General features: G+C 36.5%; 2 protein-coding genes across 2 annotated transcripts; both read left to right on the top strand.

Moving 5' to 3' along the window:
* The first annotated feature begins 2,009 nt into the window (after positions 1-2,009).
* Positions 2,010-14,343, top strand: LOC105764392 (IAA-alanine resistance protein 1). The gene is made up of 11 exons (XM_012582938.2): positions 2,010-2,692; positions 3,903-3,986; positions 4,132-4,181; positions 4,366-4,417; positions 5,335-5,454; positions 9,171-9,400; positions 9,764-9,916; positions 10,002-10,109; positions 13,451-13,552; positions 13,631-13,675; positions 13,775-14,343. Exons 1-11 carry the CDS (start codon positions 2,383-2,385, stop codon positions 13,928-13,930), a joined length of 1,410 nt encoding a protein of 469 aa, XP_012438392.1. The 5' UTR covers positions 2,010-2,382; the 3' UTR covers positions 13,931-14,343.
* A 14,021-nt stretch (positions 14,344-28,364) lies between these two features.
* LOC105762493 (aluminum-activated malate transporter 4) lies at positions 28,365-30,344 on the top strand. Its single transcript, XM_012580271.2, has 5 exons — positions 28,365-28,707; positions 28,799-28,936; positions 29,030-29,299; positions 29,381-29,517; positions 29,589-30,344. Exons 1-5 carry the CDS (start codon positions 28,365-28,367, stop codon positions 30,342-30,344), a joined length of 1,644 nt encoding a protein of 547 aa, XP_012435725.1.
* Positions 30,345-60,948: the final 30,604 nt, after the last annotated feature.

The following is a 60,948-nucleotide window of genomic DNA, read 5'->3' as shown; positions in this document are numbered from 1 at the left end:
AAAGGAAAAAAAAGAAAAACAATTTTTTTTTTGGGTCTTTGGCACATTAATGGCCTAGGCACCAAGACAATTTAAATTTTTTTGTATCAGTCGATATCGATATCTGAAAAAATAAAAATTTTTTGGGTCTTTGGCTTTGTCAATGGCAGACACCAAGATACAATTAAAATTTTTTAGTGTTAGAATCGATATCGATATCTGAAAAAATTAAAAATTTATTTTGGGTCTTTGGCACATCAATGGCCGACACCTAATACAATTTAATTTTTTTTTTCTTTTTTTTGCGTCAAAATCGGATATCAATATCTGAAAAAATAAATTTTTTTTGGGTCTTGGCATGTCAATGGCGGCACCAGACAATTAAATTTTTTTGTGTCGAATCGATATCAATATCTGAAAAAATAAAATTTTTTTTGGGTCTTTGGCTTTGTCAATGGCGGCACCAATCTAATTAAATTTTTTTGTGTCGAATCGATATCGATATCTGAAAAAATAAAATTTTTTTTGGGTCTTTGGCTTTGTCAATGGTTGGCACCAAGACAAATTAAAAAAATTTGTCTTTTTTTCTCGTGTCGAATCAAATATCGATATCTGAAAAAATAAATATAATTATATATAAATGATAACACAATGATAACATATAGAATTTACTAACGGTTATTAGCTCTCTATATAAACATTTTAATAGAACAATTTATGTAAGGTTAGATTAAATTAATGAAAATTTGAAAAAAATATGTTACCGTTGATAAATTCTATATGTTACCGTTGTGTTATCGTTTACATATAATTATGTTTATTTTTTTCGTATACTGATATCTGATTCTGACACGAAAAAAAAAAGAGAATTTTTTTTAATTTGTACTGGGTGCCGACCATTGACAGGCCAGCACCCCAAATTTTTTTTTTTATTTTTTTCGTATACTGAGATCTGATTCTGACATGAAAAAAAAGAGAATTTTTTATTTTGTCTTGGTGTCTTGGCCATTGATGAAACAAAGACCCAAATTTTTTTTTTTTTTAGATATCGAGATCTGATTCGACATGAAAAAAAGAGAATTTTTTAATTTGTCTTGGGTGCCGCCATTGACAAAGCAAAGACCCAAATTTTTTTTTTTTTTTCAGATATCTTGATATCGATTCGACACGAAAAAAAGATTTTTTAAATTTTACTAGGTGCCGGCCATTGACAGGCCAACACCCAAAATTTTTTTTATTTATTTTTTCGTATACTGATATCTGATTCTGACACGAAAAAAAAGACTTTTTTTTAATTTATAAGATTTTTTAATTTTTTCAGATATCGATATCGATTCGACATGAAAAAAGAATTTTTTTAAAATTGTATTGGGTGCCGGCCATTGACAGGCCAGCACTCAAAATTTTTTTTAAAAATTTTTTTGTATACTGATATTTGATTCTAACACGAAAAAAAAAGAAATTTTTTAAAAATTGTACTGGGTGCCGGCCATTGACAGGTCAACACCAAAAATTTATATTTTTTATTTTTTCGTATATTGATATCTGACTCTGACACAATTTTTTTTTTAAAATTGTACTGGGTGCCGGCCATTGACAGGCCAACACCCAATTTTTTTTTTTTGTTTTTCTTTTTTCCCTTTTTCGTATATCAGTATTATACAATTTAAAAAAAATACATGGGTTCCAGCCATTGACAGGCCAAAACTCAAAAAATTAATTTTTTTAAGTCTGACACAATTATTAGGTAATCATGGGTGCAAAATACGAGTGGGTTCCAGCCATTGACAGGTCACAACCCAATTTTACTGTTACTTTTAGGTTATTTTAGTGATTGTTTTTAAATCTGTGTTATTTTTGTAAATATAATATTTTTTTGGACTAGTTTAGTAAAATGACCTTAATTTACGAATCCTATTCATGACTCAGATAAGGAAACCTATTTACCGTTTACAATTATAATATTAATATGTCGTAATAATAATAATTGCTCAGGAGAATGAATGAAAGTTGTAAAAAGAAAACAAGAAAGATTTGTATTTATCAATTACCCTCTTCAAATTAATTTCATTTTAATTTTGCCAGTCGGAAATTTAATTAAAATATTCAATATGTTCTTGCAAAAATAGTAAGCTAAGTGGTACACGAAAGATGGATGTGGTTACCTTCGGCATCATAGTAGCCGTAATCCTGGTTTTTTTAGTCATTGTTTGTTTCATAACCATTGAAGGCACTTGCAAACGCCGTTCTTAGTTTGGTTTCCCCCCCCCCCCCCCCTTTCTTGCTGTTTTCAATTTTTCTCTTTCGCTTCCCCATCAAAACTCTTTGTCATTTGCTTTCAATTTCACATCAAGCCAATAAAAAGGGGATTTTTCTTTTTTGTTTTATTTGGAAGGAAAGAAAATGGTGTTCGAGAAAACACCGATCTTTTTTATGGTGGTTTTGGTTTTGGTGAGTTTGGATCTGTGTTTCGGGAGTGAGCTCGGTATGTCGCCGGCGCATGGTGACCATGGGCATCATCATCATTGTGATCATGGACATGGGCATGACCATCATCATCACCACCGCCATGTGGAGGAGCAGGAGAAGAAGAAGATAATGTTGCCGGAGGAGTTGGCTGAGGAGGAAGATATGAAAATTTACGGATTTGGGCCCTATCTAGATGATCACGATCACGATCACGATCATCATCATCAAAACCTCTCCAGTTTAGGTGATTTTAATGGAATTTACGTTTTAAGTCTATTTTGCAATATATTGATGTCTTTTTAAGTTGAGTTTCAGTGGAAAAGGTGAAGCTTTCTGGAGTTTGACATTAGTTCTGAGGGAAAAGCCTTTCTTTGAAATCTGAGTTGTTCATTTTATCGACTTAAAATCAGCCCTGATTATAGTTATCCACTGATATAACAAGCCATGTGTATCCGCTTATCTAGATATATTTTGGAAGTAGGACGGACACTTTATGTAGTCATTGAAGGTTTAGTGTGACTGAATGTGATTGCCTAAAAAGTTGAGATTTATGAGATTAGGTTATCAGTTTCAATCAAAATTTAAGAGTGAAATTTTACTTGAGATTGGCAGAGTTGCCCCTTCTAAAATAGATCTTACTGGCCTATTGCATTTTATTCAGCTAGTGTGACTTGTAGCCAGAAAGTCAATAGTGAAGGTCTAGTCTGTAGCTGGTTTAATGTTGTATCAATTAGTTGCTATGGGTTTTGTGTTTAAGCATCCACCATATGGCTGCTGGTTGGATGGGTGAGGCCTGCCTCCTTTTAGTGCTTGAACCTGCTTGGCATTTTGGGTTTAATCACACATAATATAAGCTTCTAACACTTATCATTTAGCCATTTGTCCCTGAGGCAAAGTGTCTGAACTGTTTTCGAGCAAATGTTGAGCGGAATTCCCCCTTGCTTTAGCTCTTACTGTGAAGGTATAATTCTCTTAAAGTAGGCCATGTGTTGTGATAATCTAATGCTACAATATAGTGGAACATATCTTTGCATCATGTGAGCTTAAGTGTGTTAGGTAAATTGGCTCTTGCTCCCTACACTTATCCTTTTATTTGGCGTTCTGGCTAAATTAATTGGAGAAGAATTTGCATAAATATCTATTATGGATTTCAGAAACTTCATTCTTTTACTGAACTGGTAGACTTAGTTGAATTCTACTCCTAAAATGGTCTCGAAGGTGTTAAATCAGAAAATCTTTGGTTACCAACCATTGAGTTTAATGCTGATACTGGTATGATGCTTTTGGATTTTGTTTTTTCCACTCTGATTGCTTGTTGTGTTGGAATTCCTGCACTCCTCTGGATGCTGCTATATCCATTTATTATGTTCTGATCAACATGTCTCAAGTTCATATAATTGATGCAGTTCTGATATGAGGTTTGAGCATTCTTTGGACTTTTTTGTTTTTGACAGGCCTTTGGTTACGCGCATTGGGCTGTTCACTCTTAGTAAGCTTGGCTTCTCTTGTTTGCCTGATTATTTTACCCGTGATATTTAGTAAGTTAATTCTTGAAGCATAACTATTTACATATTTGGCCTTCACATCAGCTTTATTTTCTGCTGAATTGATTATTGCTTTTTTATTCCATGTTAAGATGTTTTCCTTGATAATGGAGCTCAAAATTTGATAATGTTATTGCAGTACAAGGAAAACCTTCCAAGGCAGTTGTTGATTCATTGGCTTTATTTGGGGTTAGATTCTTTAAACCTTTCATTTGACATGTGAATTTGTAAGTAAATATTGTCAAGATAGCATCTGTTGAGTACTTGATCGAACTGTTGCTTAGTTTTGGGTTTGAGCAGTATTTAGAGTTCATTATTCAAAGCACTCTCTCTCAACTAGTTTTCTACGTATTGTTGTACCTGGATATTACAGGCAGGAGCTATGTTGGGAGATGCTTTTCTGCACCAGTTGCCGCATTCTTTTGGTATAATTTTGACCATGTATAAACTTATGATTGTTCAGCTTAGTAATAAGCCATGAATTTTGTGGTATATTTGAGGTTTTAATGCAGGAATTTTAGTTCTAGTTCTAGGATCAATATAATCCATGTGTTTCAATTTCCTAGCAATCAATAAGATGTTTACTTTGCATTTACATTTTGTACGTGGTTGAGTATGTCTTGACAAGGGAGGCCACAGAATTTAATTCCATTTGCAAGCCATTAGGTGGTTTTGGGTGTTCCATTACAGGGCTGCTATTTGAACTTCCAGGCTACTGCTTGCCTTCTGGAACCATATACATCATGCATGCTTTGGAGGTTGTAATGATGTTAGATAGTTGCTGACAAAGGGATTTTTGCATTTTGGATTCGGGAAATGGGGGAAAATGTAAAATAATCAAAGATTGAAGGCTCCTTAATATGACTTCACTCAAAACATGTTCCCAATGGATCATGACTTCGGTTTGTTCATGCAACTGCAAGTTACTTTATTTCCCCAACCTAACAAAAAAGCCTAAAACTGCAACTACTACTGGAGCTGTAACTCCTGAGTAGCCTAAGTAGATGTATGGGCCTAAGTTTCTTCAGCTTTAGTTTGGGGCTCCCAAGGTGTGTAGTCATATTAGTGATGCATCAAAAATTCTTCTTCTCATGAAAATCATGATGTGATCCTATGGAATTTGTGAAATTATAGAGAGATGGGTAACGAAAGCATCATATTTAGGCTTTCTTTTCTTTCTTTATCTCCTTGTCGATTTTATTAACCTTATTAAAAAGAATGGTCAAATATAAAATTCTGTTGCCAAACAAGTTGACTAAATTTTTGTAAGTGCAGTTTGTACTGTGGTTTGTTGGTTGAATTGTGCTAGTAGATAAGTCACTTACTAATAAACCATTTGCAGGCGGTGCACACTCCCACTCACAGGATGATCACGGGGATCATGCACATCATACTCATACTGGGCATGATAATACGCATGCACACTCTTTAAAGGATCTTTCTGTGGGCTTGTCCGTTCTTGGTAAGTAGCAAAATATTAGGAAAGTGTGTTTGTGTGTGTATATATATGAATATGGGGGAACTTGTTGTTAGGCTGGTCATATCATTTTTTTATATCTGCTGTGAGGTAAAAAATTTCTTGTTCAATATCACTAATTAAAATTTTGAGTGCATATCATAGATAGATGATCTAAATGTTCTATGTTTTCTCAAGCAGTTAGACTTGTATAATGTTGAAGGAATTCCGTTGAAAGTTAGTTGCTACGTTGAAAAGAAATGAGGCTTGGTAAAAGTGTTAGTTTCAATAGGAGTTTGACTTAAGTAGATATGACAGTGAGTATTACATATTTAGGATATGCTCAATGTGTTCATTTGTCTTTGCTTGCGAACCTTAATAAGGGTATGTTTGGGCATTTCAGAGTAAATAGATGAATGTGTAATTACTAGGGTAGTTATTACACCCTCTTGTAATTACAAGGAATTCTAATTTTCTAGATGTGTTTGGCTGATAGAGTGTGTAATTAATCGTAATTACTGTCATGTTTTGTAATATAAATTGTAATTACATAACTGCTTAATTTTAAATTCAAAAAAGAATATTACTTATAAAAAGTTATCAATAATACTTGATGAAAAAAACTCTAAACAAGTAACAAAATCCAAAATTAAATCATAGTATTTGTAATTACAAATTTACATAATTTTAAATTCTAAAAAAGAGAATTATTAAATTATCAATAATATTTGAGAAAGCATTCTCTAAATAAGTAACAAAATTTAAAATCCAATCTTTTTATGAAATATGTTAGTCCAAAAATAATTTGGCAATATAACTACTAAAAAATTAACAAGAAAAAAACATTTTATACAAATTTATCTAATTACTCTAGCATTTAATATGTGTTGGACTCCTCTCTAACATTAAACGGATGCTTCTTGTTATCTTCGATTTGTCCTTGGTCAAGTACAAATAATTAATGTAACGTAATTTAGTTAAAATTAGTATAAATAATTTATAATAAATACTATGTAATTTAGTTAAACATTTAGTAGGTCAAAATGTATGATAAAATTTTCAAATTATTTAGACTAGTTTAGTAAAATAACATATAATTATATTTTAAAAAATAGATGTATTAAAATTAAAGTAATATTATTATATAAAAATAACTTAAATTATGTTCGAGTGTGTTTGGAAAGCCATAGGATAGTTAGATTTGAGTGTAATTACAAGCAATTGTACTCAAATCCTATTACTAGGTGTCCATCCAAATGCACCCTGAATCTTTGCCACACATTCTAGGAAATGGACTTTGTTGGTTGTTTTAAGCAATTAATGTAAGAATAAATTGAGGAAAGAAATGGCTGAATTTTGCTCCTTGATGTTAGAAGAGATATCTGGCATTCCTTATCTACTCTACCTAGTTGATTTATAAATAAGCATGCAAGAATGATCAAGTTGATTCTATCTCCTTTCATTTTCCTAGGTAGATCACTTCTTCTATGACATGAGTCTCTTGAAATTGGCTTGATTTGCTAGAGATGCTCTTGTATACATAGTTCGGCTTGCAGTTTGGACCTTGGACACGGATTTTAACACTCTATTTTGTTAAAAAAAGTTGTTTTCTATTTAATTTTTTTATTCTAAAATATATTTTTAAAATTTAAAAACTTAGCCTTTGTTTGGTTTTAGGAAATAGAAGCCATTTTCGTTTTTGTTTTCTTGGAAAATGGAAAACATTAAAGAAAACATGTTTTGTTGAAATTTTAAAAATGAAAATGAAACTGAAAATATGTGAATTAGAAAACAATAAAATTTATTTTCATTGTTTTCCTAAAAATGCTTTGTAAAATTGAAAATGATAAAAATGTTTTAACTTTTGATGAATTGACTCGGTTCAAATCCATATAAATGCAAAATATTCTTTTTTCTAAAGTTTTTCCAATATTAAATCTAATAGCCTAGTTCAATTCATATAAATTTAAAATTTTTATTTTATTTTTGCTAGAGAAAATAGTTACCAAACATGTTTTCATTATTAAAATGATTTTCATTTCTCTTTACTAAACATGTTCTTCAATATTCAAAAGTGGAAAATGAAAACTGTTTTCTGAAAATGGAAAATGAAAATAGAAAATATTTTCAGAAACCAAGCGGAGCCTTAGTATTTATGTTTTGTATTTTAATACTTCTAAAAAAATGGGGCTTGGCTTGGCCCATGGATGCTAATTGCTATCCATTATTTCCTCTTAATTATTTAATATTTTATCATAAGAAAATGCGTGAGTGAAATACTAACAGGAAGGGTGTTTTCCAGATATATATTTTTGACAATATGGCAATCCTGAATTATTTCTTGTGAAGTTTGCTGATCTCTATTGCAGTTGAGTTGGAGCTGAATAGTGATAAATTAAGCTTGTTTCTTAGTGTTACTTTTCTCATAATCCCCCCCCTCCCAAATATATTATTTACTTTATGGGTTGCATCTCCCTCTTGCCTGCTTTACTTTATGGGTTGCATCTCCCTCTTGCCTGCTTTGAGGTATGAAACTCATGCACATATTTTACAAGAGATGCTTGTAACTTGTTTGGTAGGATAAAGATAGAGATTGTGGTTACAAGTATGTTATTTGTCTATGAGTAATTTAAGCAGCTAATGCAATAAAGTTTACAACAAAAACTAAATATCGAATCATTTCAAAGGAGAAATCATCTCTGGAGCTATACTGTTCTAGCATGTTTTGGCGCCTAGTTTGAGATGTGGATTTGAAATTACTTTTGATCTGGATCATACTCTATTATAAAAGGAAGGGAAAAGAAAAAATAAAAAGTTGAGAAACATTATCAGTTGCTTGTTTCTCCTGAAGTTGATTAATCTTTCGTTGACCATTTGCACAAATACTGACATTCTGCCATCCCATGCTTTTTTTTCCTGTAAATCAAGAAAGATTTTGGGGGAAGTGCCTGTGTTTGAACCTAGGTTTTGTTCATACTAGACTGTTTGGTAACTACTAATCCTAAATGAGGTCAACATTTTGTTTTGAGAATTTTGATTGTTTGATACGAAGTTTTAACAGGTATAGTGTAAGAACCTTGGCACTATGTGCTTGCGGTTAAGGAATAGCTGGGATTGGGTGTCTACATGAAATTATAGAAATTCTAAGTGAAATCCCCAAAAGAAGAAAATAAATAAATGGAAGTGAAGAACTTAAACAATTTTGTCCCTGCATGATTGATGGATTTTACGTCATGGAGATGTAGGCTTCTCTTGAAGTCGGATAACCCTTTTCTATTGATGGAGAAGGAGAAACCTGAACCCAACTTCAAAGAGTATACAGGCGCCTACCATTGAGCCAAATATACTTGGGTGTGCCAACTAATTATTTGGTGACAGGCTGAAAGCCCGATGAGAATTTTTTTTATAGCTAGATTTGTTGGAGAGATTGCATTATGGCCTTCCCCTGAGCTAGAGTTTGTTTTGAAAACCTGTCATTTGGAATCTTCTGAACTTTGGTGTTGCATAATATCCTGTGGAATCTGTAATTTAGAGAGTGGAAGTGGTGTTTATTTGCTTTGGAATAGGTGGTGCAGTAATACTTTGTGGGTATGCATGTATTTTGTTTCAAATGACTTCATAAAAGACCATCTCTCTCTTTCTCTCTCTCTTCTTTTTTCCCCCCTTCAATTTGCTTGACCTTATTTTGGGTGGTTGTGTCATGGTCTTTCTGTATGTCACAGCTGGGATAGTACTATTTCTTATTGTCGAAAAGTTGGTCAGATATGTTGAAGAAAGCTCTGGAGGGGCTAGTAGATGGAGCCATGGTCATCACCACCATCATCACAAAAGCAATAAAAATTTGAAAAAAAAGGATGAAGATGCTGCGCACAGAAACAGTTTGCAACCAGTAGGTGACACACCGTACGACTCTTTGAATGCAGATAATGCATCTCAGCCTGAAATCAGTAAGGTAGTCTTCGAATTTTTATGCTAGAGGTCTTTTGTACTAACAGATTTCATACAACTGAGACTGTGTATACATATTTTCTAGCTATGGCATTATTACAAATTCTGGGAGCAGAACTGGGTTGCACTGCATGAGGTGTAGATATGTTTTGTATCATATATATAACATTTGTTACCTGTAAAGATATTCTTCCCATTTTGGAAACTGAATTCCTTAAACCTTATTTTTGAAAGAAAAGATTGAACTTGAAAAAAAGTGACAACAGTGAGATGTAGAACACTTGAAGAGTTCTGATGACAACATTGTAAATTAGTTTGAAATACATAAATACATGTTCAACATCATCTAACATATTTTATCTGACAGATAAAGAGTTCTGCTGGTACCAATGATGGTAAATCAGATATCGGTTTTGCAGATGGCTCTGCAAATAGTGTTAAAACCTCGGCCCTAAAGGAAACTTCTCATTCACAATCGAACTTGGTGTTTGGCTATCTTAATCTCTTCTCTGATGGTGTTGTAAGTATTTTTTTTGTTGCGTATTTGCAAAACCTAATGTTCTTGTCCTTGAATAACAGTTCTTTTCGGTGTTCTACTATTGCAGCACAATTTTACTGATGGGATGGCTTTGGGAAGTGCATTTTTGCTTCATGGATCTGTTGGTGGGTGGTCCAGAACTTTATTTTTGCTTGCACACGAGCTTCCCCAAGAGGTTTGAGTTCTTTTATGATTTGATGAGCATGATATATGTCATTCTAAAAATGTCCTTAACTCACTCTCTAACAACAAAAAAGATGTCCTTACAACCTGAAGTTAACAGTGATATTAGGTAATATGCTTGTAATGTGGAAAATGGGAAGAAAGTTTGAAAATCAAACGTGTTAGAATATGATATTATTCATGCGGTGCTGCATCCGAATGGTTTCCATGCCTTGACTATCTTTGTGTCAATGGACCATGGCAACTTTTATCTACTACCGAGCATAATGCTACTGATAACTGAATCTTCTGCTTTGTTTTGGCATGGCATCATTGATTGACGTGCCAAGATGGTTTTTGAGCATTGAGGTTTAGCCATATACATTCTTTTCCATGGCTACCAGGGGTGTAGCCAAAGCGGGGCAGGCAGGAGCCTTGGCCCTCCCTTGGCTCAATGAGATAATTGCATTTATAGTCCCTCTCTAAAATTACAAGATTCAATTTAGTCCTTTTTAACTTATGATTAAATGGAAAAATCATAATTTTGGTCCTTTTGAAAAATTAATAATTTAATTTAAGCATTTTTAATACAAAATTTTTAGCTTTGGCCCCCCAAATTTTATAATCTTATCTTGACCCTCCCCCCTAATAAAAATTCCTAGCTTCTCCCTTGATGGCTACCCTCTTTAGCTCGGGAATGCGAGATGTCATTTAGCATTCCGAGGTCAAGACTTTATCTTCCTAAATTGTGGCAACTATTAAATTCAGAAGCCGCATTTGAATATGGTCTATTTGATATTTGAGAAATCCATCGAGTTTTGAACTAATAATTACCATGCTGAAGCTTAGGGAATGAATTGAACTTTCAGGAGTTATTTAAATGGCAAACAACCATAGAAAGCTGCTAGGTCAATTGGCTTCGCGCCACCGACTAACCCACCCCTTAGGGTTGAGACTTCTAGCAGGTCTAGGGTTCTAGGCCTATCTTCTGCATAGGCACAAAAAAGGGCATTGAGGTTATTCTGTTAGTTCTCACAGTTCAGGTTCACTGTGAGATTTGATTCGATGGCGCTCTGTGAATTCTAGAAAAGAAAAGTAGTGTTATGAATACGCGCACAGAATCATGTCACAGGGAAGCCAAAGTCATCTGCCTTGCCCTTATCTCGATTTCTTGAATGATCTATTGTGGTTGACAGTTTGGACTCCTCAGAGGGGATTGAAACCTCAGGACTCGTTAGAGAGAGATCCAGATCTTTTAGGGTTTTGATAAAAGAATTGCTTAGGTTTTATTATTCCATACTGGCCTTATTACATAAACAGTAAACCTATTCTAGAAAGGAAAGAAATCAAGTAAAATCACAATAAAGAAACCTAGGAAAGAAATCAATTGAAACAAACTCACAACCTAAAATCTCAAGCCCTAATTAAAGAACCAAAACTAAATGGCTTTTCCTAACATAGGTTCGGCCACTTGAGCATCCACAACATTACCTCCTCTCCTGTAGAAAGAGTTTGTTCTCAAGCTTGAAGTCTAATAAACTTGACGATATAAATAAGACTTAGTCTCAATTTCAATTTCTGGTTGTACTTCATTCAAATAAGCTAATTCTAGCCAAAAGAGTTTCTTTTCTTTATGCTTAATTGTGTACAGTTCATCACAATTTTAACGTAAGCCTTTTGCCCTTCTTTCTGCCATTTTTGCCCTTGATTTTTTAATAAATGGGGTAGATAAATTTACCGAATTTGCTTCAGTAGTTCCTCCTAATGTATTGCTGCTCTCAGAAATTTGGAATGTCAAGACTGTCATATTTGCAGGAGAAATAAAAATGCCCTCATTGCCATGCCAAGTTCCTCTATGTTTATTCCTGAACTCTAGCATTTGCTGCTTCTGTTCAAAGGCTCTAGCGAGGCTCATAGCCTTGGCTAAGTCAGGGAGATTGTGCATATGGACCAATTGAATGCAATCATCAAGTTCAACCATGAATAACCCGTCATATTGGTCTACCCGAATGTATGACTAGCCTATGCTAATTTTTTCCTGTTATAGTTGTTAATACAGCTCTATGGTTCCTATCTGTTTCGAACTAACCAAATATCCCAACGGGTTACTTCCTACTAGAGGACCAAAATGTAGGGAACAATTATTGTGGAATTCTAACCGGTTCATCACATGCCCCTCCAGCTTAATCTAATAATATCCAAGTTGTGCCTCACCTAGCATGTGGAAGGCTGCCAAACTTATCTACCTCATTGGTGTGTTGGTCTTCGAAGAACTGTTCACTCCGATGCAGCCAAATCAATGGATTTTCTGACCCATCAAAAGTAGGAGCATCTAATTTTGTGTACTTGGGAACAACTCCAATTGGTTGAACCACCTCACCCCACGGTGGTGGTGTTGCACCTCCTCTAACAGTTGGTGGGAAAGGTGCTTGGTGTAGTCAGGTTGTACTTGTGTCACCGTCCCCAATTGTTGATTTGCACAGAGTAAAAAATTAGTGTTTTCATCTGCTCCACGATTTGTGATGTCATTTGTTGCACGTGGTTGTTTATGCAATTTTTTTAAGTTGATAAACTTAGCCTCTGTCTAGGATTTGTAAGTGTTTGGTGTTCTTGAAATAATGCTTGTATGTCATTGATCATTGTGGTCGGCTTTGACGCCAGGTAGTTATAAGTACTTGAACAATTTTGTGTCACAGGGTGATTGATAGGGAAGTTGAAGTCAATTGTCTGCCCCTAATCTTGATTTTTGGAATGACATTGTGGTTGACATTTCAAACTCATTAAAGGGAGACTGAACCCTTAAGAGTCATTAGAGACTAAAGAGAGACCTAGATCTTTATAGGGTTTTTGATAAAAGTTTTGTTTAGCTTTTATTATTCTATACATCGCTTTAACTAAGGATCAGTCTTATTACATAAATATGAAACCTATTCTAGAAAAGGTAGAAATCAAATAAAATTGCAATCAAGAAATTTAAGGAAAGAAATCAATTAAAACAAAATGCAATCCAAAACCCTAAGCCTTTATTAGAGACCTGAAAGTAATGGCCTTTCCTGACTTAGGTTTGGCCTCAAAAGCATCCACAACATTTAGGCTCTTTGGTTTGTCTTGATTGACAAGAAAACCACATTACCTTCTTTACTAACCCCTCCAAACCATTCCCATCATGCAAGCATCCACACACAGGCACACAAAAACCGTCCCTTATAATGCATGACTGAACCATGAAAACTATCCTAACGTGATAAAATGGAAACACAATATGAACTTTCTTTTAAAAGGTGTGGTTTGAATTTTTGCTTTGGGTATCCTCATATATATCAATTCAATGGCTTGGTTTATTCCTCTGTGCAGGTTGGTGATTTCGGTATACTGGTAAGATCTGGGTTCAGTGTTTCCAAAGCCCTGTTCTTCAACTTCCTTTCAGCACTGGTGGCTCTAGCAGGAACTGCAATGGTCTGTATTCTCTGCAGCTAGTGCAATTTTTACCTCAAATGATAGGCAGAGTAGTTACAAACTTTTTTCTTTTTATAGGCTTTGCTTTGGGGACAAGATCCTGGACAGTCATCTTTGATTGAGGTAATACAGCAACCTAGGAGTCATGTTCGTTAAGTTAGTTTTGATGGTTATGGCCTGAAGTTCACAGTTTTTTGTTTCTTTTTTCCCCCTTTCTCGCAGGGGTTTACAGCTGGTGGATTTATATACATTGCTGTTGCTGGAGTGCTTGCAGAAATGAATAACAATGGCAAAACAACATTGAAAAATACTGCAGTGCAGTTACTATCACTAGCATCTGGCATGGCTGTTGCCCTTTGTATTTCACTTGTAGAATAAATAAAAATCCATTCAAGATGAGTTTTGTCCAAACGAACTCAAAGCTCCTACAAGGACTAAGTCACTGCTTTCTTTGGATTTCGGGCTCCTGCTCGGTTTCAAGGTAAGCTACCCTCTGTTTAGATCTCAGAAATCAGGGAGAGAAGGATAAAAGCTTATAAGCTTACCCCTTAATTTTTAGGACAAATTCCTCGCTCTCCTTTACCCACAGGTGAAAACTACATCTCTGGTATATTCCCTTTTGGTAACCTGTAACATTATATTGCCTGAAAAAGGTTAAACAGATATGTTTTCTTTTTTTGGTGGAAATGCTTTTTGTCAAAGATTAACTGGATTGCCCCATGCTGTCTTGTTACTTGAATTTGGGTACGAGTGTTAGATTCTGGCGCAAGTATATATTTAATCTTTTTGAAGTGGTTTTTTGTTGTTGTTGTTGTCTTTGTATCTTTAGGGGTCTTTAGAATTATATCTCTGTACTCATGCTTAAGTATGTGTTTGATGGGGATGTTGGATACGAGTATTTTAAGCAAAATGAAAAGTCAGAAACAATGTAAGATGTTGCTTTGACACTGAATCATTTCCTTTGAAAGAAGATAACCCATTTTCTGTTAAAAGTTAAAGATCACGTTTAACGGGGAAAACTGATTATGGGTTTAATACTACTTACAAAATTCCATAATCATAACGGATTATATCAGTGCATCGAAGCAGGAAATGACTGGTTTCCAAACGTTTTGATGAAAGCCTGAGGCCAGCTTTAGTATTTGGTTCCTTCTTTTATTGAATTTGATTTGGTTTTGGTGTGATTTCGATTTGAGTAATAAATTAAATCTATTTGGTTTGATGTTCGATTCGTGAGTTAACACTTGTAAATGTTCAAACAGAATTGAACCGATTTTTATTGTTACATTTGATTAGCTTAAATTTTATTATATAAAAATAAATACTTTATTTTGAAATAAATGAAAAAACGTCAATATACAATAATAATTTTTAATTATTGTTTAAAACAATGAATCAAATGGCTGAAATGAATTTGGTTTGATTTTAAAAGAAAAATATGTTTTGGACAGAAATCCAAATTTTTGGAGAAAATGGTTATGTGGACCACTTTTAAAACATAGAGCTGTTCATATGCTGAATTAGGTAAATGTTTGGTTTTTAAAAAAATTTAGGCTTTAGCTAAGCAGACTTAGGTCATTTTAAAGCTAAGAAGGCTTAGGTCAGTTCAATTGATTTATTTTACTGTTCAAAAAGTAATACAAAATATTTTATTTAAATTTAGTTATAAAAATGTAAATATTAGTATATAATTATATTTTAAGTAATAAAATGAGTTGAGTTAAATTGGCTTAAAGTAAAAATGTATTGAATTTATTGCTCGCTTAAATTATGAACACTTTTAATTTTTAATAATTTTATTTTCTTGAGTTATTAAAAGAATAATCTATAACATTAGATAGGAGAAAGATGATTAGATGGTATAACAATTGTATTTTTAGCCAAGCCCTGAATGAGATCAAAATAAGAGAAAGCTGTTGAACGAGGGTCATATAAACTCAAATGTAAATTCAAGTAAGGAGCACGGTATTCTTTAGTTTAATGCTAAGAAAATTGAATTTTCTACTATAAAGTAATTATGATGGCTGAATCTTTGGACCAAAATCATAGATTGAGTGGGACCGCATTCAAGGAGTTAATGACGGTTGTGCAAGCCCAAATAGTGCGTAGAATGACTTTATGGGGTCAGACAGCAATAAGGAGACTTAGAAAGATTCAAACAATGATTTATTAGGGAAAGGTGTTTGTTTTAAGCCTAATGATAATCTATTCTTCTTCCATATTTTACCACTCTTAGATTGTTTTACAAAGAAACTATTTTTCTTATTATACTCAACCCAATATTTATTGGGTTTTTTTCGTTAGTCCAAAACACAAATAATAATTGAGGTTCATTGCTTCAAAACACTAAGAATAGGTGTAGGCGAATAGAATCTTAAAAATATTAGCTTGATATACACCTTGGAGCCTTGACCTTTTTATTGGTTTTTCTGTTCAAGTAATTGTTTGTGCTCTGTTCATGTCCTCGAGATTTTCTTTATCGACAACTTAAAAGTTTTGCACTAACAATTTAAGGTTCTATTCATTTTTATGATGACTACTTCTACACATGAAAGTGAAACACTAAGGGAGTTAGCCTCTAACTTTGCCAAGGTTGATCAGTGTGATGGTTGACAATTTTCGGCGATGGTAGAAAAAGATGCACTTCTTACTAACAACTTTGAAGATTGCTTATGTTTTAGATACTCCTAAATTGAAAGAGAATGAAAATGAATCTATTGCTACAACCCGAGAAAAGAAAAATGTGACAATGTTGATTACATGTGCATAAGCCACATATTGAATGATTTATCTAATGGTTTATTGGACACCTACCAGAATGAGACCACCGATAAAGAACTATTAGACAAATTGGAAACAATGTACATGATTGAAGACGCTACAAGTAAGAACGTTCTTGTTAGTTGTTTCAATAATTTTCACATGATTGATGGTCATTTTGTTACAAAACAATTTTGTGAAATTGAAAAAAATGTTGAATCAAATTAAACAATATAACATGACAATGAATGAAATGATTGTTGTATCCTCCATTATAAACAAACTTCATTCATCCTAGAAAGATTTTAAAAGAAATCTAAAATATAAGAAAGAGCATGTATATCTCTTGAGGCTTTGGAAAATCATCTTTGAATTGAAGAAGAATACAAAAAGTAAGATTAGAACCTATATTTTGAAAATGTCAAAGTACATGTTATGGAGGAAGGGCAAGCTACTATACCATCCAATAAAAAGTTCAAATATACTGCTAGAGTACTTAAGTTCAAGAATAAACAAAAGGGTTCATGCCACCATTGTGGTAAGACTGAACATTTGAAGAACGAATGTCAATTTTTAAAGAAGAACACTTCTTCTAAAGCTAATGATATAGGAAAGTTTGTTGCCATGATTTTTAAAATTAATATAGTATATTTTGGGGTTGAACCTGAATTATGCAATGAACACAAACGAAAAATTAGAAAATTGGACACAAATATTTAACGTGAAAAACCCTTTCCAAAGAGGATAAAAAACCACGGGTAAGAAAAAACTTCACTAAAATGACAAAAACTGAAAAAATGGAGTACAATATGGAGAAACAAATAAGCCTCGAACTCAAATTATAAAGTTTTCCAGAAATTCCTACAAATTCTCTTAATTTTGTTGTGTTATTCTCAACCTTTCTAGGATTTCTATGAGGCCTATTTATAGGTTGAATTTGGTACAAAAATTTGACTAAAACATCCCTATAATAGTTAGAGTTTAAATAGGGAAAGAAATCAGAGTTTAACTGGGAGAAGAAGACCAAGAAGCTTTGGAACATGTTGCCACGTCATGGCATGGCTGCTGCCTCTTTGGGACATGGCAAATCTTCTCGTCGTGACATAGGTGGTCGTGTCGCTGAGACAGTGCTTCTTCCTCATCGGGACATCAAATCTGTTTTGGCAAAAAATGTGAAGCACACTCTACAAGTTTCCACCTTGACTCGTATTTCCAAAACGCCTTCTTTGCCAAGCCCTGCCAAAGGCCTAACTCGATTTTTGTCAAATATTCACCAAGTCTAGGTAATGCTTGAACTTGGAAATTGGAAAATTCTTTGTCATCATGTTCGTTAGGTTATTCTCTGTGCTGATTTTGAGAATCTAAACATCTTCTTGAGCAATCACTTCCTGAAAAAATGGTACTGAATATCTGTATGTTTTGTTCTTTAGTGATGCATCTGGCTTTTCATAAGATGTATGACACTTTAACTATCACAATATATGACAATCTTTTCGTTTTTATCAACTAGCTCCTCGAATAGATGTCTCAACCAAATGACTTCTTTTACAGCCTTTGTGATAGCCATATATTTAGCTTCGGTAGTCGATAGAGCCACAATAGCCTGAATGGTGGCTTTCCAACTAATAGTGCAATTTTTGAAGGTGAATAGATAACCTGTAAGAAATCTTTTTTTTATCTATGTCTCTGGCATAATTTGAGTCTACATAGTCGATTAGACCTTTTGAACATCTTCCAAATTCTAAACAAGTACTTGAAGTCCCTCTTAAATATCATAGTATCCACTTAAAAACTTGCCAATGTAATTTGTCGGGTTTGACCATATACCTACTTACTACACTAATAACATGTGAAATATTGGGACGAGTACAAACCATTATATACATTATGTTTTCGACCGTGCTAAAGTAAGGAACAAAAGACATGTACTTTCTTTGTCTTTGGTTTTTAGTGAGTCTAAAGTCAAAAGTTTGAAGAGGGCAGCTAAGGAAGTACTAACTGGTTTAGAATCTTGCATTCTAAATTGTTCGAGAATCCTTTCGATGTATCCTTTTTGTGATAGAAATAACTTTCTGGAGCATTGATCTCTCGAAATTTCCATTCTAAGATTTTCTTAGTCGCACCGAGATCCTTCATCTCAAATTTAGAGTTAAGCATGGTTTTAAGTCGTTCAATCTTGGATGGATCTTTAGCCACAATTCACATATCATCAACATAAATCGGTAAATAGATAAGTGATCGATCATCTAAATGTTGTAGATAAAACACAACTATTGTACTTACTTTGAACGAAACCAATCCCTAACATGAAAGAATTGAATTTGTGTACCACTGTTGAGGAGACTATTTCAGGTCGTATAATGATTTTTGAATAAGACAAACATGATCTTCGATCTTAAAGCTTCCGGTCAGCTGCATGTAAATGTCCTCATCTAAGTCCCCGTGAAGGAATGCAGTTTTCACATCTAATGCTCCAATTTTAGATTGTATAATGCAACAAGAGCTAACAGTTCTCAAATGGACGTATGCTTCACAATTGGAGAGAAAACATCATGAAAATCAACTCACTCCAGTTGACTGTAGCTCTTTGCGGCCAATTTTACCTTATATCTCGTGTTACCTTGACCCGAGCCTTCCTTATTTTTAAACACACACTTGCAACCGACGATTTTCTTTTTGGTGGGTGGTTCAACAAGTTTCCATGTATCGTTCTTATGAAAAGACTCCATCTCTTCTTCCATGGCAATAAGCCACTTACTAGAATTAGAAGCCTGAACTAACTATGAATAATTTGAAGGATCAATTGAGTCGATGCTCTCTGCTACACTAGAGCATATGCCACAAGATTTCCTTCATAGTATTTTTTTGGCGGTTTAATATCTCTCTTTTTATCTTGGGCTAACTTCTAATCTCGAATTTGAGATGTTTGGGCCTTAAGTTGAGATGAAGAAGCCTCAAAACCCTTCTGTTGCATCGAAAAAATGTTGGTTTTGGAAATTCTACCTAATGTTGTGACAAGTCGATTTTCCTCGTCGGAACATCGCCTCTATTTGTCGCGTCGTTGCGATGCTGGGCTTTGTGACATCGTGATGTCACCGTCTATTTTGGTCTCCAACTTCACCTTACTCGAAACACTCGACTTTTAAGTGTTGTTATAACCTAAGGACCCCATTTTGGACAAAATCATTAATGTTTCATCAAACGTAACATTTTTACTGACTATGATCTTACTCGTTTCTAGGCACCATAGCTTGTAACCTTTTATCCCGACTACGAAACCCAAAAGGATGCACTTTACCGTTTTTGGTTCAAGCGTTCCCTGACTAACTTAAGCATATGCAAAACATTCGAATACTTTAAGATTAAAGCAATTAGGAGAATTACCGGAGAAAATCTCTTCGGGAACCTTTTCTTCCAAAACTCGATGCAGAGATTGGCTCACCAAGTAGCTTGCGAGATTAACCACTTTGGGCCAAAATTTATTTTCTAAACCTGCATTGGAAAGCATACATCGGGTTTTGTCAAGTAACGTTTTGTTCATCTATTTAGCTATACCATTTTGCTGCGGGGTTGTCTTTCAATCCCTTCTCGTTTGAAGAAATTGTTAAGCTCGGTTGGATAGAATTTGAGCCCATTATCTGTTCTAAATCACTTTATAGACTTCCCAATCTATTTTTCCAACAAAGTCTTCCACTGTTTGAAGATCCCGAAGACTTCATTCTTATGTTTTAAGAAATAAACCCAAACTTTCCTGGAGTGGTTGTCAATAAAAGTTAGAAGATATTTGCTACTTCCTTTGGAGATGAATGGAGTCAGACCCCATAAATCAAAATGAATATAATTGAGAGCCTCTTTAGTCTTATGCACTGGCGTATCAAAGTTAACTCGGGTCTGCTTCCCATAAATGCAATGCTTGCAGAAATTTAACTTTCCAACTATGGTGCCTATAAGAAGGCCTATTTTGCTTAAAATAGTCATACCTTTTTCACTTATATAACCAAGTCACATGTGCCATAGCTGGCTTGATTCAGAATTCGAAACGAGTGGATTTTGTTGAGTTTTCGTCATGTCAGAGGCTTAAGTTGACCATAACAAGAGTATCAAATTTTATAAAGAACTTTTGTAGCAATTCTTTACAAGATAATATTTGAATATTAGAATATGGAGGAAAATAAAGAAATATTTGTTTCTTAATATTTTGGTGTGTCATGGTATATCTTAATATACCATGTAAATTAAATTCCACTCTTATTTATAGTTCTCATGTCTTTTCATAGAGATATGACTATATAATCGATGTCTATTTGTATAGTCACATCTATTAATAATGAACATAATTATTCATTACATATTACTTGAACAATCATAAATTTTTTATTAATAATCAAGTAACATAACTTTTAGTAACAAGAAACATGACTCGTTACTTTTGAATAGTGAAAACTCTTGGATGATAATCAAGAGTTATAACTTTTGGTTACTTACAACTTTTCATTTGCAATTATTGGAATACTATATATTTTTTGAAAATGTTCTAACATTAAAGTGTAAGTAAACTAAAGTGAGTCACCTATTTACACTTAAGCTTTCAAGGGAGAAAGCTTTAAAAGAAGGGAATCTTATTTATAGTATAGGAGTGAGGTTGTTATTTGGTGAGTAAGATTTAAATCATAATTTGTACTCATCGAAGTATAGTGGATTGACTCTTTAGGACTCGTAGGTGTATGAGGTATTTAAACACTGTAAAAATGTTTTTGGTGTTCTGTCTCCATTTTTACCTATAGTAATCAAATAGTTCAATTGTAACTTACTTTATATTTGAAATTGTATCTGCAAAGCAAAAATCAATATTATTTCTTTTAGTATTGAAGTTTGACACTCAATGTTGTTGAAACCGGATCGAATCAATCAATCGATTGATTAGATTAGAAATCGATTAATAGTCCGGTTTGTTGTGTGATAAAAACTGTTTTGGCCATGAACCAACAAGAACCACGATTGAATCGCAAACCATTGATTGGAAAAACCAATAAAAAATTGATTCAACTAGTTTTTACATAATAGGACCAAATTAGATTAGGTCGGATAGAAAAAAACACCCACTTTCAAAAACTCTAAACTAGCCCAACCCAATTTTGTTAAAACAAATGAAAAAAAAAAGAGCCCTAGCCTATGTCTCTACCCTTCTCAACATCTCTAAATCTGAAGAATACAAAAAGTAAAATAAAAATAAAAATAAAAACTCACTCACCATCAACACTCAACCCTCTATACAGAAGTGAATCTAGGGGGTTGTCAGGTCTCGTCCTCCCTAAAATAGAAAATTACTAATTAAATATTTTAAATTATTTTAAAAATTTAAATTAGAAAAAGTAAAATTGTACTTTGACCCTCTAAAATTATAAAAATTAAATTTAATCCTTTACAAATTATAAAGATATAGACTATTAAAAATTAAAATTTCATTTGGCCCCCTAAAAATTTTCTGGCTTCGTCATTGCCTCTATAGTATTGGCCTCTCCCTGCTCGCCCTCGTCTACTTCAGATCAGTGGTTCTTGGCTTGCCAGTGTATCCATCCACTGCTATTTTGTTTTAAACAACTTTGAACCAAAAGAAAAATGGAAAACTAAAAACTAAAGAGAACATTAAGAACTGAACAAATCAAAAAATGTAAATGAAAAGTTTTAATGACTTTTTATTCAAAAACTAATAATATAAAACTTTGAAAATTGAAGAGTGTTGTTGTGTTGAACCTGTGGCCTACAGTGCAACAAAAGACCAGCAGTAGCAAATTTTACAAGTTGAGCTGCTATACTGTTTTAAAGTGAAGCAATGGAGCTGGTTCGAGTGAAGGATCACATTTTGAATGTTTTATTCCTATGCAACTTTGTCCAAATCTTTTGTAATATGATGGCTAAGTTAGAAGGATAGATTGACTGATTCATTTTGATGTAACAGCTGTTATATCAGTTTTCTTTTGTAAGCAAGTTGCATTTTTTTAGTATGTATTAAGTAAGGGCAGTTAAATTAGTAGGTAACTGTCAAATTGTTTGTAACTCCCATATATTCAAAATTTGAATGAAAATTACATGACTTTCAGTTACAAATTTTTTGTTGAGTTATCATTCTTTGTTTTTCTCTTTTTGCTTCATTCGTTTTTGCTATTTTTCTTGCTGAAAAATCCAACAAATGGTATTGAGAGCTTTCATTTTTTGAGGGCCTTTGTTGTACACTGTCATTAAGCAAGTTGTGCTTAGAACAAAAGAAGCAGAGGCTGTTTTTTTTGGCTGCTGAAAAATGAGTTTTACACCACCTTCTCCACCTGTCTTTGCTGGAGAAAATTACAACATTTGGGTACTGAAAATAAGGACATACCTGCAAGCACATGACCTGTGGAATGTTGTTCTCAATGACACTGAGTCACCACCACTGAGGGCCAACCTGACCATAGCTCAGGTTAGGCAGCATAGTGGAGGTTGTGCTAAGAAGTACAAGGCTATGTCGTGCCTTCAAAGTGGAGTTTCTGATGTTATTTCACAAGGATAATGGCCTGTGACACTCCAAAGTAGGCCTGGAATAAACTCAAAGAGGAGTTTCAGGGGTCTGACAAGACCAGGCAACAGCAGCTGATCAACTTGAGAAGAGACTTTGAGAATCTGAAGATGAAGGACTCAGAAACCATTAAGCAGTATGCTGATAGAATTATGGCTGCTGTCAACAATATAAGGCTGCTTGGGGAAGAATTTAGTGACCAAAGAGTGGTTGAGAAAGTCATAACAACCTTGCTAGAGAAGTATAAAGCAAAAATTTCTTTTCTGGAAGATTCAAGAGACTTGTCAACAATCCCTTTAACAGAGCTTATAAATGCTCTTTATGCTCAAGAGCAGAGAAGGGCAAATAGGCAGGAAGATCACTATGAATGAGCTTTTCAGGCTAGAAGCAGAGAAAGCTCAAGTTCAAACACGAATACCAAAGGCAAAAAGCCTTGGACTGAGAAGAAGAAGAGAGAGCCTGCCAGAAAGAAGTTCCCACCTTGTGTCCATTGCAAGAAGACTACTCATCTTGAGAAATACTGCTGGTACAGACCAGATATTTAATGTAGAGCCTGTAAGCAATTTGGCCACATTGAAAAGGTCTGTAAAAATAAATCAAAAGCACAACAACAGTATCAAAACCAAGCTCAAGCTGCAGAAGAAGTTGAAACACAAGAAGAGCATGTTTTTTCAGCATAATGCTTTGCAAGCTTGAGCGAAGTTAGCAAAATATGGCTGATTGACAGTGGATGTACCCACCATATGGCTTCTGAGAAGAGTATATTCAAGGAGCTTGACACCACCTTCAAGTCCAAAGTCAAAATTGGCAATGGTGAGCTGCTGGAGGAAAAAGGCAAAGGCAAGGCTTTGATAAGCACTAAGTCAGGTAATAAAACCATTTCAGAGGTTCTCTATGTACCTGACATTGACCAAAACTTGTTGAGTGTTGGCCAGCTATTAGAGAATGGTTACTCTCTAATTTTTGAAGGCAGGAACTACTTGATCAAAAATGCTGCTAGTGAAGTGTTAACTACAGTTGCTATGTAAGACAGAACCTTCATTGTGGATGTGAATCAACTGCAGGCAAAGGCATATGCATCTCAGTCTGATGAAACAGACTTGTGGCACAGGAGGCTGGGACATGTGAGCTACAATTCTTTGAGCTTGTTGCAAAAGATAAATTTGGTCAGTGATATGTCCAAAATTAAATCAAGGGAAGCTGTGTGTGAGGTCTGTCAGCTAGGCAAACAGACCAGGTTACCCTTTCCAGTCAACAAGGCCTGGAGAGCACAAGGAAAGCTTCAGCTTGTTCATACAGACATCTGTGGACCTATGAAGACAACCTCTTTAAATGGTAGCAGGTACTTTGTACTCTTCATTGATGATTATTCAAGGTTCTGTTGGGTAAATTTTTTAAAGCATAAGTCAGATGTTTATGATTCTTTCATTAAATTTAAAGCTTTGGTTGAAAATCAAGCTAATTGCAAACTGAAATGTTTGTGGTCTGACAATAGATCTGAGTATGTATCTCAGAAGTTTCAAAAATTATGTGATGATGCTGGAATTCAACATCAGTTAACCACTGTGTATACACCACAACAAAATGGTGTCTGTGAAAGAAAAAAGAGAACAGTCCTTGACATGGCTAGGTGTCTGTTGTTCGAGGCTAAAATGCCTAACATTTTTTGGGCTGAAGCTGTTAATACAGCCGTTTACCTATTGAATAGGCTACCAACTAGTGCAGTTAAGGGTAAAACACCCTTTGAAGCCTTGGTTTGGACAGAAACCATCTGTCTCACATTTGAAGGTGTTTGGTTACCTATGCTATGTGCTAGTACCTGAGGAGAAAAGAACCAAGTTGGATAGGATGTCCATGCTAGGGGTGTTTGTTGGCTATAGCAGTGTAAAGAAGGGATATAGAGTTTTTGATCCATTGACCAAGAAGGTTGTAGTGAGCAGAGATGTCAAATTCAGTGAAGCAAATAGCTGGAAATGGGATGGAATTGAAGCAAATTTGCCTTAGGTAGATCAGAATGACATTGATTTGCAGCAAGCTAAAAATGAAGTAGTAATTGAAAATAGTTATGATGATGAACCTGTTCAAGGCACCAGAACATTAGCAAACATCTATGAAAGATGTGCTGTAACACTGGTAGAACCTTCATGCTATGATGAAGCTACAAGAGAAAGAAGCTGGCAAAATGCTATGGAAGCTGAGTTCAGAATGATTCAGAAGAATGACACTTGGGGGCTTGTTAATATACCTGAAAACAGAAAAATCATAAGTGTGAAATGGGTCTATAGAATAAAGAACAATGCAGATGGCTCTCTGAATAGACATAAAGCCAGATTGGTTGTTAAAGGTTATAGTCAGCAGCAAGGGGTTGATTTTTCTGAGACTTTTGCACCTGTTGCAAGGTTGGACACTATCAGACTGCTGCTTGCTTTGGCAGCTCAAAAGCACTGGAAGGTACGCCATTTAGATGTTAAGTCAGCCTTTCTAAATGGCTTTCTTAATGAAGAAATTTTTATAGGGCAACCTGAAGGTTTTAAGGTCTGTGGTGAAGAACAGAAGGTTTACAAGTTGAAAAAGGCCTTGTATGGCCTAAAACAGGCTCCAAGAGCCTGGTATGAAAGGATTGATGGCTACTTAGCAAGGCTCGGGTTCATAAAAAGTGTCAGTGAGCCTACACTTTATGTTAAGAATGATCAGAAGGAAACTTTATTAATTGTTTCCTTGTATGTTGATGATCTGCTGGTCATTGGCTGCAAAGATGAACTTATAGAAGACTTTAAGAAGCAGATGCAAGAAGTCTTTGAAATGACTGATCTTGGTTTGATGACCTATTTTCTTCGCATGGAAATAAAACAAGGGGGTGATGGTATTTTCATAAGTCAGCAAACATTTGCATCCAAGGTGTTGGAGAAATTTTGCATGCTGAAATGCAAACCAGTTACTACACCTGTTGCATTGGGGGAGAAGTTGTCAAGTACCAGTGAGCATGATCGAGTAGATGAAAAAGCTTATAGAAGTTTAATTAGCTGCCTACTCTATTTGACGACAACTAGACCAGACATTGTCTATGCTATCAGTCTTCTTTCAAGGTTTATGCATTGCAGTAATATGGCTCATATAAAGGCAGCAAAAAGGGTGTTAAGGTATGTCAAAGGAACCATCAATTCTGGTATGAAGTTTTGGAAGACAAAGGAGCTGAAACTTGTTGGCTACTCTGATAGTGACTGGGCAGGGTCAGTTGATGATATGAGGAGCACTTCAGGTTACTTCTTTACTTTAGGCTCAAGTGTTTTTAGCTGGAGCTCAAAGAAGCAACAAACTGTTGCACAATCCACAGCAGAGGCAGAGTATATCTCAGCTGCAGCAGCAGTTAATCAAGTCATTTGGCTTAGAAAGATTTTAGATGATTTGAATGAAAGTCAAGCTCAGCCTATTGAAATCAGGGTGGATAATCAATCAGCTGTGGCCATAGCAAAAAATCCAATCTTCCATGGTAAGACTAAACACTTCAAAATTAAATTCCATTTTGTTAGAGAAGCTAAGCAATCGAGGGAGGTTAGCTTAGTCCATTGCAGTTCAGAAACTCAGTTAGCTGACATTTTAACAAAGCCATTAGGAGCCAACAGATTTAATGTTTTGAAAGCAGAGATCGGTGTTTGTTGCATACAGTCCAAGGAGGAGTGTTGAACCTGTGGCCTGCAGTGCAACAAAAGACCAGCAGCAACAAATTGTACAAGTTGAGTTGCTATACTGTTTTAAAGTGAAGCAATGGAGCTGGTTCGAGTGAAGGATCACATTTTGAATGTTTTATTCCTATGCAACTTTGTCCAAATCTTTTGTAATATGATGGCTAAGTTAGTAGGATAGATTGACGGATTCATTTTGATGTAATAGCTGTTATATCAGCTTTCTTTTGTAAGCAAGTTGCATTTTTTTAGTATGTATTAAGTAAGGTCAGTTAAATTAGTAGGTAACTGTCAAATTGTTTGTAACTCCCATATATTCAAAATTTGAATGAAAATTACATGACTTTCAGTTACAAATTTTTTGCTGAGTTATCATTCTTTGTTCTTCTCTTTTTGCTTCATTCGTTTTTGCTATTTTTCTTGCTGAAAAATCCAACATGTTGTTGTGTATTTATGGCTCACCTTGAAAGGGGAAATAATAAGTTAAACAAATGGTAGAATATAGCTATCAGTTAGCTACTAACATATTTTTTATTTGAAATAATATTTAATTTGTTTTAAATAATATTATAGTAGATTTTTATTATGAAGATGATATTGGACCGGTTGAATCAGAAATTTTAAACTAGAAATTTGTAGTCTGATCGGTTCAATCATCTGTCCGATTCTAAAAATATTGCTGACATTTGACGCACTAAATGGTGATCCTGTTGTTGAGTATTGCTCAAGATTAAAGGTTTTCTTTTTTTTGGTAACAAGACACCTTGGATGAATTTGATAGAAAATTAAGATGAAAGCCTTCATTAAGCCTATGGATGAGGAGACATGACGCTCAATTCTGAATTTCTGATAATATTGATGGTGTAAAAATTCTAAAGCCAGAGGTTACTTGGATGAGTGAAGAGGAGAAACATGCAAATAAAAATTCTAAGGCTCAAGACAACACATGAGAGAACTAGTATACTGAAGTAATCAAAGTTACAAATGTTGGCTATCGAGATAGGATGCAAGAAAACGAGACTTTAGCAGATTTGTATGTGAAGTAAGCAAAAGGCTCGATGGCTCTAAGCCGTTCTTTTCTTCTACTTTAGCTCTAGATAAGAAAAAGGAATTACAAACATTGGTGTCCCCGATTATGGTTATAGATTATAAACCGAGAATAGATTAAAGAAAAATGACATGGATCTGGTTATTTGGTCCATATCGTTATTAGATTAACAAGCCTTGTCAATTCTCACCTGCCTAATGACGAAAACATATCTTGAAAGCACCAAGAAAACATGCATCAATTAGTAGCAAATTTAAAGTTGATGAGTTAAGCAAAGTGAAGCCAATATCTGTATTGGGGTTTACTGTCTGAGCCTCTGAGGTTTCAAGATAGAACCTCGTGCAAGATATAATGCAATTTGCCAAATGACAAATGAACATAAAACAGGGGACAATAGTTTTTGATCAGTTTTGATGGATGGTTTTCACTCATCACAGTCAACTACTTATCCAAGCAATTTGTTATTTAATTAAGAATCAAGTGGCTGGTGACGCGTGGAGGGAGGTGATTTTGAGCCTTGAAGCCCTTCCTCCTCTCTCTTGCCAATCTATTCTGACTCTTTCATAATTTCTATTTTGGATAGTTGTTTTACATCTCCCTTTCCCCTTCAATCAAATGAATCATCATCAATAATAATAATAATAATACTATTCTCACGTTAGATCAAGCACATATTCACCACATCTAGTGTATGTTCTTGGAGATTGTTGTACTTGTACATAATATATAATACATAGAGAAGAGATTTTTTGATCTATTGATGCAAAAATGGAAAGCGGGTCTTATTTGCGGAGTACGGAGAGTAAAGAAAGGTTGCTTTCAAAGAAAGGGTGTTCGGGATTAGGTGGTGCTGAAGAGGGAGCTAAAAGCGGGTGTTTTCGATCGTGTTGTGGTTCCACTGATAACTTTTGGAATGGTTTTCAACAGGTGTCTGCCAAGTTATATAAAATGGGTCGATCAGATCCCCGTAAGGTTTTCTTTGCTATGAAAATGGGGCTTTCACTAACGGTTGTATCATTGCTTATGCTTTTCAAAGAGCCTCTAAGGGGTGTCAGTCAGTATTCTGTGTGGGCAATCCTTACCGTTGTCTTGGTTTTCGAGTTCAGCGTAGGTATATTATATTAGTCGAGCGTTATGCCAATCCACATTGCCTGCTATTTTTAACAGATGTTGATATAGTGAAACCAATTCGTATATCCTAGGTGCAACACTCAGCAAAGGGATCAATCGAGCTATAGGGACTTTATCTGCTGGAGCCATTGCTTTAGGCATTGCAGAACTATCAATAAAGTCTGGAGAGTACGAAGAAATTGTTATTTTGATAAGCATTTTCATAACAGGTTGGAGTTAATACTATATATGAATGTTTACACATGAGAATTCTTTTATACTGTATTCAATCAACTCTGTAAAAATATTTTATTCTGCATTAGGATTTATTTCAAGCTACTGCAAATTGTACCCTCGAGTGAAACCGTATGAATACGGTTTTCGGGTATTCTTGTTGACATTTTGTATTGTGCTGGTGTCTGGAAACAACTCAAGGAATTTCATCCACACAGCTGTTTTTCGATTGTTGCATATCTTCTTTGGTGCTGGCTTGTCTATGATTATAAACATATGTATATACCCCATCTGGTCAGGGGAGGATTTACATAAATTGGTGGTAAAAAATTTCAAGAATGCGGCTTCTTCCTTGGAAGGTTAGCTTTACGTTTCAACTAGTGCTTCACTATGGAATTTTGAACTACTGTGCTAAACTGATAAATCATATCTTTTTCTAGGGTGTGTTAATGGGTACCTGCAATGTGTTGAATATGAGAGGATCTCTTCTAACATTCTTACATACCAAGCATCTGATGATCCATTATATAGTGCCTACAGATCAGTTGTGCAATCTTCATGTCAGGAGGAGACTCTAGTATGTTCTTATATGCCTTGGTCTCCATGAATGTTGGAGTTGCTTTGACTAATTTTTATTTTTTTCCCCAGCTAAATTTTGCCTCATGGGAGCCACCACATGGTCCTTATAAATCATTCAACTACCCATGGAGAAACTATGTCAAAGTAAGTGGTGCATTGAGACATTGTGCATTCATGGTGATGGCAATGCATGGATGTATGCTTTCAGAAATTCAGGCATCACCAGAGAAGAGAGAAGTTTTTGCTGTGGAGATTAAGAGGGTCGGTAATGAAGGGGCTAAAGTGCTGCGTGAGCTGGGAGCGAAGGTTGAAAAGATGGAAAAGTTAAGCCCCGGAGACATACTGAGGGAAGTTCACGAGGCTGGCGAGGATTTGCAAATGAAGATAGATGACAAATCATACCTTCTAGTGAATTCGGAAACCTGGGCAACCCCACTGCATAACAAGGAACATGAAGAAGAAGCTAAAGATGATGAGCATAAACTGAACATGAAATCCCTAAGCGATATTTCAGTGGACCCTTCGGATGTAGTTATACCCGAGAGTACAATGCATAAACTGTCGTGGCCCTGTCTCTCGTTTACTGCAGATGCATTGCTGCCCCAACGTCGGGAATCCAAAATATATCAAAGTGCTAGCTCTTTATCTTTAGCAACATTCACTTCACTCTTGATTGAGTTCGTTGCAAGGCTCCAAAATCTCGTGGATGCATTTCAAGAGCTTAGTGAGCTAGCAGATTTCAAGGTACCCCTCGAACAACCACTTGAAAAAGAGGTGATGGGATGTTGGAACAGATTAACAAGTTGCTTTCAGTCAAACAAGTAAATGGATTCAAATGCAGTTAGCAAGACCAACGTTTTAAGATTGATTTTTGCTTTTGCTTGTAGCTCTACCTATCCAAATGCATTGCATTGATGCAGCTGGGGAAGAAGGCCAAAGGGTGAGCGTAGGAACTCAAATTGTCCTACTCAAAGCTTCTTTTCTTCATGTTTTAATTTTATATTTGTTCATGGTAATGGAATTTTAGAGGGAATATATGGGGAACTGAAACAACAACGTGCTTTCCTTTCTGATGGTAATAAAAGGTCGAACTCCTTTATTATCATCATTATTATTATTTGGCACCAATACAAGCAATTAACTAATCAAGGGGAACCAATAACTAAACTTTAACCACTTCATAGTTTCTTTGAAGTAGTCTTCATGCATTTGATTCCATGCTAGTATTGTTGCTTCAGTGTTTAACCTCTTGATGTCCTCCACAAGAGGTTGATATTTCCAATTGAACAATGTACTCCATAGAAGGGCTCGCAGCTTCTTGTTAGGACGAACTAGGTGCCAATTCTAATGCCACTTCTATCGACCTGCCAAAATGCTTCTCTTATTATGTGAAGTTTTGCCCGTAGAAAATCTTCAAATTATAAAGTGATGCAGAGGATTGCTATTATGCCTTCTCCTCTATGAAGAATTATGTAGGCAACTTCAATCATTCTGATTCCTTTCTTCCAAGTTATACAAGTTGTGAACTCTAATGGAACCAATCTACTCTTGTTATACTAGACTGCTGAGCTTCTCTTTGGATCTTGTCTATTAATGCTCTTTGGATCTTGTCTATTAATGCTATGTAGTTTAGAATCTCAGTGTGCGTTTGAAAAGCTTTCACCAAATTAATTATTTCTGCAACACCTCATACTCTATCTGGAGGCCGAGTTTGATTATGAAACATTACATTGGTCGTAGGAGTTACTTGATCAATCATTCGTACAAATAATTCATATAAAACTTGAGTTATAAATATGTAAATTAAAGTTTCAAGCACCCAAATAACACTACAAACAAGATTTGAGCTTAAATGAGTCTAAAAACATCAATTAGAGGTACAAATTTAAAAAACAAGGTACTATTTTAATACCTAGGTCAATTGATAATTTCTTAAGACGGACACTTGGAATGAAGTTTGATTACTGACGTTGAATGTTTCGAGACATGAGCCATGTATCGAGACATAGCCCACTTTATCTCAAGACATGCACATGGGAATGCATGCTTAACATAATTTATTCGTCCTATCTCGAGACATGGTGCCCAAAATTACAAAAATAAATTCAAAAAAATACAAAAAAAATTACACAAAACACAACACAAACATGTCAAATTGTCCTAAAATACTACTAAATATATATTCAACATATTTAACACATCATAACACATCTATAACGCGTTCTAAACATATCAAACAACAACGTATACAAAATTCACCTATCCAAATAAAAATTATTAAAGAACATAACTAAACTAACAATTTATGAATTAGAACCGATGCCTAAATAAATTAATTTCACTACCAACGTGGTACCAACACATTTTAATTACCATTGCATGCTTAATACACCGACACGCTTTCACCATAATCAATTTCTGCAAATTATAACATATTTGGTAGTTTTAAACGTCTATTCCTAACCACGTACATACTGTAGAGGCCCAATTTAGCCCAGGCCCGAAACAAAACCAAAATAATAAAAATTAAATGACCCATGTACAACAGGCCCAAAACAGCCCAAATTCTAAACTGCCCATTGAGGCCCAAAGACTAAGCAAGCACAGGGAACCCTAGGGTTCCCTCTCCTTTGCGCTGCTCCTCCTCGGGCGCAACGCCCATGCCTCATCCCGAGGCCTGCCCAGCCTCCATTGGCATCAAAATAGCAATCCTCTCCGTTGACCCCCGACACCTGCAAAAAAGATCAAAAGAAGCAGCACAAAAATGGCAAAGAGAAGACAGACACAAAAGCAAAACATAGAAAAAAATAGCAAACAGTAACATGGACTAACAGTGTAATCGTGGCTATAAAAGCCAATAAAATAACCTTGTGAAAAAGGAGAGAAATACAACAGAGAACAAAAAACAATCCAGAAAAATCCAAGGTTGATATTTTTATTTCTAACTTCTGCTTCTTTTTTAGATTTTTATCTTTTTTTCCTTTTTTTTTGTGCGTACTATTATAGGAATAAAACGAAAAGGGGTTTTGAAATGTACCTGAGGTTTGACCATGAACCACCGTCAGAGATCTTCTCCGTTCGTCAAGGTCACGGAAGCCTTTAGGGCTTCGCTGGGACCGCGACCGGAAAGACGGTGAGGCCGAAAGGTCGCCTTTTGTTTAGGTTCCAAAAACACCCGAATAGGGTTTATTTGCATTTTTTTAAAAAAAGGGAAAAGAAAAGGGGGACCCCCTCTAAAAAACCGATTTTGGGCCTTCCACGCAGCGAACTCTGGCGGTGAGTGGCGAACCCACTGCGTGCTTCTTGCGTGACATAAGCCGGGTTTGAAGGCCTAGAGAGAAGGGGGAGAGAAAATGGGGAGAGTTTGATTCTTTTTTTTTTCAGAAATGGGGCTGAAATGGGAGTAAAAAAATTTTTAGTTTAAATAATAAAAATGAAACGGCGCCGTTTTAGCCTTTAAGATCCGCGCGAGACCCGACCCGCTCCAGGGGGGATCCGTGCGTTTCTGTAAAATGGGATATTTTCGCCCTTGGTCCTTCCTTTTTCGCGAACTGCTGCAATTTGGTTCTTTTCTGTTTTTTTCTTTTAATTTGACCCCATATTTTGCACTTGTCTCAATCTGGTCCTGTACAAAATGATGCGTATAAGGAATGGGGATATTGCGCGATAAGTCCCTTCTTCTTGACGCGCGTTTCACCTTAGTCCTTTGCTATAATTTTTATTTCATTTTAAAATCTGTCATTTAATTTTGTTTTAATTTCAGTTTGGTTCTGGGTCTGTTATTTTATTATTATTATTATTCTTAAAGTGTTTATCTATTTAATTCCATATGTCTTATTAGAATTATTCTATTATTAAATTAATTATTTTAATCACTATTATATCATTATTGTCATGACCTACTTATTTGTGCCATTTTTAGTTTCAATATTTTGTTGTATATCTACAAGCTTACATTTTGTCATATATACACACGTACATTTTTAATTTGTTTTTATATATACATTCATACTTATATATTATTTTTATGCCTCATATGTACATATATGTACACACTTCTATACATACATTTTTATAATACATGTATATACATGCATACATTTTTACAACACATACATTCTCACTTTTTATTATTTTAAATATACATATATACATTATATTTTAGACATATTTTACCATACATCAAAAGAAAATTTTTTCTAAATAAGGCAATATTTTGCGTTTGGAAATTCGAGAAAACGTGCCCTAACGTGCTGGGTTTCGATTACTCGTTTGGCCAAATAGCCAAATATCCTTTTTAAACTTCTAAATAAGGCAATATTTTCCGTTTGGAAATTTGAGAAAACGTGCCCTAACGTGCTGGGTTTCGATTACTCGTTTGGCCAAATAGCCAAATATCCTTTTTAAACTTTTAAAATAAGGCAATATTTCGCGTTTGGAAAATCGAGGAAACGTGCCCTAACGTGCTGGGTTTCGATTCCTCGTTCGACCAAATAGCCAAATATCCTTTTTAAACTCTCAAAACGAGGCAATGTTTTGCGTTTGGAAATTCGAGAGAATGTGCCCTAACGTGCTGGGTTTCGATTTCTCGTTCGACCAAATAGCTAAATATCTTCTTAACTTTCAATCAATATTATTTGAATTTTCTTTAAGGATCGTATTTTTAAAATTCTTCAAAATTTTCAATCTTCGACACTAAGACACTAATTAATCAACTAGGTACCAATTTTGGACGCATCGAGGGTGCTAATCCTTCCTCATGCGTAACCGACTCCCGAACCCATTTTCTGGATTTTTGTAGACCGAAAAATAATGTTTTAATAAATCAAACTATTTATTAAAACGTTCAAATTGCAAGGTGATCCGATCACACCTTATCAAAAAAGATTGGTAGCGACTCCCTGTTTCATTTTCATTTTTCAAAACCCAAGTCGACTCCGTTTTTCATTCAAAAAATGGTGTCAACAGCTTGGCGACTCCACTGGGGATGAAATTATCTAAAAATAAGAGAGTCAGGCCACAAGTTGATTACTTTTTGTCTTTTTGTCGAAAATCGAAAACTTGGTTTAAATGTACGATCCTTTCATTGCATTTCATTGGCCTTTATTACATTTTCATGGTTGTGGTTTATAATTGCTGTGTTAGTTTAAGTTTTAGTATATTTTTGCATTACATTGCATGACCGTAGGTCACACCCTTTTAAGTGGGAGTAAGAAACTAGTCCTTCGTGAGGTTTTCACCTCCGTGTAGGATAGTGGATCACTTCCGGGATACATCCGTACTTATATCTTCGTGAGATTTTCATATCCGTGTAGCCATAAGGAAATGTGTCCCCCTGAACTGAACTCGGTCCGAATGAACCTATAATGGGTGAGGATCGAGGAATCTGCCGGTTCGGGTACCCTTACTTTAGAACTGAACCTCATATAACGAGCCTTGAGAGCTTCCCCTAGGTAGAACCGTACCAAGCCCTAGTAGCTACCTGAATAGACGATTTATTCTTTTTCATGCTTTGAAATTAGCTTGATGTGCAATACTAACTTATTCTGTTTTGGCTTTAACTTGGATTGCATGATATTTCATTTCGAAAGAGGTGTTGGTTGATATTTGATATCTAAATAGAAAAGCTCAATATGGAAAGGGAGTTTCTTGGTAAAGTGGAAGACAATGCGACCGTCCAAGTTAGGTCCGAAAAGGTTCAGCAAGAAAAGGGTGACAGCCTCGCAGAAGGATACACATCTGAATTATGGGATTTCACTTGCATTAGTGTGACTCAATATGGTGCGCAAGAGTTGAAGGAAATATGGAATCGGTGGGATAACGAAATTAAGCAACTCTTTTACAGCAACTATGGGGATTTGCCTTATTTGCTTGATGTGAGAATAGACAAACGCTTATTTCAAGCCCTTGCGCAGTACTGGAATCCGGCCTTTAGTTGTTTCACATTTGGGAAAGTAGATTTGGTCCCCACGATAGAGGAGTATACGACCTTGCTACGGTGTCCAAGGATCCAAGTTGACAAGGTCTATTCAAGATCAGCTAATGTCCCGATATTCCCGAAGAAATTAATGGGCATCACAGGAATGAGCGAGCAATGGGTCACCGACCGGATTAAGCAAAAGGGGGACAATAAATGCATACCTTGGAGGAACTTGCGAGATTTAATCTTGGCACATCTAGATGTAAAGAAAAGGGTTGATATTTTTGCATTGAGCGTTTATGGTTTGGTTATCTTCCCTAAAGCATTAGGCCATGTGGATGAGGCAGTTTCAGATTTGTTTGATAGGCTTGACAAAGGGTTACACGGTCCCAGAAGCTTTAATTTGAAACCTTGAGTCCCTAAATGCATGTCGAGCAATGGAGAGGAAGGTTCATTGGATGCGCGCAACTACTATTGGTGTGGTTCCATAGTCATTTTTGGAAGGTGGAAAAAGTCTCATATCGGGTCTTCTCAAAAAGTTGCTCCTTACTAAAGGAACTAGTAGCTACACCAAGACGAGACGACATCACGGAGGAGAAATGGATGACAATTCTCCAAAAACTTCAAGAGGATGATGTCGAATGGAAGGCTCCTTGGATGGTGCCCGATGAGATGTTATACCGATGTGGGGACTTTAACTGGGTCCCTTTACTTGGAATTTGGGGAGTTGTCGGATATACCCCTTTGTTGGTATTAAGACAGTACAGATCGAGACAGTTCATACCGGTAACACATGGGTTGGCGCAATGTGAGTTCTCTTATAAGGATGATAATTATAAGAGAAAGATTCGAGAAATATCTAATGCTTAGAAACAAGTTCACCGGATGAAAAGATTTACCGTAGGGGCAATGACAACTCCTGAATATTACGGATGGTGGAGTAAAAGGATCAATGACAACATCCCTGAGCCGAGAGAAGATTGCGTTCAGTCTCTAGAGGAGCATCTGCAGGTAGTTCCGTCAGAATTGGAGATCATCAAACAAGACTTTGAAAAAAAAGAGTTTAGAATGGGGAAAGAAGATAGAACAGCTGGAAGAGGAGAAGATGCGTTTGGGACTAGACGTCGATATCCACAAGCTAAAAGTCGAGAAACTAAGAAAGGGAAAGAACAAGGCTGAGGAGGATTTTAATAGTCTAGAAATGAATTATAAGAAGTTGCGATTGTCAATGAGGACTGCCGGTTTGGGCAAAACGTCAGAGCAGTGGCGACAAGAGATCAAGGAAGAAAGAACCAATGCGGATAAGTGGGAGAAGGAATTCCAAGATGCTCGAGCTCGAGAAAGCGTTTTGGAGAAAAGCTTATTAGAATGTCGAAATGAGAAAGCAGAATTAAAAGCTCGGGTGGCGGAACTGGAAAGTCACTTAACCTATACCGTAGTCGCAGCTCCATGATCGAAATAAGAGCGAGCTTAAATAAGATCGAAGAACTGAAAGGAAAGATAGGGGAGCTTGAGGATGCATTGCACAATTCTGAATTGCGAGTGGAGCTTCTTGAGAGGAGTAATGAGCAGTGGCAAGAGCAAATCCATTATTCTCAAAGACAGATTAGAGACAGAGATTACATTATGGGCGAAGCCGTGACTCAAGTACGGGAAGTAGCGGATCATTTACAAACCTTAGCAATTCAGGCTGATGTATTGAGTTTAAAGTATGAATCAGAATCAAGCCGGGGTCGAGATTTAGCTTGGCTTCTTAGGAAGGTTAAGGCCTTGAGTATAAAAGCGAAGCCGTATATGTAATCCATTTTATGTAAAGGAATTTGTTTTCTAGTCGAGTTTTTTTAAATGAAATTGAACTAGAATCAATGCCTCTTTTTGCATTCATGCATCTACATATCATCATATGTATTAAAGTTTTAAAAAGGGAGCCTAATTAATTTAAAATTATGACAGAACTGCCCTGGAAACTAACAAAAATTCGCCAACCGTTTATCACTACGGTACCCGTCGTAAGACAAAAGCCATGGATCAAAGATTCGAAAGACTCGAGCAACTCCAAAAGAAGATGCAAGAACAAATGCAAGAGCGGTTAGAGAAGATTCAATAAGATATGAGAAACGAAATGATAGAGTCTCAAAAAAGCATGATAGCTGAATTGACGCAGTTGTTGAAAGGGGGAAACGACAAAGGAAAAGACCCCGTAGTTAATACAGAAGAAGAAAATAATGATAGCCCTCTCTATCCCCTAGGTTTCACTCCTCCTCATATGCAAACCCAAGCTGAGGTGCACCTACGCAGATCATCTGTTACTATCAGGCCTCAGCAGTTTCAGACTGGCGCCTCAATGCCAGTAAATTTCCAAACTGGAATAGGTTCTCATCTCGGAGAAGCCCCTACCAATCCCATAGTACCCGATTTTGATGAAATTATGGGAAAAGAGAAAACGAAGGAAGAACTACCGAGCCGATTGGAGGAAAGATGTAAATGGCTCGAAGAGAAATTCAAAGCCATGGAAAGTAGTGAGAATTATCATGGGATTGACGCTAAAGATTTAAGCTTAATCCCAGATTTGGTACTTCCCCACAAATTTAAAATGCCAGAATTTGAGAAATACAATGGGACTAGTTGCCCAGAAGCTCATATTACCATGTTCTGTAGACGTATGACTGGGCACATTAACAACGACCAATTGCTTATACATTGCTTCCAAGATAGCCTCGCAGGGGCAGCATCTAGGTGGTACAATCAATTGAGTCGTGCCAAAATCGGATCATGGAGGGACTTAGCACAAGCATTTATAAAGTAATACAGTCATGTAGCCGATATGGTCCCTGATAGAATTACCCTCCAAAATATGGAGAAGAAGCCTAATGAAAGTTTTAGGCAATATGCGCAAAAATGGAGGGAAGTTGCTGTTTAGGTCCAACCACCACTCTTGGAGAAAGAGATGTCAATGCTCTTCATCAACACATTGAAGGCACCGTTTATCACACATATGTTAAGAAGTGCCATGAAGAGCTTCTCTGATATAGTTATGAATGGAGAGATGATTGAAAATGCCATCAGGAGTGGGAGGATCGAGTCTGGAGAAAGTAACCGAAGATCGGTTCCGAAAGAAAGGAGAATGAGGTAAACAACGTGAACACTTATAACAAAGGTTGCTCGAAATCAATCACTGTGAACCAACCAAGGAAAGTGGCTACTAATCAGCAAGGGCCGTCGAGACAGGAATTTGGCAAAAGGCAAAACATTGAGAAGCCCCAGTTTACGCCAATTCCAATGCCGTACCGGGAGTTATATCAAAATCTGTTTGATGCGCATGTTGTCTCTCCTTGCTATTTGAAACCTCTGCAACCTCCATACCCCAATTGGTACGACACGAACGCACAATGTGACTATCATGCGGGAATCACGGGCATTCAATAGAGAATTGCAGAGCCTTCAAAAGGCTGGTGGAAAAGCTGATCGGCATGGCTGTTGTCAAGTTCGATGATTCACCCAGCGGGGAAAATCCATTGCCCAACCATGCTGACAAGGGGGTGAACATGATAAGCGAAAATATAGGGAGGAAAATCAAAACAGATATTGCAGAAGTAAAAACCCCACTGAAATGAGTTTTGAAACAAATGATAGACATGGGATTAATTATTCAGAATTTGGAAATGAGACCAAGAGGGATGAGGAGCTATTATGAGTTCCATGCCGAGAAGGGCCATAATATCCAGGAATGTACAGAATTTAGGACCATGGTACAAAATCTAATGAACAACAAAGAGCTAGAATTTTATGAAGAGATCAAAGGACTAGAAGAAGGAGAGGTTTACGCTTCGGATGAAGGACCTACGGGAAAAGCCCAAAATCACCCGGTGATGATTATTTCAAGGCCAAAAAGCACAGGATCTGGAATACAAATGGCGCCAAGGGTCATAATCCAAAAACCTGTAGCCTTTCCTTATAAGGATAGCAAAAAGGTTCCTTGGAATTATGACTGCAACATGACAATCCCGGGAGAAGAGAACCCGGTAAATGCTTTAGAAGAGGGTAGTGATGTAGGCTTCCATACTCGTAGTGGAAAACTCTACGACCCAGCAAATACAAAAGGGGAGCCTATAAAAGGAAAAGCCTTAGCGGTTGAACAAGATCAAACAAAGACGGCCAGAATTGAATCGCAAGTTAACAAATCGGTGACTGAAAATGAGGCTAGAGAATTCTTAAAATTCTTGAAGCATAGCGAGTACAGCGTGGTGGAACAACTGCATAAGCAACTGGCTCGTATCTCAGTGCTCGAGCTACTTCTAAGTTCGGAGACACATCGTAATGCGTTGATAAAAGTGCTAAATGAGACTTATGTTGCTAACGATATCTCAGTGAACAAGTTAGATCACCTGGTTAATAATATAAATGCCGACAACTTCATCTTCTTCAACGATGATGAGATCCCGCCAGGTGGTATGAGATCTACTAAGGCCTTGCACATCACTGCCCGTTGCAAGGGGTGTATACTACCGGGGGTACTCATTGACAATGGATCAACACTGAATGTTTTACCCCTGTCTACATTAAACAGGCTACCTGTGGATAGTTCTCACATGAAATCATGCCAAAATATAGTGAGAGCATTTGATGGCACTGAGAGAAAAGTGATGGGAAGAATCAAGATACCTCTCTTGATTGGTCCAAATACATACGAGGTGAACTTTTTGGTAATGGATATTAAACCATCTTACAATTGCCTATTGGGGAGGCCTTGGATCCATTCTGTAGGGGCTGTACCATCATCACTTCACCAAAAGTTGAAATTAGTAATAGAGGGCCGATTGGTAACTATAGGTACGGAAGAAGAATCATTGCATCAGTCACCGATGATATGCCATATATAGAGGTCGATAGTGAAACGATAGAATGTTCATTCCGATCATTGGAATTCGTAAATGCAACATTTGTCATTGAGGGGAGCAAAATTCTAGAGCCGAAGATATCTAAAGCTACGTCAATGAGTTTACAGCTAACAATGGGAAAGGGTGCATTGCCTGGACGAGGACTTGGAAAATACCTCCAGGGACGGGTCGAAGTACCGATCTCAATTAACAAACAGGACCATTGTGGTCTGGGGTATAAGCCTGACGCTAGGGAAAGGAAGAAGGAATTAGAAAAAAAGCGAGAGAAAAGAAGAGCACGTTTGAGCGGGATAGAAGCCAAGTGGGGACTGATGACCTTTCCTCATATATCTAAGACATTTGTTTCAGGGGGAATTGTCTACCCCGAAGGAAAGAATGAGGTTACGGAAGGAAGGACTGGAAGGTTGGACATCAATGCCATATCTGAAGCGAAAACGGTGGAACGAAATTTATCGGGTATTCGCCCTTATGAACCTGGAAGTGTTCTGAACAACTGGACTGCAGAAGAGATCCCTGTAACATTTAGAACTAATTCAGAGTAATATTCAAAACACTTGTTGCCCTAAGCCTGGAGGTAATAAGAATCTTTTGTAAAAGGCGCATTTCCAAATCTCACTTCAATGAAAACTTATCATTCAGTCTCACCTTGAGTAAATATTCTTTCATTCTTTTCATTCCATTTATAATCATACTGTGCATACGATTATTCTTAGATTCTTTTTTTCTTTGGACCTTCCCTCGTCCCAATAACAGGTCTTCAGATATAAATGATGTGAGCAATGCTGTTACTGACCCAGATGCCCTATTTGAAAAAGATATGAATACGGATGACCTTCAGGATTTTGAAGATGACCAAGACAGCACCTTATCTCCTGATTTGTTAAGAATGGTGGAGCAAGAAGAAAAACAAATCTTACCTCACAAAGAGTTAGTGGAGGTTGTAAGCTTGGGAGAGGGAAAAGAGGTAAGAATTGGTGCTTGTATCGCCACAGAGATAAAGCAAGATCTCGTTGAGTTGCTTAAAGAGTTCAAGGATGTCTTCGCGTGGTCTTACCAAGATATGCCTGGATTAAGTACTGATGTAGTAGTACACCGATTGCCCATAAAAGAAAAATGTAGACCGGTTCAACAGAAGCTCCGAAGGATGAGGCCTGATGTTTTGTTGAAAATAAAAGAGGGGGTTAAGAAGCAGTTCGACGCAGGATTCTTACAAGTGGTGAAATACTCAGAATGGGTAGCTAATATAGTCCCAGTCCCTAAAAAAGATTGGAAAGTTTGAATGTGTGTAGACTATAGGGATCTGAACAAAGCCAGCCCAAAGGACAATTTTCCATTGCCGCATATTGACACTTTAGTAGATAACACGGCAGGTTACTCACTTTTCTCCTTTATGGACAGTTTCTCAGGATACAATCAGATAAAAATGCATCCTGAAGACATGGATAAGACTACCTTTGTAACCATTTGGGGCACATTCTGTTACAAGGTAATGCCATTTGGATTAAAGAATGCGGGGGCAACATACCTAATAGCCATGGTAACCTCATGATGCATAAAGAAATAGAAGTATATGTAGATGATATGATTGCCAAATCTAGAACAGAGGAAGAGCATATACAAGTCTTGAGAAAATTGTTTATACAGTTAAGGAAGTTCCAATTAAAGCTTAACCCGACCAAATGCACTTTCGGGGCTAGATCTTGAAAGCTTCTAGGGTTTGTCGTCAGTGAAAGAGGGATCGAGATTGACCCAGACAAAGTCAAGGTCATACAAGATTTGCCTCCGCCACACAATCAAAAAGAAGTTCGAGGTTTTCTGGGAAGACTGAACTACATCGCCAGGTTCATTTCACAGTTAACTGATAAATGTGACCCCATTTTTCGTCTCCTTAAGAAACACAATCCAAGCGTATGGGACGAGGAGTGCCAAAAAGCATTTGACAAGATTACGTATTACTTATCTAACGCCCCAGTACTAATGCCACCATACCCAGGTAAGCCATTGATACTGTATTTAGCGGTATTCGAAAATTCCATGGGATACGTGTTGGGCCAACATGATGAGTCAGGAAAAAAGAAAGAGCGATATACTATCTCAGCAAAAAGTTCAATGAATGCGAGACGAGATATTCGCCAATAGAGAAGTTATGTTACGCCTTGATTTGGACAACTCGGAGATTGAGGCAGTACATGTTATATCATACCACTTGGCTAATCTCAAAACTAGACCCACTAAAATACATGATGGAATCAACTACTTTGAATGGAAGAATGGCCCGATGGCAAATCTTGCTTTCTGAATTTGACATACTCTACGTGAATCAAAAGGCTATAAAAGAGAGTGAAATAGCAGATTTTCTAGCTAGTAGAGCTCAAGAAGATTATGAGCCTTTGAACTTCGATTTCCCAAATGAAGATATAGTGTACGTGGTAACCACCGAATAGGATACTCAAGAGGTCCATACTTGGAAATAAACTTCGACGGGGCCCCAAATGCTGTAGGCAATGGAATCAGAGCAGTCTTGGTATCTCCAAGCGGAGATCATTATCCACTGACTTGCAAATTGGATTTTGATTGTACAAATGATATGGCCAAATATGAAGCATGTATCATGGGGATTCGTGCAGCCATAGAGCATAAGATTAAAGTGTTAGAGGTGTATGGAGGCTCTGCACTGGTAATCTATCAGCTCAAAGGAGAATGGCAGACAAGAGATCCCAAATTGGTCAACTATCGAAAATTAGTTATGGAACTAATTAAAGTGTTTGATGATATCACCTTCTGCTACCTTCCACGAGAAGAAAATCAGATGGCCGACGCTTTGGCTACATTGGCTGCTATGATCAAAGTGAATAAACAGGAAGATATGAAGCCAATCCGAATGAGCATTTATGAGGCTCCAGCCCACTGTTGCAATATTGATGTAGAAGAAGAAAATGACGATCACCCCTGGTATCAAGATATGCTACGATACGTGAAGAATAGTGAATACCCGGACCGGGCAACAGAGAATGATAAGAGAACGTTAAGAAGGATGGCTAGTAACTACGCCTTAGATGGAGAGATCCTGTATAAAAGGGGCAAGGATCAGGTGCTACTGAGATGTGTAGACTCTATTGAGGCCAAACAAATTTTGGAAGAGGTCCATAATGGTGTCTGCGGAGCACACGCCAATGGTTTCACAATGGCAAGGCAAATCATGAGATTTGGATATTATTGGTCTACCATGGAAGGGGACTGCATCAAATATGCCAAGAAATGCCACAAGTGTCAAATTTACGGAGACAAAATTCATGTACCTCCCTCACTTCTCCATGTCATGACTTCTCCATGGCCCTTTTCCATGTGGGGCATGGACGTCATTGGGCCAATATCGCCAAGAGCTTCAAATGGGCATCGATTCATCTTTGTAGTAATTGATTACTTTACTAAATGGGTGGAAGCCGCTTCATATGCTAATGTCACAAAGGCAGCGGTCAGTAGGTTCTTAAAGAAGGAGATCATATGTCGATATGGAATGCCAGAAAGGATAATATCAAACAACGCGCTAAATTTGAACAACAGTACGATAGCGGAGATCTATAGCCAGTTCAATATCAAGCACCACAACTCATCGCCATACCGCCCAAAAATGAATGGTGCAGTGGAAGCAGGTAATAAGAACATCAAGAAGATTGTGGGGAAGATGACTGAGACTTATAGGGATTGGCATGAGAAGCTCCTATTTTGCTTATAGAACGTCTGTTAGAATCTCCACAGGGGCAACGCCTTTCTCATTGGTCTACGGAATAGAGGCAGTTTTACCCATCGAAGTAGAGATTCCTTCCCTTCGGGTCTTGTCAGAGTTAAAGTTGGACGAAGCAGAATGGGTCCAATCTCAATACGACCAGCTGAATCTTGTCGAAGAAAAAAGGCTAAGAGCTATTCGCCATAGTCAAATGTACCAAAAGCGAATGATGCGAGCTTACAATAAGAAAGTTCATCCCAGGGAATTCCACGAAGGGGATTTGGTACTGAAGAAGATCCTTCCCATACAAAAAGACTTTAGAGGAAAGTAGATGCCAAATTGGGAAGGACCATACGTGGTGAGGAAGGCCTTCTCTAGAGGAGCACTGATATTAACTGAAATGGATGGAAAGACTTTGCCTAATCAAGTAAATTCAGATTCAGTGAAGAAGTACTTCGCTTAAAAAAAAAGGGAGAGGCCAAAGTGAAAACCCAAAAAGGGCACTTTGTGACCAAAAGGGCCTTGAATTGAAAACCCGATAAAAGGGCGGTTCAAATTTTGATCAAATGTGGGGGCATATTCCTGAATTAGCAAGAAGGAGAGATGCTACATCTTGGAGCATCAACAAAGCATCCTGAATTTTCTAAACACATAGCGAATTCAAAGGGTTCCTTAAAAGATTGGTGCAGAGAAACTCATGCTACGATATCTGGGGCACCTGTTTTATTTATTCATTTCGAGCTTTGTTCTCAATAAAATTTCATCTTATCTATTGTGATAATCCTTTTAATCTTATTCATTCTGAATCTTAGAAAAATTTGCTATTTTGATTAATTTATTCATTTTGAGCCTTATTCTCAAATAAATTTCACCTTGTCAATTTTGATAATATTTTTCAAGCATTTTTCATTGAAATAACGATTAATGGACTGATAATATTCAAGCAAAAGGAGTTTTGCACATTACTCTAAAATTTTCTAAATAATACAGGAACCTGAAACAGGACTATTGTTTAGAGCACACCAAGTTTAAAGGTTGAATGGCTAAGAAGGAAAAATCTAAATTAAGACTATCCTTTCGAATTTTGTTGTCCAAGCATGGATTGAATAAACAAGCAATTATCATCGAGTGATAAGAAGAGATCTCTTGGAATAGAAAGTTCTACAATTGTGTATAAACATTGGTAGGACACCTTGAGAATGGTGTGAGACCAAAGGGATTCAGATCCTGTATCCTTGATCTGTGATAGCAAAGGATTGTGAAAAGCTAGATCTTTCCACCCTTGAATTACAGTGGGAGGAGGATGGTTCAAATGTTATGTCCCAAAATTACAGTGGACTTAACCTTGAAGATTACAGTGGATTGAACTTTGAAGATTACAGTAAGGGCAATCCGATTAAGTAAAAGATGAGTGTTACCAGTCAAACAATATAATGTTCTGACGTGTTGGTAATAGAGCCTTAATGAATAAAGAACAATCACAACTCAAACATTAAGAGATCATGTTCATGACATTTTGCATTCATGCATGCACATTTAGTTAGGAGATTTTGATTCATTCCGATCATAACATCCTAATCACTAGACATAGATAGGTTCATAAAATGGACTTTACAGGTCATGTTCCGTAGAGAACAGATCAATGAAGTTATCCATACCCCTAAAGTTGCAGTGGGGTGAACTGAAGTCATTTTATCCAATCCTATCTCCTTGAGCAGTAATGGAGCAGGTCAAAGATGGAAGATCTTATCTCCCTAAGTAGTAGTGGAGCAGATCGAAGACGATGAATCTTATCTTTCTAAGCAGTAGTGAAGCAGATTTAAGCCACCAGTCCTATCTCCCTAAGTAGTAGTGGAGCAGGTCAAAGATGGAAGATCTTACCTCCCTAAGTAGTAGTGGAGCAGATCGAAGACGGCGAATCTTATCTTCCTAAGCAGTAGTGAAGCAGATTTAAGCCACCAGTCCTATCTCCCTAAGCAGTAGTGAAGCAGGTCAAAGATGGAAGATCTTATCTCCCTAAGTAGTAGTGGAGCAGATCGAAGACGGCGAATCTTATCTTCCTAAGCAGTAGTGAAGCAGATTTAAGCCACCAGTCCTATCTCCCTAAGAAGTAGTGGAGCAGGTCAAAGATGGAAGATCTTATCTCCGTAAGCAGTAGTGGAGCAGATCGAAGACGGCGAATCTTATCTTCCTAAGCAGTAGTGAAGCAGATTTAAGCCACCAGTCCTATCTCCCTAAGCAGTAGTGGAGCAGGTCAAAAATGGAAGATCTTATCTCCCTAAGCAGTAGTGGAATAGATCGAAGATGGTAGATCCTATCTCCCTAAGTAGCAGTGGAGTAGGTAGGATCAATCCTATCTCCCTAAAGTCGCAGTGGAGTGGATTAAAACCACAAACTTCGTTCCCCTGAAGTTTTTTTTGTGAAGAAAATCGAAGCAACAAGATACGGTGGGCTGGAATGAAGTTATTCAAAGAAGAGAAGCACCAGAGGAAGTCAAGACTCGGTGTGACTGGGCAAAATTGGTCCTTTTAAGGTCTTTGCTCCATTCTCGTTACACAACAATGAGAAAAGAGGGGCACCTGTAGAGGCCCAATTTAGCCCAGGCCCGAAACAAAACCAAAATAATAAAAATTAAATGACCCATGTACAACAGGCCCAAAACAGCCCAAATTCTAAACGGCCCATCGAGGCCCAAAGACTAAGCAAGCACAGGGAACCCTAGGGTTCCCTCTCCTTTGCGCTGCTCCTCCTCGGGCGCAACGCCCATGCCTCGTCCCGAGGCCTGCCCAGCCTCCATTGGCACCAAAATAGCAATCCTCTCCGTTGACCCCCGACACCTGTAAAAAAGACCAAAAGAAGCAGCACAAAAACGGTAAAGAGAAGACAGAAACAAAAGCAAAACATAGAAAAAAATAGCAAACAGTAACATGGACTAACAGTGTAATCGTGGCTATAAAAGCCACTAAAATAACTTTGTAAAAAAGGAGAGAAGTACAACAGAGAACAAAAATCAATCTAGAAAAATCCAAGGTTGATATTTTTATTTCGAACTTCTGCTTCTTTTTTAGATTTTATCTTTTTTTCCTTTTTTTTGTGCGTACTATTATAGGAATAAAACGAAAAGGGGTTTTGAAACGTACCTGAGGTTTGACCATGAACCACCGTCAGAGATCTTCTCCGTTCGTCAAGGTCACGGAAGCCTTTAGGGCTTCGCTGGGACCGCGACCGGAAAGACGGTGAGGCCGAAAGGTCGCCTTTTGTTTAGGTTCCAAAAACACCCGAATAGGGTTTATTTGTATTTTTTAAAAAAAAGGGAAAAGAAAAGGGGGACCCCCTCTAAAAAACTGATTTTGGGCCTTCCTAAGACGCGGCGAGCTCTGGCGATGAATGGCGAGCCACCGTCTTGAAGCTTCGCCAATGTATAGGTCGGGTTTGAAGGCCTAGAGAGAAGGGGGAGAGAAAGGGGGAGAGTTTGATTCTTTTTTTTTTCAGATATGGGGCTGAAATGGGAGTAAAAAAAATTTTTAGTTTAAATAATTAAAATGAAACGGCGCCATTTTAGCCTTTAAGATCCGCGCGCGACCCGACCCGCTCCAGGGGGGATCCGCGCGTTTCTGTAAAATGGAATATTTTCGCCCTTGGTCCTTCCTTTTTCGCGAACTGCTGCAATTTGGTTCTTTTCTGTTTTTTTCTTTTAATTTGACCCCATATTTTGCACTTGTCTCAATCTGGTCCTGTACAAAATGATGCGTATAAGGAATGGGGATATTGCGCGATAAGTCCCTTCTTCTTGTCGCGCGTTTCACCTTAGTCCTTTGCTATAATTTTTATTTCATTTTAAAATCTGTCATTTAATTTTGTTTTAATTTCAGTTTGGTTCTGGGTCTGTTATTTTATTATTATTATTCTTAAACTGTTTATCTATTTAATTCCATATGTCTTATTAGAATTATTCTATTATTAAATGGATTATTTTAATCACTATTATATCATTATTGTCATGACCTACTTATTTGTGCCATTTTAGTTTCAATATTTTGTTGTATATCTACATGCTTACATTTTGTCATATATACACACATACATTTTTAATTTGTTTTATATATACATTCATACTTATATATTATTTTATGCCTCATATGTACATATATGTACACACTTCTATACATACATTTTATAATACATGTATATACATGCATACATTTTACAACACATACATTCTCACTTTTTATTATTTTAAATATACATATATACATTATATTTTAGACATATTTTACCATACATCAAAAGAAATTTTTTTCTAAATAAGGCAATATTTTGCGTTTGGAAATTCGAGAAAACGTGCCCTAACGTGCTGGGTTTCGATTACTCGTTTGGCCAAATAGCCAAATATCCTTTTTAAACTTCTAAATAAGGCAATATTTTCCGTTTGGAAATTTAAGAAAACGTGCCCTAACGTGCTGGGTTTCGATTACTCGTTTGGCCAAATAGCCAAATATCCTTTTTAAACTTTTAAAATAAGGCAATATTTCGCGTTTGGAAAATCGAGGAAACGTGCCCTAACGTGCTGGGTTTCAATTCCTCGTTCGACCAAATAGCCAAATATCCTTTTTAAACTCTCAAAACGAGGCAATATTTTGCGTTTGGAAATTCGAGAGAATATGCCCTAACGTGCTGGGTTTCGATTTCTCGTTCGACCAAATAGCTAAATATCTTCTTAACTTTCAATCAATATTATTCGAATTTTCTTTAAGGATCGTATTTTTAAAATTCTTCAAAATTTTCAATCTTCGACACTAAGACACTAATTAATCAACTAGGTACCAATTTTTGGCGCATCGAGGGTGCTAATCCTTCCTCATGCGTAACCGACTCCCGAACCCGTTTTCTGGATTTTTGTAGACCGAAAAATAATGTTTTAATAAATCAAACTATTTATTAAAACGTTCAAATTGCAAGGTGATCCGATCACACCTTATCAAAAAAGATTGGTGGCGACTCCTTGTTTCATTTTCATTTTTCAAAACCCAAGTCGACTCCGTTTTTCATTCAAAAAATGGTGTCAACACATACTATAAACTTTAAAACATTTGAATCTTTATATATAATCAACCAAAAAAAAATGAATCAAAATAATAATTTAACTTAAAACCATGCCAATGTGGCCAAAAGCATTATGAAAACAAATCAAATCAAATTTTAAAACCTCTAGTGGTCCTAAGTAAATGCCTTAACAGAAATGAATTCAAAAAAGCTTTTACAAAATTAAAGTTGGGTGAAAACTTCAAGACAAGTTGTTGTGAACAAAAAACTTCATGCTTTACGTATGTTCGGAAAACAATTTGAAACATTGATAGCATGTTTGGTTGGGTGTAATACCATTACAACCCAATTTTGTGGGCCTACTAAAAACCATAGTTTGGTTCAATGGAATGCCTATTACGAGTCTATTCTATTACGTGTTTAAGCATGGAATTGGGGCATTTTTATTCCGTTTCATCACCACTGAATACTCAAGGAATACAGGTCTCGTTTCCATTTTACCCTCCCATTTTCTCACCTTAAAAAAGCTCCCACTCTTATCAGTGATTTTCGTTATTCCTTTGGCCATTTCACCAATATCTAACGCCATCTCTGTCTTCACCATTTTCAGTCACGATCGGAATCTGTTGGGGCCTGGGGGTTTTGTTTCTCTTTACAAATTGACACAGTGAAATCAGGTTATTCTTGACATTCTCTTTTTACTTTTTCTTGGATAAATTTGTTTGATTTTCTCTGCTGAATTTTGTATAAGTTTTTTTTCATTTTTATATCCCATGTTTTCTTTGGAGAAAATGAAGAATCCGGGTAATATAGATCATACTATTGTAAGTAGAAAGTGAATGTAAGCCTTTTTGTGGGCAATCGTTGTAGCGGAATGGCTCACAGGCTGGTAACTAAGAATCTCAGTAGTCGAATTTTGCCCAAGCTGTGTTCTACTTCTCTGTTACATTCACATGCCACAAGTTTTGGTATTTGTCTGCTTCTTTCTTTCTCTACAGAAAAATAAATAAAATAAAAGAAAGAAAATGAAATATTGATTCTTGCTTATTTGATTTATTTATTCAATTTTGCTCATCAATATATTTGAAATGATTAGCATATCTTTATGCATGTTTTCAATGTCTTCATCACTTCCCAGAGGCTTTATGTGGTTTTGTTTGTGCCTTGAAACATGAAGATCTGAATTACTGTAGGCAACTTCACTTTAGATGGAAATATGACACTATATTTTGTAGCACACAAATTGGAAAATAGATGGCTGATGTGAAAACCATGGAGGTATAGGTTTCGGAAGTAGCTATTTCTTATCACAAAAAGGTCAACTATGCATATTTCGTATCCATATACCAGATGCATATATGTGATTTTCTTTGCTCTTAATGCTAAAATCTCAAATTCTTCACCCTATACATGTATCTGAATTCCTACAACCTCCATTGTGTCACATTCATTATGAATTTTACTAGTGTTATGTTTTTAGGGTTTAAAGAAGTATGAGAAGAAGAGAAAAGCCAAATGATTGGTAAAGTCTCTAGCAATGTTGCTTCAAACTATGATCTCATGAATGACTTTATGAGTGGTGGACTACATAGACTGTGGAAGGATAGGTTGGATTTTGTATGCCTTTTTGTTTCACTTTTATCATCTACTTTACGTCTTCTGCCCAATTTATCAGATTGGTTTCCAAACTGAGCCCATTTCTAGGAATAAAACATCTTGATATAGCTGGTGGAACAGTTAGGCTTTTTTTGTTGAACGAAGTATATGTGCATTTCTTGTAGTGGATAAAGCATAAACACCGGCAAACAATAAATATGGTGAGGTTACGGGAAAATATAAGAACTGCAAAAGTGAAAAAAGAATTAGGCTAGCTGTTGTAGTTCTATTGGTTGGATGATTAATTTGGGCAATGTGAGTATAATGAATAACACTCATAATAGTATGTCCTTGAAAGTGGACCTACTTCCATGCAGTGGCACAGATTGTTCCATAGCTGAATATGGTTTGTAAGAGCCCATTTTTCCCCGGGCCCAAAAGCACAAATAAAATATAAAAGTCCCATAAATTAATGTCCAAAATTACAAAAACTCATCAGACCCAAAATACAAACCAAACCCAAATACATATCCCCAGCCCATTAAGCCCAACTAGCCTAAACACCCAATGGCCCAATAACCCAAAGACAGTTCACAGAAAACCCTAGGCATTCAGCCCTAGCACGAGCGCCGCAGCCGCAACCTCCAGTGTCGTTCTCCCACGCCACGCATGCCTCCGTACAGCTGGCCTTCGTACGTGCTACGTCTCTGACACCGTACGCCGTACCTGCACACAAGCAACAAACAAACAAGCAACAGAAGCAGCAAAAAAGAAATAGAAAAACAGAAAAGAGAGAGAAAAATAGGGGGATTTTTTGGTCTTCATTATTTTTTCGATTCGGCTATAAAGCCAAATACAACAATGTAAAATAGAAGGATATTGTATCAAAAAAAACAATACAAAAGAAAAAAAGGTGATTAGAGTCATTTTCCTTTTTTTTTGTTGCTTTTCGTTTGATTTTTAGTTTATTTTCGATCGATTGATAGTAAATAAAGAAAAGGAAAGGAGAGGGTTACCTGGTTGCGCCTTCAGATCCGCGCGAGAAGGAGCTAAAAAGCCCCTAGGGGTGCAGCTCCGATCACCGTTGTCGGTGTAATCGCGGTGAGAGCGACGGAACCCTCAAGCGGCACATCCAGGCATGAGAGGGCCTAGGGTTTTCTTTTTTTTTTTTTAACTTTTGTTTTAAAATGATAAGGGGCTGCTGATTAGGTAAACAGGGCATTTATGCTGGGCATAATACGCAGCCGTTTAAGGGCCTGCGACCTGCCGGTGACCCGACCCGAGGGAAGGATCCGCGCGTCTTGGGTCTAAGGGGCTATTTGCGCACTGAATCCCTCCGCATTTTGTTTTCATTTCAATTTGGTTTTTCTTAAGTTTTTAATTGTTGCCTTATGTTTGGTTAGGATTCCAATCAGATCCACGAGCGAACGATGTCGTTTTATCAATTGGATCCGAGTGTTTTAATTTTGCGTATTAATTGCTACATTAGTCCTTGTATTTTAAATAGATTTTAAATCCGCCCTTTCAAATTTTTGTTTAATCTTAATGTAATGATTTTAACTATTATTATAGTTTCATATTCTCTTTAATTACAATATTATTATTTTTTCTCGTCTTTTCTTTTTCTTCTTTAAATTATGTTTTATTTCTAATTTAGTTTTTATTAATTTAATTTTAAATCTAATTAGTTCTTATTTTGATATATTTTTTAAGATCTAGTATTATTTAATGTTTAATCTTAACATTGTTTTAAATTTATCATTAGTTTTATTTTAATATCATACTATTATTTTAAATTATCATAAGTACTATTTAAACTTATCATATCATTATTTAGATTTATCATGTACTATTTTTTTAGTGTGTATATATTTTTATATATGTTTAATATAATTGATATGTATTTTTAATCTCATTCTACAATGTATTTATTTTAAGATTTTCTTTTACATTTTGCATTCTAAAGAACTATATGATAGTATCTTCATACATTATTATTATATATATTTTTATATAAATTATTATTATATGATAATAATTCATATTTTTATTCTATGAATATAAGGTTATTTTTATATTATTATAACTATTTTTTACACCCTTGTAATATTTTTAAGCTACTTATATGTATATTATTGATTTTAATTTATTAGCTTTTAAATGTTAATATTTGCATATAATCACTACTCTTATGTTTACGGTATTCCTTGTTTGTATTAATTGATGGTTTGTATTCGTTAGTGTATATTCAAATTCTGAATAATTAATTAGCATTGTACATTATTATTCTATTGCATTTTATTCGCTTAAAAGGTTATGTTTCATATCATTTAAGTATTAAAACAAATTTATTCAAAAATCTTCAAAATACTCAAAGTTTGGAATCCTCGAGAGAATTGAGCCCTAACGTATTGGGTTCCAATTTTCCTCGTTGAATCTAAATAATCGAATTTTTTTCAAACATACAATTTTTTTATAAAAACCCATTTTCGGGAATTCGACACGTTGTGTCCTAACGCATTGGATATGACATGTTATTTTCTCGAGACGAGGATTTTAAAAATAAAGGCAATGTTCGATATTTAGGAATTTTGTGAAATCGAACCCTAACTTACTGGGTTTTGATTTTCTCATTTGTCCCAAATAATCGGATATCCTTCTCAAAATGCATAGGTTTTAAAAATCAAAGGATAAGCTTAATTTTGAGGATTTGAAATGTTGCACTCTAATTTACTGAGTGTAACAATTTATTTCTTTAAAATAAATGAGCTTTATCTTCCAATTCATTTTATTCAAAATAAAAGGATCGTATTTTAAAATCTTTTCAAAATTTCGACATTAAGACATTAAACAATCGATTCGGTACCAATTTTGGGCGTTACGAGGATGGTAACCCTTCCTCGTGCGTAACCGACTCCCGAACCTGTTTTTCTCAAAATTTGCAGACCTAAAATTATTTTCAAGGTGATCCGATCACACCACAATAAAAGATCGGTGGTGACTCCAATTTTAATTTAAAATAAGTTGACAACGGAACTTTTTTTTGTTTTTCAAAAAAATGGTTTCGATAGCTTGACGACTCCGCTGGGGACTTTAGAGAGTCAAGCCGCAAAATTGATTGTTTTCTGTCTTATTGTCTAAAATCAAAAATTTGATTTGAAAAATTACGATCTTTTCTTTGCACTTGTTTGCATGATTATTGTAAATTGAATTGTATATTTTGGCATCCTATTACATAAGACTGTTTAGTCTTGTCCTTTTAAGTGGGAGTGAGAAGCTACTCCTTCGTGAGGTTTTCACCTTCGTGCAGGATAGTGGATCACTTTCGGGATACATTCGTACCTATGTCTTCGTGAGATTTTCATCTCCGTGCAGCCATAGGGAAATGTATTCCCCTGAGCCGAACTCGGTCTGTATGGGCCTATAATGGGTGAAGATCGAGGAATCTGCTGGTTCGGGTACCTTGAGTTTAGAGCCAAACAGCATATAGAAGACCTAGGAACCCATCCTAGGTAGAGCCCCTCCAAATCCCTAGCGGTTACCCAACTAGGTACTTTTGTTCTCCTTGTTTGCTTCTATTTTGTATTAACCCTTTTCTGTTATGTTATGACTACATTGCATTTACATCTTAGGAAAGAGATATTGATTCAAGTTCGATTACTAAATTAGAAAGGTTGTCATGGAATACGGATTCTTTGATAAAGTAGAAAGTAATACGACTACCTGAATATATCCCAAGAAACACAGGAATAATGATGAAAGAGTTCGTGACTTTGCTTCGTGGCCCAAGGATTCAAGACGATTGTCTAAGAGCCTTCGACTTTTTAACTCCCTGGAAGAAGCTGACGAGCCTTATGAAGATGGGCAGATGATGGATCGCGACCAAGATCGAGAAAAGGAGCTAGCTATGGCATCTATTGGCGAGATTACCTCAAACGTGTAGATGAAGAAAAAGGTTGATATTGTCTCTTGGAATATAAAGGTGAAGCCGTACATGCCTCTGCTTTATGTAAAGGAATTTGCTTTCTAGAAAAGTTTTCTAAATGTATTTGAATCAGATTCAACGTCTCTTTAGGCATTCATTTCATGCATTTGCATTACATGCATTCGATTCCATTGAAAGAGTCTAATTGAGTAAATTTATTTCAGCTAATCTGGAAAACCAACCAACCAAACATCCTTACGGTACTCGTCGCAAAACTAAGGAAATTGATCAAAGATTAGAGAAATTAGAGCAAATGCAAAAGGATATGCAAGAACGATTACAAGTACAAATGCAAGAGCGGCTAGATAAAATTCAAGAAGACATGATGGAAAAATTGATCAAGGCTCAAAAAGATGCGATGGCTGAATTGACCCACCTACCGACTAAAGGTGTAAATAAGGGGAAGGGTCCTATGGTTAATGATGAATGAGAAGACAAGGATAGACTTATCTATCCTCTAGGCTTTACGCCTCTGCATGCACAGATTCAGACCGAGGCTGGATCAGGTTCTAATCCTAGAGATAGCCCAGTGAATCTTGTTATTCTTGATTTCGATGAAATGGCTGAAAAAGAGAAGGCAAACGTCGAACTGTCAAAAGAATGGGAGGATAGGTGTAAATGGTTGGAGGAAAAATTCAAAGCCCTAGAAAGCGCCGATAGTCACCATGGAATCGATACAAAAGATCTGAGCTTGGTTCCAGACTTAGTACTCCCTCACAAGTTTAAGATGCCTGAATTTGAGAGATATAGTGAGACCAGTTGCCCAGAAGCCCATATCACCATGTTCTGTAGGAGAATGACTGGGTATATTAACAATGATCAGCTATTAATACATTGTTTTCAGGATAGCATCATTGGAGCAGTGTCGAAATGGTATAATCAGTTGAGCCGTACCGAGATTGGTTCATGGACGAACCTAGCACAGGCATTCATGAAACAATCAGTTGAGCCGTACCGAGATTGGTTCATGGTTCCCGATAAAATCACTTTACAAAACTTGGAAAAGAAATCGGATGAAAGTTTTAGGCAGTATGCACAGAGGTGGAGGGAGGTTGTAGTCCAGGTCCAGCCACCCCTCTTGGAGAAAGAGACAACAATGCTCTTCATCAATACACTGAAGGCCCCGTTCATCACGCATATGTTAGGAAGTGCAACAAAAAGCTTTTCTGACATAGTGATGAATGGTGAAATATTTGAGAATGCTATAAGGATCGGAAAAATTGAGGAGGAAGAGAGTAATAAGAGATCAGTCTCAAGGAGAAAAGAAGATGAGATGAATAACATAGGTTACTCAAGGTCAGTAAGTCATCCAGGTAAAGGGGTCGCTAGTCAACAAGGTTCATTGAGACAAGAATCTGGAGTGAAGCCAAGTACTGAGAAGCTCCAGTTTACACCAATTCCGATATCGTATAAGGAGTTGTATCAAAATTTGTTTGATGCACACGTTGTCTCCCCTTTTCATGTGAAACCTTTACAACCTCCATACCCCAAATGGTATGATACGAACGTACAATGTGACTACCATGCGGGAATTACGGGGCACTCAATAGAGAATTGCACTGCCTTCAAAAAGCAAGTTGAAAGACTCATCAACATGGGTTTTGTCAAGCTTAATCGCTCATCTGGTGCAGAAGGCCCACTACCCAATCATGATGGATAATGGAGTGAATGAAGAGGTGTTGGGAAACGTTCACATGAATGACATATATGAAGACACAAGTGAAAAGGGACCTTGTTAAATATCCGCCCTTGTAAATCTGGGGTATTCTAAGCAATTAGACTGCGGAAGAAATCCCTATAGTCTTAGAGCTTATTTAGAGTAATGTTTAGAACATTTTGTTGTTTTTAGCCTAGAAATGATAGAAATTCCTTTGTGAAATAGGCTCATATCTGAACGTTGTTATTTTAATGAAATACATCTTTGCAAACAATTCCAGATTCTTTCATTCTTTTGAAGTTTCTCCCAAATTATTATCCATTCATTCATAATTATTGTACAAATATTTATTCATAAATTTATACATTCTTTTACATATTATTTGGTACTTACTATGGGTCCTCAGATATCAATGACATGAGTGATACTGCTACAGACTTAGAATCCCTTTTGAGCGAGATATGTTTTTTGGTAGATCTCATGACTTTGGAAACGACATAGATCGTAGCTTATCTCCGGGCTTGTTGAGGATGGTAGCACTAGAGGATAGACAGATCCTGCCTCACAAGGAATCATTAGGAATTGTGGGCTTGGTGAAGATTAGAATTGACCTGACCTCAAAGACGAAGCAACGCCTTATTGAGTGACCTCTAGAGTTCAAAGATATCTTTGTGTGGTTCTACCAGGATGTGCCCGGGTTAACCGCTAATAATGAAATCTACACAACAGTGCAATGTCAGAAATTTGTAGTATGAACGATGCCATCCTTTGCCGGGGCAATGCCTTTCTCGTTGACTCAGTATAGCTTTGCCCATTTGAAGTCGAGTTTCTATCCCTTCAAGATGTTGTTGGATTTTATCCTGATGGAAGAGGAGGATCAAAAGTTTTCAGTCACATTGTCACCCCAAAAGGCTCTATGAAGAAAGTTCGATATCAAAGAAGATTCTTCGAAAGGGATAACGAGGACTTGCCTAACCCTATAAGCTAAAAAAATCAATCAAAAATCAAAATCAAAATCAAAAAGAAGAAAAAAATCAAAATCAAAATCAAGGTCAAAATGAAAATGAGAGAAAAATAAAGAAGAATGAAAAAAGAGAAAAATCTAGATGAAAAAAATCAAAATAAAAAAATGTCAAAAGGAAGTAAAGGAGAGGCCAAAGCGAAAACCCTCAAAGGGCGCTTTGTGACCAAATGTGGTTTTGAGTTGAAAACCCGAAAAGGGTGACTCAAATTTTAAGCAAATGGGGCATGGTCGTCATTATCATCGAAGGTTTCTAATGAGCATTGCTTCATGTTTGAGATCATTAGTTACTTTGTCAAACGGGTAGAGGCTGGTTCATGCGTCAATGTCATCATATGCCCGTATGGAATTATGGATAAGACGATATCATGAATGTTAGTATGATAGCTGAGGTCTATGATCAATTCAAAATCAGATACCATAGTTCATCACTGCAATGAGTTGCAAAAATGACCGAGACTTACAAGGACTGGCATGAGAAATCACCATTTTCCCTCCTTGCTTGCCAAGCATCTATCAAGATTTCTACCGAAGCAACGTTGTTCTCTTTGGTTTACGGGATTGAGGTGGTATTACCTATTGAAATCCCCTCTCTCCGGGTATGAAATTTGGAAGGGTCCAATCGCGATGTGATCAGTTAGACCTAGGAAAAGGGTTAAAAGCTATTCATCAGGGTCGGATGTACCAGAAATAAATGATACGAGCCCATAATAAGCAGAGTCATCTCAGAGAATTCCACGAGATGGCTGGATGTTGAAAAAGATCCTTCCTCAATGAAAGGATTCTAGAGGGAAATGAATACCAAACCGGAAATGTCCCTATGTTGTAAAGAAGACCATTTTCAGAGGAACACTGATCCTGAGTGAGATTGCTAATCCTATAAACTTGGATCTAGTCAAGAAACACTTCGTTTAAAGAAGAAAAAAAGACCAAGGTGAAAACCCGCAAAGGGCACTCTGAGTAAAAAAAATGAACAAATGAAAAAATGAAAATGAAAAATGAAAAATGGAGAGGCTAAGGGGAAAACCCGCAAAGGGCGCCTTAGGCCAAAGGGGATTTGAGTGGAAAAGCTGGAGGCTCAAATATTGATCAGATTGGGGCATGTGGGATCTTGTTATACCTGAATCAACAAGAAAGGGTAGGCGACATCTTGGGGCATCAACAAAGCACTGTAGATCTCCTAAACACATGTCAAACTTAGAATGGTCTTCAGAAAGTTTGTACAGAGAAGTTCAAGCTGCGATATCTGGGGCACCCAATTTGCTATTTATATGGAATTTGTTGTTCTTGGAATATTTTTTTCTTTTCCAAGATATACATTCCCAATCAATTTCTTTATTATCCTTCTTTACTATTTTTGATAATTTATTCATTTTGAGCTATGCTTAGAACCAACTTTATTCTTATCCATTGTCATGACCCTTTTTGCAAGCGTTGCATTGGAATAATAATCAATGGGCTAATAAAAATTTCACAAAGGAAGTTTTGCATATTACTCTGAAAAGTTTCTAAATAATATAGGAGTCTGAAACAGGACTATTGTTTAGAGCACACCAAATTTAAAGGTTGGAAATTTGAGAAGGAAGAGTCTAAATTTGGACTTCCCCTTTGGATTTTGTTGTCAAATGCACTGATTGAACAAAATGACAAGATGTAATGTTAATGATAAAGCTTAAATAAACAAAGGAAGCAATGATCACCAGGCAATAAGAAGAGGTTTCCTTAGAGAAGAAAGCCTTCATTTGCGCATGAGTCTTTGGTACGACACCCTGAGAATGGTGTAAGGGACCAGACAGATTTAGATCCTATATCCTTGAATTGTGATAAAAGAGGATTGAGGAAAAGCCACATATTCCTACCCTTGGATTGCAGTGGGAGAATGATGGCACAAATTGTACGCCCTAATGGATTAAACTTTGAGGTTTACAGTGGGGGCAACCTGATTAAATGTTTCATTAAAGACCCTGGCTAAGAAGGAACGTGCTGAAGCATAGCCTTGACAAGGCCTTAATAAACTTCGAGTAATGACAACCTAAGCGGGATCATTCTCAGAAAAATAAAATTCTGCATTTATGCAAACACCATTCACACATGTCTAGTTAGGAGCATCTGATTCATTTTGATCATGCTATCCTAATCATTAGGCATAATTAGGTTCATTATACAGGTCATGTTCCCCAAAGAACAGATCAATGAAGATAGCAGATCTTGCCTTCCTGCATTGACAGCGATGCAGATCGAAAACAAAGTCTTGTCTCCCTAAGCAGTAGCGGAGCAAATCGAAGACGGTGAATCTTATCTTCCCTAGGAGTAGGGAAACAGATTTAAGCCGTAAGTCCTATGTCCCTGACCAGCAGTGGAATAGGTTGAAAATTGCAGATCTTGTCTCCCTAAGCAGTAGCGGAGCAGATCGAAGACGGCGAATCTTATCTTCCCCAGGAGTAGGGAAACATATTTAAGCTGCAAGTCCTATGTCCCTGACCAGCAGTGGAATAGGTTGGAAATTGCAGATCTTGTTTCCCTAAGCAGTAGCGGAGCAGATTGAAGACGGCGAATCTTATCTTCCCCAGGAGTAGGGAAACAGATTTAAGCCGCAAGTCCTATGTCCCTGACCAGCAGTGGAATAGGTTGGAAATTACAGATCTTGTCTCCCTAAGCAGTAGCGGAACAGATAGAAGACGGCGAATCTTATCTTCAAGTGTAAGGAAATAGATTGAAGCCGATAATCCTATCTCCCTGAAGTTTTAGTGGAGTGGATTAAAGTAATAGATCTTATCTCTCTGAAGTTGCAGTAGAGTGGATCGCAGCTGGTCTTATCCCCCTAAAGTTGTAGTGGGGCAGATCGAAGATGACAAATCTTATCTCCCTGAAGTTACAGTGGAGAAGATTGAAGCCGATAATCCTATCTCCTTAAAGTTGTAGTGGAGCAGATTAAAGTAATAGATCTTATCTCTCTGAAGTTACAGTAGAGTGGATCGCATCAGGTCTTATCTCCCTGAGGTTGCAGTGGAGTAGACTGAATAAGCAGGTCTTATCCCCCTGAAGCTGCAGTGGGGCAGATCGAAAATGGCAAATATCATCTCCCTGAAGTTACAGTGGAGCAGATTGAAGTCGATAATCCTATCTCCATAAAGTTGTAGTGGAGTGGATTAAAGTAATAGATCTTATCTCTCTAAAGTTGCAGCAGAGTGGATCGCATCAGGTCTTATCTCCCTAAGGTTGCAGTGGAGCAAACTGAGAAAACGAGTCTTATCCCCTTGAAGTCATAGTGGGGCAGACTGATGAAGCAAATCTTATCTTCTTGAGGTTGCAGTGGAGAAGATTGAAGTCGATAATCCTATCTGAAGTTGCAGTAAAGCAGATTGTAGTGGAGCGGATTAAAGTAATGGATCTTATCTCTCTGAAGTTGTAGTAGAGCAGATCGAATCAAGTCTTACCGACTAGAGATAGCAAATTTTGTTCTTTTAAAGTTACAAGTTACAAATCCTATCTTCCCGACGTTGCGGTGGAATGGATTGAAGCAATTCCTATACCTCTGAAGATGCAGTAGGATGGAATGAGGCTACTTGAAGAAGAACACCA

Source organism: Gossypium raimondii, chromosome 12 (assembly GCF_025698545.1).
Source record: "Gossypium raimondii isolate GPD5lz chromosome 12, ASM2569854v1, whole genome shotgun sequence".
NCBI lineage: Eukaryota > Viridiplantae > Streptophyta > Magnoliopsida > Malvales > Malvaceae > Gossypium > Gossypium raimondii.
The sequence above is the reverse complement of the archived record's forward strand: the minus strand, read 5'-3'. Positions and strand labels throughout refer to the sequence as shown.

Excerpts from the sequence above, each read along its gene's own strand:
- LOC105764392 (XM_012582938.2), top strand. The coding sequence starts at position 2,383 with ATGGTGTTCGAGAAAACACCGATCTTTTTTATGGTGGTTTTGGTTTTG. Across the intron at positions 10,110-13,450 it reads CACACGAGCTTCCCCAAGAG|GTTGGTGATTTCGGTATACT; the intron begins GTTTGAGTTCTT and ends TCCTCTGTGCAG. Across the intron at positions 13,676-13,774 it reads GACAGTCATCTTTGATTGAG|GGGTTTACAGCTGGTGGATT; the intron begins GTAATACAGCAA and ends CCTTTCTCGCAG.
- LOC105762493 (XM_012580271.2), top strand. The coding sequence starts at position 28,365 with ATGGAAAGCGGGTCTTATTTGCGGAGTACGGAGAGTAAAGAAAGGTTG. Across the intron at positions 28,937-29,029 it reads GATAAGCATTTTCATAACAG|GATTTATTTCAAGCTACTGC; the intron begins GTTGGAGTTAAT and ends ATTCTGCATTAG. Across the intron at positions 29,300-29,380 it reads TGCGGCTTCTTCCTTGGAAG|GGTGTGTTAATGGGTACCTG; the intron begins GTTAGCTTTACG and ends ATCTTTTTCTAG.